Source organism: Sciurus vulgaris (assembly GCF_902686455.1).
Source record: "Sciurus vulgaris genome assembly, chromosome: 2".
Taxonomy (NCBI): Eukaryota; Metazoa; Chordata; class Mammalia; order Rodentia; family Sciuridae; genus Sciurus; species Sciurus vulgaris.
The window spans coordinates 99,469,501-99,541,589 of NC_136462.1; the positions used below are offsets into that span (position 1 = coordinate 99,469,501).

Sequence of the window (72,089 nt, forward strand, 5' to 3'; positions counted from 1 at the left end):
CTGTTAATTTCCAACTCATCATGAACTGAGATTTTAAAATAATAGTAAAAATAAATTACCAGAAAATGAAATCCAAGACAAACAAACAAACAAACCCAAACCACCAAACGCAGCTTCACTGAGATAAGTTCTGATTGTGTGCTCAAGTGAAGTGGTCACGTCACTTGTTGCTAAATGCCACCTCCATGTCTGTGTTTGTCTCATCAGGAACTCCAGTTTGCAGAGCAGCCTCAGACTGTGCACACACTTTGAGAAGCACTAGATGCTCTTGATTCTGGGTTCTCTGGAGATAAAATAAATCTTCGCAACTACAACAGATAGTGATTTGTAACATATGGACAGTTTCCACAAGGAGAGAAAAAGAAAAATCCATAACACTTTATTTTTCAACATCACACTTGCCAAAGGATACAATCACATTAAAGAAATGTACTCGCTCACCAATGACCACGATGTGCTAAGGAACAGTACTGAGTTTCTCAGCCCTCCTGCAGAGATTGTCCTCCTACTTTAAACTTGAACAGATTCAGGTGATCAAATAACAAAAAGTAAAGGAACGATAGCACATTATTACCTTTATATGCAACTTTACCAAAGTTGTTCTAAAACTCCACATCCAAGTTGCATTACTGACAAAATTGGCAACAAACAGGGGTTGACTCTTGGGGGACAGGGCAAGAATGGACCATGGGTAGCTCATCACCTTTCCTTGATGTTTCCTGTTTTTTTTTTTTTTCAGCTTCAAATATTAACTGCATTTCATGTTTTTGCTTTGCCTTCAGCTACAAAACAAGTGGCATTTTATTTCATTAAAAAATAGTAATTTCTTTTACCTAAAGTATTAGGTACATTAGCAATCTGGTTTCAAAATTGTCCTCAGATTAGGAAATACCCTGACGTAATAAAGGAGTATCCAGTACAAAGTGCCTGAACAAGGTGTAATCTTAAAGGAAGGTGCCTGTCTTTTTGGCTGACATTCTAGAACTTCCACATTGAGTTGAGGGGTCATAGTGTTATTCTGATCATGTTGCCACTGCTCAGAACATTTTTAGAATGACTTCTTTTGGAATTGCCTTCAGAGAACAGTTTTGAAGAGAAATGATAAGGAATGATGTTGACTGTGAATGACAAATACCACTGGCCTAAAAGACTCCAGCTTGTGTCCCTAATTTCCTGTTCGCTTCAAACATACTTTATGGTAATTTGATATAGTCACATCATTCAAACACATTTTAAACTACTAGGGCATTTGATGGCACATCTAAAACAAAGACCCCAAACCACACTGAAGATTTTTATACCACAAAGTCAGTGATAGTTACAATAAAATTAAGATGTAGTCACAATGCAATCACCACAAGGGATGAGGTTGTCTTGGAGGATTGGTAAAAGCACATACAGTTGGGGCTTTATTCACTTAGTCACCTGGGTCACAGTTTGAATAAAACCCTGCTGCCCTGACCAGTCTCACGTTTCTAAAAGCCATGGTTCCTGCGTGTCCCCCGTGTGTCCTCAGCACCACTGCCCTGTGTTCCTGCCTCTTCCTCTTAGGAGTTACAACTCCTAATGCCTCACTGCATCACACCTTTTACTTGCTCAATATTTTGTCTGGTAAAAATCACTGAGATCATGTATATAAAGATCCATTTCACATGCTGGTCACCCACAGTACAAATGTGACTGCCAAGCAGGAGGAACTTGTGGGGCAGTGGCTGCAGCACAGGAATGGAGCAGTCTGTTCCCGACAATCTGTGGACACGGCCTTAAATGCCCTCCTTAGCACACTGTTAGGGGCAGAGTTTTCTTCATTGCAAAGCACCAAAGCTGTAGATACTGGCCAAGTGTCAAAACAAAAACCACAGGAGAGATATCTAGGGACATGGCCAGCATCCTGGGAAAGAAGCAATCAACTCTTCTGAAGAAATAGCACTGGTAGCACTATAGTGAGAACCCTAGGAACTGATACATATTAACAAATTTTATTATTAAGGTGTTCAGTAACTTTAGATTTTTGGAAAGAATTAAAATAGAATCTTCTAGAAATGTACAGAAGAATAGAATCTTAGGATAATCCTATGTCAATTCAGGCATAGGTAAAACAACTGGTGGAAAATCATGTGGAGCAAATACTTGGGGAAAATAATAAATGCATTTGTTTCAAAATCTATCTGAGACCTCTGAGGATACCTGGATAATGCCATAAATGGATAATGGACAATGCCATTTTTGTGTCATTGATTATGCTAGAACAGCCCTAGAGTTTAGGGTCTAACTTCCACATGTCTGTCATGCAGAAGACTCTGTGTTCTAGAAGTCCTGGCCATCAATCCAAGTCTCAGGCATGCACTGCTCCAGAGTGTGCCAGGGTTAATGTACTTCAGCACATCCTTGTCCCTTCTCCAACCCATCATGTGACTCGCTCTTCCTCCACCTACTTCCCCTTACACAACATATTCTCTAGGTTCATCATCCCAATACTCCAGCTTTGTTGAGTTAATTTCCCTGTGATAGCCATTCCACAGCTGCTGCCCCATCTAAGTCATGGGAAGAAGCAAATCTGTATGAAAGATGAGAGACAACTGAGGCACCGATCACAGATCCTAGGACCTGGTGGAAGAGGGGTGACCCAGTGAGTAGAGGTACCAGAGACATGGAATCTGAGTTGATCACTTGGAACAAGGTCCTCCTCTCACTTTGTAAACTGCCAGTTGCTCTGCACTGTGCTTGCCAGGGCCTAGGTTTGTGGCAAGTTCAGGGCACCTTTCCTAACCCATCTGTCAATCACAGGAGAATATCCTCAACTGTTTGCTCTGCTTTGCCTATATAGATGATGCCTCCATATTATGAGCTGAAAAAGTATTATGAGTTATTTAAGTCCATACATAAAAGATTTTAGCTAGATGATGAAATACTTTGCCAATATATTTTATTTTCCATGAAAACCATATAGAATACATGTTCACTATTCATAAATTATTTCTTTCTTGAGGTAAATGCAAATAAATTTGATTTCTGGGGTGTTAATACAACCTTTCTAGAACCATGGCTAACCCTCAGTGTGTGCAAGATTGTGGGATAAAAGATGGAGCCCTGACAGGGGATGCAGGAGGTTGATTTTCAAGCCTAAGTTGAGTCTTCAGGATCAGTTGTTTGAATGAGAGAGATGGAAGACAGTTCATGTTGTCATGTCCGAAGAATTCAGAGAAGGAAGGTGTTAGCTGACTGTAAGGGGGACTTCATCGCCAGCTTCTCCTGGCACTGTCTGGCTGCTGGGCCTGGCTACCTGTTTATCCTGGGGAGTGGGATGCACAGGGATAAGGAAAAGGAAGAAGTAAGAAAGATAAAGATGGGAGGGAGGCTGGGGCAGGCAGGGAGGAAGCAACCCTTCAGAGAAGACACTTTCCTCTGCCTGCCTTCTGTTTTGCCTCATGGTCTGATATTTCTTTCTCTTTTCTTCTTCTCATTACTTTCTACAATATCTTTTCAACAGCCATGGAAAGATGCCACTTTTGAAGAATGTGTGTGGGAGTTAGTCCCCTCCTCACTTCCCACCCTTCTGGGTGTTGGGGTAACCCTGAGATCAGAGGGCAGGAAACCCTAAGTGGGAAAGTGGAAGCGGAGGAAGTAGGATGCTGGGAAGCCAGGGCACCCACCCATCCCAGCTTCCCCGAATGCTCTGAGATTTAAAGCCCATGCTGGTAGAGACAAATGTTTAAATCAGACAGGTAAACCCTGTGCTGTTGAGGAAAGGGCTGATGTCTTTGTTTCACTTGAACTCCATAGGCCAGATATAAACTTTGTGAGAATTCCCCATCTGACTCCTCTGCATAGAAGAACAAGCCTAGATACAGAATCAATCCAATTGGAGAATATGGATTAAAAGTTGGTTTTCAACCACCTCACACCCATCAGAACGACTACTATTGAAACAAACACACAGAAAACGACAATAGGGAGAGAGAATGGGGAGCAATGGGAACCCTGTGCTCTACTGGAGGGAATGTAAATTGGTACATTTTCAAAAACTAGAATTTGAATTATCCTAAGATCTAGCAGTCCCACTTCTGGGTATAAAACTAAAAGAATTGAAAGCAAGAACTTGAAAAGGTAGTTGTACACTGTGTTCGTGGGGGCCTTATTTACAATGACCAACAGGTAAGAGCAACCTAAATGCTCATCACTGGATTGGGGGCCACAGAGTTGGGTCTGAATCTCTGTTATTGAGTTCCCCTGGCTTCCACTCCAAGCCCCCAAGAGCCATTCTCCACACAGCAGCCAGAGATATTGAACAGAATGTAAACCAAGCCACGTCATCTTCCTGCTTAAACCCTCCAGTGAATGACTTTCAATTGCACTTAAACTGCACATACATCAGTGGCATGCTGGTAAATGTCTGACAACTGGCTATCTTGGAGGGCAATCTAGAAGAAGGGAAAAGAGTTTGAATTTGTAATAACTGCCAATTTTCATGGTATAAATACTTCTGCAAACTGCCAACTTGATATTGACCAGTTTACAAAACTCCTGAAATTTAACAAGTGGGCTCTTGAGAGCTAGAATGACCTAAACCCAGCATATCTCTTCTACTTAAAATTCAGCTTCTTTCTATGACCCTTGAGGCCCAGAGAAGTCTGCCCATCTTGCAATTTGACCTTGTTCTGTGTTCCCTTTGATCATATTATTGCAGTCACACTGTGTGTATGATCAAACACTCCATGCTTGATCCCATGTGAGGGTCTTCTCACTTGATGTCCCCTCGACATGGAACTTTGTTCTCCAGATTTCGACTGGTTGGTTATTCTTCGCTATTTTGGCCTTACTTCAGTATCTCAGAGAAGCCATGCTTGAGCATCCAATTCTGAAATAGAGCCCCTCCCACTTTACTATCTCATCATTCTGTTTATTTCCTTCATAGTCCTTACACTACCTAAAATAATCTTGTTTATTATTTGTTACCTTACTTATTTTGTTTTGACATATAAGGTGCAAAGGAACAGGCAGTTAGGACAGGGCCTGCTTTGCAGTATATGCTCAATAAATGTTTGTTGGAGAAATAAGTGATTCAGAGGACAAGAATAAATTATTTCTGTTCTGAGACAGATTGTTTAATTATGAGTAGTGCCACACTATTCTGGAGATTTTTAAAATTTGTTTTAGAGATTTTTTTTCAAGTTTACATCGATTTATCTTGATGAGGTGACACATGTATATAGACCTCTTAAGGGACAGTATTTTCTTCAAAATGAACAGTTTGAAAGACCTCTGAGTCAGGAGGAGGGAGGAGGAGAAAGAAAAAGAAAAGATGTTTGCTCATTTTCCAAAGGGCCACCAGAGCAGAAGAGGAACAAAGAAAGGACACTCAGCACCTTTGCTGTCCTGATATGCTGGATTCTTAATGATTTATAATAATTCTGTCCTTGTCACTTGCCTCAAGGATCATGTGCAAAGATGTACTGGTCATTCCTGCATTGTCATTGATAAGGATTTCTCCAAAGTGAGAGTTCCTTTCTGTTTGCCTGTTTATGCTGGTTTCTGGAGCTGCATGAGTGGTAAAAGCAGTGGCTGCATTTGGGGAAGGTGATAAACATGCCAGAAGGATTGCTGTTGCCCAAATAAAGTGTTAATCTTAGCAGTGAAAGGAGATACTATTGAGATCTTAGTGATTCAATTGGTTTGGATATGAAACCACTCAGAAAAAGAGATTATTTCCGAATACACTGATGTACCCAAAAGTTCAAATAGGGAATAAACTAATTATGTGTGAGTCAAATGTGTTCCACAAACATCCTCATTCCCCTGTGGCAATGTTAAGGTCACATGCAGACATATTAGCATTTGGGGTGTTGCAGTGTTCCAGTTGATTTACAATGGATGCTCAAATCATCCTCTCAGGAACCAAATTGCATCTTTGACCTGAAAGTGAGAGTGTCATATGCACTAAATTACTATCAGAGCTTAAACACAAAGGGGATAAATGGTGTTATAAAGCACATTAGTAACTTAATGGAAGTGTCGGACATTACTACAAAGCTCCCCTGGCATAATCCACATTTACAGATGGCTCTACTTAGGTTTGGACTGGTGAAGGGCACCCAAATAATCATCAGGATATGTACAGCTATGCAGAGAAGTCAAGCCCGCTGAAATCAAACAGCTCCCAGTCTTGCAACCTGGGACTTGGTACTTATTGCGTGTCTTTGGACAAAGCCCTCAGCCTCCTTGTGCATCAGTTTCTGCTTCAGTAAAATGGGAACTTCTCGGCCTTCCTCACTGGATTTGTAGGTGGGTGCAAATAAAACACTGGATATGAAGGGAGTTGATGTCAGAGACCGTAAGCCATGGGTCCAATGCCGATCAAGGATGAGTGTGGTTTGGCTGGCACTGTGTTTTAGGAACATTGAACTTGAAGGTCTTTACTTTCAGCATTCTCTTTCCCCCACAGGTTATTCTTAGAGCTGCCTGATCACCCAACACGTTACCTGCCTGCCTGCCATGGACATTCTGATTTAGGAACACTGGTGACTGAAACACCACCGTATAGGTAGGACCATCTTCACATGTGAGTGAAGTGGCTTTTAGGGGTATTTGGAGGGCAACCCTCCCCTCCCTCTTCCTTTCCTTCCACCAGCTCTGCCTGCTGATGCCTACAATTCTGTTGTGCAATTCTCTAGGTTTAAAAACACACCTCTGTTGAAAGGGAGGATAACATTTTGAGGCTTAGCTCTGCTTTATAACTTAGGTAGATAACCTTAGCAGGCTAAAACAACTTTGAGAATGGTTTTTGATAATAGAACCTGAAACATTGGCCACGTGTGTTGGGGTTGTGTGGGACAGAGAGGGAAACTCTACCAAGCAGGATACAGGGGAATAAAAATAGATGGATGAGGGGGGTTCCTTTTCTGTAAAATGGGGATAATACCTCCTTGATCATATTATTGGGAGAATTAAATAATTATATAACTGTTAAGTATCACAAATTCTGTTCAACTCATTACCAAGTGTAATTTAGCAAGCCTTTCTGCAAGTATGGGTCAGAGGGTCAGTCACAGAACCCAACTGACACTAGAGACAGAGGAAGGTCCAGGTAGCTTTCTTTCAGTAGGCCAATGCCGCACACTCATACAGAATATTAGCACCTTGAATAGAGAAAGGGGCTGCATTGCTGGTGGAGTTGCAAATTGGTGCAGCCATTCTGGAAAGGAGTGGAGATTCCTCAGAAAGCTTGGAATGGACCCACCATTTGACCCAGCTTTCCCACTCCTCAGTTGATACCTAAAGGACTTAAAATCACCATACTACAGTGATGTAGCCACATCAATGTTCATAGCAGCTCAATTCACAATAACTAGATTGTGGAACCAACCTAGCTGCCCTTCAATTGATGAATGGATATAGAAACTATGGTGGGGAGACACCGAGATGGTGGACTAGAGGGTGACTGCATCTCATGTCACTCCAGAACTCAGGATTCAAGAAGAGGAGGTATTGAGAGGCTCGGGACCAACTCAGAGCCACCGGGTGAGTCTCTCCCACTGGGCCAGGCTCCCTGGTCAGGGTAGTAGTCCCGGAATGCAGGGAACTTCGTGGAGAAGAGTTGCCCAGTGAGACTCCCCCACTGGAGCTGTGAACCCAGACAACCAGGAGCGGCAGAGGAGGGCTTCCCAGAGAGAGTCTTTCATGCAGAGCTAGGCTCCCCCGGCTCAGGCAGCAGGCCTGGACCACAGGTAGCTTCTCGGAGGAGGGCTGCCTAGAAAGACTTCCCCACTGGGTGAGTCTTCCCCACCAGGCGAGGCTTTCCCACCAGGGAGGTAGAACCAGAGACACAGGCCCAGACCAGCCATGCCCCAGCCCACAGTCTAGTCCCCCTTTGGCTGACCATCGGTCAACAAGTGGAGTTGCCTTTGCCCACTAACAAGGAATATACCCCACCTGAAGGCCACCACCCCTAGAGGGGCAGCTTCCTTGTGGATCACTGCATTATCAAGGTCCTCCAAGACTTTAGGCTACTGAAGGTTGGGAGATGAATTATTGGAAATCTACAGGGACACTATAAGTCAATAGGGGAAATCTGCAATATCTCAGAGTTTCACTACTAGAGAGGAAGACACCTGAGCAATATGAGAAAACAAGGGAAGAAGATATCCCAAACCTAGATGCTACATCAATAAAATCCAATGACAGCATGGCAGAAAAAATGTCAGAAAGGGAGTTCAGAATGTACATAATTAAAATGATGAAGAGACGCAAACGACGAGATGAGAGAGCAAATGCAGGCATTGAATGATCATATCAATCAACAGTTAAAAGAGCAAATGTGGGAAGCAAAAGATCATTTCAATAAAGAGTTAGAGATGCTGAAAAAAACCAAACAGAAATCCTTGAAATGAAGGAAACAATAAACCAAGTTAAAAACTCCATAGAAAGCATAACCAATAGGATAGAACACCTGGAAGACAGAACCTCAGACATTGAAGACAAAATATTTAATCTTGAAAACAAACTTGACCAAACAGAGAAGATGGTAAGAAATCATGAGCAGAACATTTAGTTAAAACAGATAACACTATTTTTGTAGCATGATTTTAGATTGTGTCCTTTTAATATTGCTTTCAACAATGTTGATCTTGAGGTTTGGGCCATTTTCCCTTTAAACTTTTTTTAAAAATATGTATTTTAAAAAAGAAAACAAAAACAAAACAACAACAAAAAACAAAAAAATTCACCTGCTACTCCCGTCTCCTCTCTGCTGAGTCTCCGCCACATCTTGTTTCTGCTTATTTAAATAGTCAGAGAGTAAGAGTATATTTCTGTGAAATAATTATGAGTCAGTATAATTGCATTTGGCATTGTTTAATCCTTTGCTCAGTTTGAAGAGACTGAGTGTCATCACCTCAAACATAAGAGGAAAGTACTTCCAAAAGAAAAGGTCGCCAGTGCTCTGACTTCCCATTCATTGGGTCTGAAATGGTGGAGAGTGCGTGTTTGGCTTTCTGCCCCATTTCCCTGGTGAACCTGAAGGTGTTCTAAGGCCTGGCGTCTTCCAGGGTAATCTCTGTGTCACCTGCTTCCTAGAAACACAGTAGCCTGTCTCTAGGCTTCACCTTCCACTTGGACCTCATGGATGCCTGGGTGGCTCATGGCCCTCTGGGGGTTTCAGGCTTGGATGCAGTAGATGCTTTGCTGGGAGGAGCTAGTGAAACCAAAGCATAAGCAGACTCTTTAGTGGCTCCTTCTGCCCTCCCACCCTAGTAGGACTGAGTTGCGTCTGGTCAAGGATAATCTTGAGTAAAGCAGTTGAGCCACTGCAGAATGAAGGTACATATTTACCAAAACATGAAATTGTAGCTTTATTTTCTGTCCTTCTGAAGATTCTATAATATGACAGAAGTCCAGTAAAAAGCTAAATAATAACTTTCCAATAGGATCATTCATTGGTAGTTTACCTAGTGGCACTTTTTGGGGGCAATGTTAATTGTCCCATTTTGCTTTGGGAAAGTCTTCTTGGCAGTTCGTAGACATGGCCATGAGGGGTTCTGAAGTGATGGCCACTGGACAAATGTTGGTTTGAGCTCTTTGGGAAAGAACTCTATCCTGGCCTCTGAAATTGTGGGGTGGGCCTCCTATGGCTCTGACTGGCTCTTGGGTTTGACCCTATACCTTTGATGTGGTTTGGGGGCCCCAAAGCATTTGTTCCTGTTGATTTGTCCCTGACAGCATACAAAGCCTAACATTGCCCTTGATCTTCCCCCTTTATTTCTTTTGAAGGACCAATTTTTCATGGTACTTGTCTTGATTGCTTTCATTATTCAAATCTGTATTTTTGTATGTAGAGGGAAATAATTTTCTCAACACTAATCACTAATAAATATTGTATTAAATTGTCATGAAGGAGTTCTCGTTTAATAAATGAACATATAAAAAAAGAAATCATGAACAGAATCTACAAGAATTATGGGATATCATGAAAAGGCCAAATTTAAGAATTATTGGGATTGAGGAAGGCACAGAGAAAAAAAGAAACTGTGGTATATATATATACAATGGAATATTACTCAACCATAAAGAAGAATAAAATTATGGCATTTGCTGGTAAATGGATGAAGCTGGAAAATATCATGCTAAGTGAAATAGGCCAAGCCCAAAAATCCAAAGGCCAAATGTTTTCTCTGATAAGTGCATGACAACATATAACAAGCAGGGATGATGGGAGGAAGAGAAGAATGAAGGAACTTTGGAAGGTGTAGAGGAAAATGGGATGGAAGGGGGTGGAGGACAGGAAGATAGTAGAATGAAACAGACAGTATTACCCTATGTATATGTATGTTTACATGAATGGTGGAACTCTACATTGTGTACAACCATAGAAATGAAAAGTTGTACCCCATTTGTGTACAATGAGTCAAAAATGCAGTCTGTAAAAATATAAAAGATTGGGCTGGGGAGGTAGCTCAGTTGGTAGAGTGCTTGCCTTGCAAGCACAAGGCCCTGGGTTCAATCCCCAGCACTGCAAAAAAAATAAATAAATAAAAAAGAAAAGAAAAGAAAAGAAAAATGATTGTAATAATAATAAAAAAGAGAAAGGAGCTACTTAGAAATAAAAAGTAACAATTTTCAACAGGCATTTCTCTATAATGAGAGGGCTTTCTAAATGTGATTACTTTCCACTCGGGTTAAAAGTGTAATGAAGATGTGGCACACCTGAGAGGATAGGAGGGTACAATTGTCCTTAAAATTTGACAGTAATAGAGCCCTTATATGTATGCATGTCACTGGCAATTTACGCATTCTAGTTCTTTGGAACTGATGAAAACAGAATGGACAAGGCATTCAAGAGTGACAATTAAGTATTTAACAATGAGGCAAAGTTCTGAAGAGATGGCATCAACCTACTGAAAAGCCAATAGCATTCCAAGTTCCTTAGGCCAAGCCTGTGCAAACAGAGGCGGTTTGTCTACATAGGCTAAGCAGAGGGAAAAGTTCAACTATTACCCAGATGTTTTGATTCTAGGAGAGTTTGCTTCTGTTGTTCAAACCATGTCCCTCAGTCCCCAACTTCCAGATTCTCCTCAACATATTATTGTGTCTACATTATCTACGTACAAGTATTTCCACCTTTAAATTCACTGTATCAACATAGGCCTTGACCTCATATATAAATATGAAATACACATGGTGTTAGGGAAGTATTGGATGAGTGAGGGTGTGGATCCAGCCTCTGCCTCTACCATGCATCTCTAACCAGGGACAGTATGAACAATGTGCCCATAATCACTGGGTGAATTAGTTTCGATACATTAAATCTCAAATTCTGGCTTTATTCTTAGGGGTCTAAATTATTTGGAGGATTGTCTAGACCTGACTATAGACATGCTCAGGTACACAGGCATATTCCAGGTATCTTTAGACCACAGAGAGAATCCAAATAATTCAAAACTCAATGATTTCCTTCTTCACTAATGCTCATCTTTGATTGTTAGAATATCTGCTTCTTCTTTGCTTGTTTTCTGGGGTAATGGAAAGTGTCTATGGGTAAGAGTGTCTATTCAAAACTTATCTTGACAGCAAATATGGAGAGACTAGGGTGATGAGGATGGGTCAGATGACAAAAGAAAGAAAGCAACTCCTGCTCTCAAGGAACTGACACTCAGTTTCTACTCAGTTGCCTTGTTGCTAAACAGTAGGATGTAAGGGATGCTCAGACGGGATGTGAGAGCTGTTGACGCAGTAGGCACATTTACATGTTTGTAAATGAGTTTAATTTCTCAGTTTTTCAGTGACATCCAGTAAATACACTATACACACAAGTAAAGTGGTGTTTGGGAAATTGATCCATTTATTCGATTCCTTCTTGTAGAGCTAATTCCAAAGTATACATTTCATCCATGGCTACATACATTGATTCAATAATCTAGATAATTGTTAAATTTCTAAGGTAACTATTAAATTTGAGGTAGGATTTTTAATAAATGGTTTGCAGGGGTTTTACACCAACCATGTTCTTTACTGATCTGTTGTCCTTGGATTTGGGGGCATGGAAGGAAAGGGAGGGAGACAATGTCAAGGGAGAAAAATAATGAGGTGACAGGACACTCCTTAAAACTCAGAACCCACTGGGTTGTAGTCCTAGTGTAGATTCAGAGGGCCGTCCCACTCCTAAATTACTGATGCTGTGGTAAGTGTTATGTCACTGTTTAAAGTCATTTCCTGTTAGCCGCACTAATGGAGCGGAGCAATAATGCAAACATGCAAAAGGGATTTTTATTAGAATTTGAAGGGTATCATGTGATTCTTCACCCCCTCACCCCACCCCTACCCCCTGATATCAGAAATAGAGTCCTAGTTATATTTTACCCAGGCTACTACTAAGTTAGCTTATATTACCTGAATCTATACCTACTATAACAGAGGTATTTGAGACATGAATGGAGAGACTGGGAAAGGATATTCTTTGATTCAACTTTTGCCACAGATAGAGCACATGTGGATACATAGTAGGTAACTGGGCATAACTCATGAGAAAAGTCAATGTTGAATTTGTCTGAGTATTTCTTCAAAGAGTATGAATGTTGCCATCTTACCTCCACAAAAAAGCAAATGAAAGCTGTTTTATTCACCCTAGCAGATGTGTTTGACCCCAGGTACTCAGACTTTTGGCCTGACTTTTCTAATCAACTTGAGTGCTTCTGCCCAGACATTAAAATGCCCTGGGGCAGGGCAATGGAGATCTGGTGGAAAACCAGATGTCGGTGTTGTGGATTTCCTATCTTTTCCAAAGCATATTTTGTGGAATTTGGTCCTTTTGGACTGCAATTTCTTCACTGACCGCTTCCCCGACGGCCTCTTTTCTCTTGCATCTTGGTTCTATAGTTTGGACGAGGGTAGATGTCCCTTTGCTCCCATCTTGCTGAAGGCCCTTAGGAGATATGCCTTGGGCCCAAATATTCACTGTGAGGATGATATTACCTGGCAAAGATGAATGGTTTCCATGCGAATTACTGATGAGAAATGCTCCAGAGTAGATACTGACCAGCCTTCTTTAGTGTTTGAGGCACTTGTCTGAATTTCTTGGGGTAAAAATCATTTCTAGCAGGTCACTTGTTTCATCTGGGTGCAAGGACAAGTCATTTCTCTTCTGTATGTTTTCAACACACTTTCCTTGCAATGTCTTCACATGGAATCGTCTCAGAAGTGTAACCAGGACAACTTTCATCATCACCATGGCAATGTACTTTCCTGCACAGCTGCGGGGCCCAAAGCCAAAGGGCTGAAAATACCTGTAAGGAACCTATGAAAATGATCAGACCATTAGCCAGAGTGTTCAAGACCAGAGCCATGCAATACAGTCTCTGATTCATCTGAAAACACTGGTGAGTCAGAACACTCTGTTGTGGGGTCTCAGCCATATAGCTTCTTCACTGACTTGAAGGACTGAATAAATAAGCCCTTTTCTCATCCATTGCGATTCACCTCTTGTGTAGACTCATCCTCAGACAGTCCCCACTTTTGTCGTTCATGTAAACGAACTGGAGTAATGCAAAGCAATCACCTTTTTACAGGCAATGCTGAGGTACTCAGCCAGCTCCATAGAATACCCACAGCTCTACTGTTGCTTTGCAAGTCTCCAAGGCAAAGACTGTTTGTGTGATGCCACGTAAGCCTGATGAAAAGGGGCAATGCAGACAAAACATGTCATACCAAGCATCTGTTTTTAGTTATGAACAAAACTAATGAGGGCCATGTCTGTCTGTCTTGTTTACATCTGAATCTACATAGTGCCCGGCACACAGATGTTCAATAAATTGTTGACCAATTGACTGATTACATGATATTATCTAGGTTGCCTGTGTAGAAACAGGATAAATTAGAGAACTGAACTAACTTCATGTTTCTACAATATATGCAAGTGGTAAAAGAGAGCACTGAATTATCTGGATAATTCAGATATAAAAATACTGTTACCTAAAACTTGACATAATGGAGGCAGAATCTCCAATATATGTCAATTATAGAAAAAGTTGAATCTCTTCCACTTATTGAGTCTTATTTAGAATGAGACCTGCTGCTCATGAGGCCATTTGATGACCTTAAAAGCTAAATCTTTTGGTCTCATTTAATTCCTATCTAAAGCGGAAATGGATTTCCTTTGGTTGCACAGTGCTAGCTGAATCTAGATGATGACAAAGTGATCAGCTTAAATGGAAAAGTAGATTTGCTGGGTTAAATAAAATTTACCTCACTTTAGGAAAATTAGGGGCCTGTATTTTTCACATTTTGAGCCATCATGTTGCCCCCACTTAGATCCTATTTTGCAGAGCTGGAGACCCAGTGTCCTTGGCTTAAGAAAGAACTTGGTAGCCGCATTCTAAGCCAGGGGACACGTGTGCTCCCAGTGAGCTGGCAGAGGGGAATGGGTAAGAAGAACGAAATGCATGTGGTGCAAACACAGAACCACAGCAGATTCAGCAGTAGACACTGCTGAGAGTGGCACACTCAGTTTTAAGAAGGGGCTCTTACATTCTTCTCAAAGTTTTCGAGAGTAAATTCGTTAGGCTTGGGGAAAAACTCAAGTCGATGCATTCTTCCAATGTTCAGAATAATGTTAGTCCCCTTTTTCACTGGGTAGCCGTCAATCACATCATCTCGTAAGGCTTTGCGCATGACCAAGTCCACGACAGGTTGGTACCGCAGGCTCTCGTAAATGAAGTTTTCAACCACTTTTAGTTTCTGCACGTCGTCAATCTTTATCTCTCTTTCACCTGTGGGAACAGATAAAAAGGACAAGGAAAATAATGTTAGTTTTCAATATGTGTTGGGCACTAATGCTCCTATATTTTCCACACAACAGTTTGCTTTTGACTGACTGAAAAAAAAAATTATGTCTATAAAAATTCAGGTACCAAGACCATTATCTTAAAACCTGGGAGATTTCATAGAAACATTGAGATTTCCTGAAAAATCAGAAACACCGGACCCACATTCCCACAGAGCAAAGCGAGCTGAAGATGAGAGGCCAATTACCCCTTCAGAGGGGACATGTGGACCACATGTAGTTCACTTCACACATCAGGCGAAACTGCCTGGCTGACTGAAGTCTGACTTTTGCCCACTACTCTAGATTCTAGGGATCCTTCATTTCCTCTCTACACTTGCGAGCAAACTCGCACCATGACCATCCCAGAAAAGGGTGCATGGGCTGCTGGACAGACAGAGTGAGACAGTGGATTTAATCCATTGCAACAAAATTTTCTCCTCTGGTTACCTGTACAATCACCTGCCCACACCTGTCACTGATATTTCCTCCTCATCTCATCAAGAACAACCTGGTTCAGTAGCATGGCAAGAACTCCCCTCGCCACACCACAACAAAATAGGTACTTCAGATCAGTCCTGGTTGGACTGGGGATTGATGGGCACACTCACTGCCTCAAATTGGCCTGATATTGCTCAAAGAGGTTTGGATTAGTCCCAGAAATGTTAGAGTTTCAGCATATCCTCAAATGGGTCACCACTTTTCAAGAATCAGAACTGGCCCAGGGTATCCTGTACAACTAAGTCATGCAGGAAGGGTCTAATTAGTCAGAGAACTCCAACCAGAGTAAGAAGCCCTGCTCCACATGTACTGCTCTTTGCACCCCAGGATGCAGTGGGGTATGTTTAATGGGGGTGGGGAGTAGAAGGGAGGATGGTGGGGAAGGTGACCAAAGGCATCCACTAGGAAGCAATGAGTACAGGAGCGAGCACAGACGTGCAAATGTCTCTGCTGTTTTTCTATCTTTGCAGAGGTCCACTGAAGGGCCAAGGGAACATCAATAAGCACAAGCACGTTTCACTCTTGAGGAAATTTTATCAAAGTTGTATTAAAGGCTTATGTATCATGGTCTCAAAAGCAATTTCACCCTGTGCCCTGAACTCCAGCCTTCTCTTCACTCCACTGGGCTCGATGAGTCCTCACTCTTGCACCAGCCCATGAGCTCCACCGGTGCAGGCATGGAACTGGCTTGTTCACTGCTGTCCCTGTGCACCTGGCACAGAAACTGATAAGCTGGTAGGAAAAATTTGCAAAAACATGCTGGAATTTGGAGTCCAGATGTTAATCTGGCTTCTTTCTCTCTCCCTTGCCAGGTAGTTTCCCACCTTTGCCAAGCATCGTCAGATCCCTTCCTCACTTATTTAACCCTTCTATGAAATGTCTTCTGATTGCTAATTATTTCAAGCAGCTCTTCAATGGATTTGAAAAAGATTGTGCTCTTTTGTGCCCTTCCACAACTAAATTACTGTTTCCCAGGACTGCATAAATTCAAGAGAGAAAAATCTACATCTTGTGATATCTTTTCACATCTTTTAGAAGTGTGTTCCTGCAAAGATTATCAATATGAAAGAGATTCCAAATAAGGACCTCTGTTTTCTCCCAAAGGCAGTCTGATTCTTATGACTGTGGTAATGCTTTTGTGGGAGAGTGAAGGCAGGAAGGTGCTGAAGCAGAGGCAGGGCTGTGGAAATGGAGCGGGGAAGATTGGAGGGAGACCTGGTGGCTCCTTGCAGAGGAGGAGGAGAGGCATTGGGGATAAGGGTTACTCTCACTGGGTGAAGTCCAGAAGGAAACTTGTCACTCCCTTGTGATTGCTGTTACCCTCTTCTCCTCCTTCTGTCACCAACTGGAAGTTCATCTGTGACTGAGTTGCTTAAAACCTAGAAACACTGCTGTGAATGGCAGCCATTTTCCTGGGTGGCCCCACAAAAGCCTTTGAGCCAATGAGGCAGGCATGGCATATACAATCCCAAGTGTTTGAAAGACAAATCCAACTGTATGAGTATGTTTGTGTGCACATAGAAAAAGATCTTAAAGAATACTCAGCAATAATTAACAGTGGTTATCCCTGGGAATGGCCATGAGGTCAGGAAGGACAGTGGAAAGGATTGAGGACTATCATTTTCTACTTTATACATCTCTCTGTTATCTGAATTTTTCCAATGAGCATGTATTATTTTTATAATAAAAAACACAGAGAGGGCTATCTTTTCAACCTGCCTGGCATAGTCCAAGTATGATAGAATTACTGGGTTTATTTGACATCGACTTCTTAGGACAAAAGAAACTGACAAGCAGAAGAATTGTCTTTTAAGTTCTATTATTTATTTGATAAATTCTTACCAACAACTGTCTGTATTTCCTTCATTATTGCCTCTTCAACCTTAGGGTGCTTTGCAATGAGAAACAGCATGAAATACACAGTGACAGACATAGTGTCAGGTGCTGCAATAAGCATTTCCAATATGCACTGGTTCACATTCTCTCTTGTCAAATCTCCACGTTTCTGAACAATTTAAAGAGGGGAACAATTGAAAAAGTGAATCATCAGTTTCAATAAATGAGGTGAAGTGACACTCAAGCTCAACAACCTCAATAAAATGAAATTCTAGAAATTACATGTCTCTGTAATTGACTATGAACATTTCACATGACAATCTATAGACAAATATGAACAATTTAGCTAACTATTTACGTGTAGTCTTCCCTGCATATCCTTGGGCTCCACATCTATGGATTCAACAACCAACTGGAAATTGAGACTATTTGAAAAAACAATTGTGTCTGTACTGAACATATAGAGACTCTTTTTCTTGTCATTATTTCCTAAACAATACAATATACCAACCATTTATATAGCATTTACACTGTATTGATATAAGCAATCTAGAGATGATTTAAAGTATGTGGGAGGGTCTATAAACACTTTGTCATTTTATAAGGGAGTTGAACATTCTTGCATTTGAGTATCTTAAGAGGGTTCTGGAATGAAACTCCTTCAAATATAGAGGAATGATTATATTTAAGGATGTTTATATTCCTTCTTCCTGATTTCATATGTTGTATTGTGATATAGAATAGTTTTTAATTTTAAAGGTCAGTTATACTAGAATGGGATATTTGGATTGGGTTTATAGTACTTCTAGGGAAAATACTTAACAGCAGAAATATACAACTATTATAAAAAGCAATCTTTACACACACATGTATATGAATAGTCATAACATATGGTGGGTGGAGAATTATAGTTAGTCTAGATCAGTACCTCAGCAAAAATCAATTCAGTGGCAAAATCCATACAGTCTTCTAGTTTTTCTGCTCTGGAAACCTTTTGCCTTTTTTCTTCTACCAAAATATTTATGGCATCTTTCAAATCCTTGCTGGAAAAAAAAAAGTCAGAATATAATCTACTTGTTCTCAATTTAAGCCTCTAGAAAAACATTGATTTGCTGTGTGTTTAAATAAAATGCTCTGCTTCCACTGAAACCATTGGTGCTCATGAATAAATAAACATATTTTATTTATTCACTAATATTCCTAAATCACACATTTTTATACTTTATGTTAAGGCACCAGATTTAACTAAGATTTCTAGATACAGGTAGTAAAATTAAAAATCTGTGACTTTTTAGTTAAGGGTTACACACTGATACCAAAGGCTGCACTCAACCACATTTTGCAACTTCTGATTTGGTAGGCAGTGATTAAAGTAAAGCCCATGAATGTCTTTGGTGGTGGCAAGTACTTTTCAGTTTGTCATAGGCACTTTCATTTCCTGCCTTCTCATAGGCACACAGCCCAGTTTTATTTGCCAGGCCCTAAAGACTATTGAGTTTGAGATTCCTATTCTAGATAGTAAACTTAGGTGGGTGTTATTCTTGATATTTATTCTCATACCTGTGGCTTCTGCCACACCATAAGCCCTAGGAACAAGTAGCAGCATAAATATGTGTATGCATTTTGACATTGTGGTAAAGGGAGAGCTACTTGGACAAAAGGGTGAGGTTCTAGCCCAGGTTGTTCACTTTCTATGTAACCTACTTTACATCTCTGAGCCTTATGTTTTCTTTAAAGTGAAAGGACCAGACTAGATGAACAATAAGGTCACCTTGAGGTCTACATTCCATTCCTGTCTTAGCACTTACATGTATGTGTTCATGTGTAAGCATATTGTTCCCTCAGCCTAGGGAACAATACGCTATATTACATTAAATGTACGTATCTTTATTTCAAATTCTTATTGATATGGTCACAAATAAATAGCCACTATTCTTAGGATAGTTCATCAAGTAAGAGTAGAATCTTCGATCAATATCCCTCATTTTAAAAAGTTTTTTTGACATCATAAGATATTTAAATACGTTAAGAGATACTCTTTAGGCCAGGATAGTAATTGTGTGACTCTAAATGAGGATGCACGAATTGTGTATCTCTGAATGTACACACACACACACACACACACACACACACACACACACACCCCTCTCTAGAAAACTACCAAAGATGTATTCACATTCATTCATCCACCCATCCATTCATTCAGCAAATATTGGATGAGCATCTTCTACATAAGGTAGACAGGCATTCATTTAATTGGTGAGCTATGTTGATTCCTTTCAAGTAGGCTTAGAATGTTGGTAGCATTTTTACTGGAGTACTAGTCCTAAAATTGTCTGGAAGGTGTTTGGATGATCCTAACTTCTGAATTCATAAATAGTTCTTTCGTGGAACTGCAGTCACTACTGAGCATATACTTTCTCCCTGAGCCAGAATTCCAAATTTTGCATCAATGGCCTGTGAATACAAATTGGGATTTTTCCTATTCAAGTTAAAAGTTGGCCCTAATAACTGCATAAATGTATGCATCTGCATTTGTGTGCCCTTCAGAACTATGAGAATTGAGTTCAATGACAGCTTTCAGGGACAAGGAAATCTCTGACTTATAAGCATATATTATAAGAATGTACCTGTGAATCAGTTGTTTGGAATTCTGAACACATTTTTGAGGACTAGGCTACCAGCCTGAACTATAAACACCTATTCCAGGTATTATGGGGCTGGAAAGTTTTACATCTGCCAAAACAAAATGTAGAAAACAATACTGTGGGGGGTGATACAACATGGCGGACTAGAGGGTGACTGCATCTCCAGTCACTCCAGAACCCAGGATACAAGAAGGGGAGGCATTGAGAGACTCGGACTAAAATAGAACCATGGGGTGAGTCTCCCCCACCTGGTGAAGCTCAGCTCGGGCGGCAGGCCCGGATTCAGGGAGCTTATTAGAGTAGGGCAGGGCAGCTAGAGTCTCCCCCAGGCAGCCCTGAGCACTCTGGCGGTGGGCTCCTCCCACAGGGCCAGATTCTCCAGCTTCTCGGAGCAGGCCCCCCAGTGAGAGCCTTTCTGCACACAACCAGCTCCAAGTCCCTGAGCGAGCTCTGGCCCACCTGCAGGTTGCTTCAGAGACCAGGACAGGGGCAGCCAGGGACTTCCCCAAGCAGCCCGGCTCCCTCTGGTGGGAAGTGCCTTTCAAGCTAGCTTCTCGGAACAGACTGCCCAGTGAGAGCCTTTCTACGCAGAGCCAGCCACAAGTCCCCAAGCCAGCGGAGACCTCCAACCCGCAAGCAGCCTCTGGGACCAGGGCAGGGCAGCCAGAGACCTCTCCAGGTCTTTCTCCCTGGAACCAGTAGCGGGCTAGGGGCAGCTTTCTTCAGAAGCACTGCATTATCAAGTTACTCCAAGACTTCAGGCTACTGAAGGCCGGGGGGTGATACACTGGAAATCTATAGGGACACTATAAGCCAATAGAGGAAATCTGCAATAGCACAGAGTCCCACTGACATATGACCAATATGAGAAAACAAGGGAAGAAAATGTCCAAAACAAACCTAGATACTATATCAATAAAACCCAATGACAGCACAGCAGAAGAAATGTCAGAAAGGGAGTTCAGAATGTACATAATCAAAACAATCAGGGAAGCAAACGAGGAGATGAAAGAGCAAATGCAGGCATTGAAGGAGGAGATGAAAGAGCAAATGCAGGCATTGAATGATCGCACCAATCAACAGTTAAAAGAGCAAATACGGGAAGCAAGAGATCATTTCAATAAAGAGTTAGAGATACTGAAAAAAATAAAAACAAACAGAAATCCTTGAAATGAAGGAAACAATAAACCAAGTTAAAAGCTCCATAGAAAGCATAACCAATAGGATAGAACACCTGGAAGACAGAACCTCAGACATTGAAGACAAAATATTTAATCTTGAAAACAAAGTTGACCAAACAGAAAAGATGGTAAGAAATCATGAACAGAATCTACAAGAATTATGGGATATCATGAAAAGGCCAAATATAAGAATTATTGGGATTGAGGAGGGCTTAGAGAAACAAACCAAAGGAATGAACAATCTATTCAATGAAATAATATCAGAAAATTTCCCAAATCTGAAGAATGAAATGGAAAACCAAGTACAAGAGGCTTATAGGACTCCAAATATACAAAATTACAACAGACCCACACCAAGGCACATTATTATGAAAATACCTAACATACAAAATAAAGACAGAATTTTAAAGGCCACGAGAGAAAAGAATAAAATTACTTTCAGGGGGAAACCAATAAGAATATCAGCAGATTTTTCAATCCAGACCCTAAAAGCTAGAAGGGCCTGGAACAACATTTACTAAGCCCTGAAAGAAAACGGATGCCAACCAAGAATCTTATACCCAGCAAAACTTACTTTCAGATTTGACGATGAAGTAAGATCCTTCCATGATAAAAAAAAAAAAAGCTAAAGGAATTTACAAAAAGAAAGCCAGCATTACAGAACATTTTTAGCAAAATATTCTATGAGGAAGAGATGAAAAACAATGACACAAATCAGCAACGGGAGGAACTAGCCTAAAGGAATAGCCAAATAAAGGAGAAACCAAATCATGTCAAAAAACAAAAGTGAGTCAAATGACTAGGAATACAAATCATATCACAATAATAACCCTGAATGTTAATGGCCTGAACTCATCAATCAAAAGACATAGACTGGCAGATTAGATTAAAAAGAAAAATCTAACAATATACTGCCTACAAGAGACTCATCTCATAGAAAGAGATACCCATAGACTAAAGGTGAAAGGATGGGAAAAAACATACCATGCACACGGACACAGCAAAAAAGCTGGAGTATCCATCCTCATTTCAGATAATGTGGACTTCAAGCCAAAACTAGTCAGAAGGGATAAAGAAGGACATTACATACTGCTTAAGGGAAGCATAAATCAGCAAGACATAACAATCATAAATATCTATGCCCCGAACATTGGCTCATCCATGTACTTCAAACAAATCCTTCTCAATTCCAGAAATCAAATAGACCACAACACAATAATACTAGGTGATTTTAACACACCTCTCTCACCGCTGGATAGATCGTCCAAACAAAAATTGAACAAAGAAACCATAGATCTCAATAACACAATCAACAATTTAGACTTAACTGACTTATATAGAATATACTATCCAACAAAGAACGAATACACTTTCTTCTCAGCAGCACATGGATCCTTCTCTAAAATAGACCATGTTTTATGCCACAAAGCTACTGTTAGCAAATACAAGAAGATAGAGATACTACCTTGTACTCTATCAGATCATAATGGATTGAAATTAGAAATAAATGACAGAATAAAAAACAGAAACTTCTCCAATACTTGGAGATTAAATAATACAATATTATATGATGAATGGATAACAGAAGACATCAGGAGGGAAATTAAAAAATTCTTAGAAGTAAATGAGAACAAAGACACATCATATCAAAACCTCTGGGACACTATGAAAGCAGTACTTAGAGGAAGATTTATTTCATGGGGCGCATTCAACAAAAGAAGTAGAAATCAACAAATAAACGACCTAACACTACAGCTCAAAGCCCGAGAAAAAGAAGAGCAGACCAACACCAAAAGTAGTAGAAGACAGGAAATAGTTAAAATCAGAGACGAAATCAATGAAATTGAAACAAAAGCAACAATCAGAAAAATTAACAAAATAAATAGTTGGCTCTTTGAAAAAATAAACAAAATTGATAAACCCTTAGCCACACTAACAAAAAGAAAGAGGGAGAAAACTCAAATTACTAAAATTCGGAATGAACAAGGATATATCACAACAGACACGAATGAAATACAAAACATAATTAGAAGCTATTTTGAAAATCTATACTCCAACAAAACAGAAAACCTTGAAGACGTCGACAAGTTTCTAGAGACATATGAATTACCTAAACTGAACAAGGAGGACATACACAACTTAAATAAACCAATTTCAAGCAATAAAATAGAAGAGGTCATCAAAAGCCTACCAACAAAGAAAAGTCCGGGACCAGATGGGTTCTCAGCCGAGTTCTAAAAAACCTTTAAAGAAGAGCTCATTCCAATACTTCTCAAAGTATTCCATAAAATAGAAGAGGAGGGAACCCTCCCAAACTCATTCTATGAAGCCAATATCACACTGATACCTAAACCAGACAAAGACACATTGAGGAAAGAAAATTTCAGACCAATATCCTTAATGAACATTGATACAAAAATTCTCAACAAAATTTTAGCAAATCGCATACAAAAATATATTAAAAAGATAGTGCATCACGATCAAGTGGGTTTTATCCCAGGGAAGCAAGTTTGGTTCAACATTTGGAAATCAATAAATGTCATTCACAATATCAACAGACTAAAAGTTAAGAATCACATGATTATTTCAATAGATGCAGAAAAAGCATTCAATAAAATACAGCACCACTTCATGCTCAAAACACTAGAAAAAATTGGGGTAGTGGGAACATTCCTTAACATTGTAAAGGCCATCTACGCTAAGCCCATGGCCAATATCATTCTAAATGGTGAAAACCTGAAAGCATTCCCCCTAAAAACTGGAACAAGGCAGGGATGCCCTCTTTCACCACTTCTATTCAACATTGTTCTTGAGACTCTAGCCAGAGCAATTAGACAAACCAAAGAAATTAAAGGAATATGAATTGGAAAAGAAGAACTCAAACTATCCCTGTTCGCTGATGACATGATTATATATTTAGAGGAACCTGGAAATTCCACCAGAAAACTCTTAGAACTCATAAGTGAATTCAGTAAAGTAGCAGGTTACAAGATCAATGCTCATAAATCCAACACATTTTTATACATAAGTGATGAATCTTCAGAAAGATCAATTAGGAAAACTACCCCATTCACAATAGCCTCGAAAAAAATAAAATACTTGGGAATCAATCTCATAAAAGAGGTGAAAGACCTCTACAATGAGAACTATACAACACTAAAGAAAGAAATTAAAGAACACCTTAGAAGATGGAAAGATCTTCCATGTTCTTGGATAGGAAGAATTAATATTGTCAAAATGGCCATACTACCAAAAGTGCTATACAGATTCAATGCAGTTCCAATTAAAATCCCAATGACGTACCTTACAGAAATAGAGCAAGCAATTATGAGATTCAACTGGAAGAATAAGAAACCCAGAATAGCTAAAGCAATCCTCAGTAGAAAGAGCGAAGCAGGGGGTATCGCAATACCAGACCTTCAACTCTATTACAAAGCAATAGTAACAAAAACGGCATGGTATTGGTACCAAAATAGAAAGGTAGATCAATGGTACAGAATAGAGGACATGGACACAAACCCAAATAAATACAATTTTCTCATACTAGACAAAGGTGCCAAAAATATGCAATGGAGAAAAGATAGTCTCTTCAACAAATGGTACTGGGAAAACTGGAAAACCATATGCAACAGAATGAAACTAAACCCCTATCTCTCACCCTGCACAAAACTCAACTCAAAATGAATCAAGGACCTCGGAATCAGACCAGAGACCCTGCATCTTATAGAAGAAAAAGTAGGTCCAAACCTTCAACTTGTTGGCTTAGGATCAGACTTCCTTAACAGGACTCCCATAGCACAAGAAATAAAAGCAAAAATCAACAACTGGGATAGATTCAAACTAAAAAGCTTTCTCTCAGCAAAGGAAACTATCAGTAATGTGAAGAGAGAGCCTACAGAGTGGGAGAATATCTTTGCCACTCATACTTCAGATAGAGCGCTAATTTCCAGAAAATATAAAGAACTCAAAAAACTCTACACCAAGAATACAAATAACCCAATCAACAAATGGGCTAAGGAAATGAACCGACACTTCACAGAAGAAGATGTACAAGCAATCAACAGATAAATGAAAAAATGTTCAACATCTCTAGTAATAAGAGAAATGCAAATGAAAACTACCCTAAGATTCCATCTCACCCCAATTAGAATGGTGATTATCAAGAACACAAGCAACAAAAGGTGTTGGCGAGGATGTGGGGAAAAAGGTACACTCATATATTGCTGGTGGGGTTGCAAATTAGTGCAGCCACTCTGGAAAGCAGTATGGAGATTCCTCAGAAAGCTTGGAATGGAACCACCATTTGACCCAGCTATCCCACTCCTTGGCCTATACCCAAAGGACTTAAAATCAGCATACTACAGAGATACAGCCACATCAATCTTCATTGCTGCTCAATTCACCATAGACAGATTGTGGAACCAACCTAGATGCCCTTCAGTTGCTGAATGGATAAAGAAACTGTGGCATATATATACAATGGCATATTACTCTGCCACGAAGAATGATAAAATTATGGCATTTGCAGGCAAGTGGATGAAATTGGAGAACATCATGCTAAGTGAGATAAGCCAATCTCAAAAAACTAAAGGACGAATGATCTCGCTGATAAGCGGATAAGGACATATAATGGGGGGTAGGAGGGGTTAGGGTTAGGGTTAGGGTTAGGTTTAGGGTTAGGGATAAGGAGGGTGGTAAGAATGGAGGAAGGAAGGACTATAGAGAGGGAAAAGAGGGGTGGGGGGTGGGGGGAAGGGAAAAAATAACAGAATGAATCAAACAACATTGTCCTATGTAAATTTATGATTTTTAATAAAAAAATACTCAAAATGCAAATATCTCTGGAATTGAAAAAAAAAGAGTTGTCATTCAAAGGCAAAGAATGAATAAAAATTGGGACAAAAAAAAAGAAAACAATACTGCTATGATATTTGGAATAAAAAGAAACAAAAATATAAAATTGAATAGAGGTTGGGGGTAGGTATCCATGTATCTTCCCATAAATGTATTTTCAAAAAGTACTGACATTATTTTAAGCGTTAGGTGGAAGAGATCAAAAGATTTCTCTAGGTCTGTATTACTGTAGGACATAGGAGTTATAAACTGGTGCACTAATCATTGGCAACTGTGATATACAGAGGAAATGCTGCTGAGCTCCTTTCTATATACTCAGGAGGGAAACTGATATACAGTTTCCTGCTATGTTCTATGGGCAGAAAGGCCAATACCAAGGCTAAACTAATGACCCAAAAGTATAAAAAGAGACTCTTCAGAATACCACCACCACCAAGTCTGATCACAGTGAAAAGATAAATCCTTTATCAGATTAATTAAAGCCACAGTAACCTCTGTGGAAACAAAAGGAAATGTATAAAAAACCACCTGTCCAAATCATTTACCTAATACTCATCAACCACGTGAGATCATGCAAAGCAACATCTAGTTATGTTCCTCCTTAGAAACTAATATTATTGAATTTCAAAATCCACAGAAAGGATAAAATTGGGTCTTCAAAAAGTCTGGGAAATTTTAGAATTGAAGAACTTAAGATGGTTAAGGATGCTTGAAGAAGATAGAAATACAGGGAAAGGGAAACTAACATATTTAATGCCCACTGTAGGCGATGCTTAAGGCTAATTGCTCTACATACATCATCTCATTAAACTATACTACCACTCTAGAGGTGTTTATTTTACTTTAAAAAACTTCCAATGTCATTTAGTTGTAAACGGTAGAGGAAGATGCAAACTGGGACTTTCTGCCTCTGGATCCCATGGACTTCCCACTGGTGGTCAAAGGAGGCAGTGTTTGGCGGCTGGAGGCCTGCACTCTAAAAACTCATGATTAGTCTGTAAGCTTTGGGGTATTTGTCCAGTTTTCTATTGGACTACTTTATGAGTAAAACAATGCAATTTAATGACAGTTTCAGGGCCTCCAAAACAAAACATACATAATTAAAAAACATCACATACTTTATTAAAGTTCATTATATCCATTATGAAATAATTCTTTGGGGACTATGATCAATTCTTTGTTATGAATTATGTTAAATTCATTCAGAAGCAATACAACTACAAATTGGTTCTGTTTCCATTTTTCCAGATATGAATAGAATTCTCACAGATATTAATGATAGGATTAACTGACCTTTCTGTTCAACTCAAAACATACTGCAGTGTCCTTTCCAGAGATGAGCTCTCAGACCACACACTCAGCACCCTGGCTGAGAAGCTACTTGGCCAATGGTTTCTTTTGCTCTCTGATCTAGCTAGAAGCATCCAAAGCACTATTAGTTTTTAATTGGCAACTTAATCAAAGATCCCCATGCACTCTGGAGAGTGTAAAACTTACCAAAGAGGCCAACATGAGCAAAGACACAATGGAAAAAAAAAAAAAAAAAAAAAAAGCCTTTTCTTATTGCGCTCATAAATCTTCCAAACTTGTGTTACTTACACAGACTTTTCATACTTTTTGTATAGCCAAGAAATCTTAAAGAAGATGTTTGGTTTGAGAAGGAGAGCCTGCCATGCATCAAAATAACCCTGGATTTTACCCACGATGGCACTTTCTGGAAAACAAAAACAAAAATAAAGCCATTGAGAAGAATGTGAGCCTAAGAAGAGCACTCTGAGCAGAGCATACTCCCTACAGATTCTTCTTCCAGTCTGGGGTTCTAAACTGAGCAAGGTTTCATCGTCGGTGAACAAATTAGTCACATGAGTACCACTAGACAAACTGAACACTTTTCAACTATCATCAATTTAATTCTTATTATATTACCAGGAGAGGTAGTTTTATCATTTTGCAGGTTGAAGCAACTGCAATTCGTAGAAAATGAGACTTGACCAACACCATACAACCAGTGTGGCAGGAAGAGCCTTAGCCTGGAGCCCAGTTCTATATGATCTCAGGGTGATGTTCTTCTTCTTTGTTGCACTGGGTCCCAAAGGCAGGTTGAGAGTTTAACGAGTACCCAGTATAAAGGGAAATAAACATCTCCCTATGCGTTATGCAGATTTTCTGGCATCACATTCTGTACTCATGGATTAACAGAGAGATTTACAGTTCTCTTTATATAATCCTTCCTAACAATCGAGGCTCGGGAGAACCAAGGAGCAGGGCTGTGATGTATGCAGAGCAGGATGGAAGGGGACCAAGCAAGAGGGTGTGACTAGAATTTTTCAGAGTGAATAAAGGCTCCCATCCAAATGGCAATCAGATGAAGTTTCTACAGCTCTAATAAGGACCAGTTAGAGCAGAAGAGATGAGATCATGGGAGCTGGGGAGGAGAAACAGCTTATAGCTTGTCTACCTGCTCAAATGTGACAAACCAGGCTGTGAGTGGTAGAGCTCAGCTGGTTTGGGCAAATGCTGAAATTCATGCATTGTTGCTCTGCCTGGAACATTCTTCCTCCTGATCTGCACATGGCTTGTGGCCTTACTTCATTCAGGCTGTGTTCAAATGTCCTCTCCTTCGAGGTCTTTCCTGATCACCAGCTCTACAACAGCCATGCCCACCCCCACTGCCCCTGCTTTGCTCTCTGTCCTCTTACCCTGCTTTGTTTTTACTTCAAGGCATTTATTATTGTCTAATAAATTATTCAATATTTACTTGTTTTATTGTCCATATCCTCCCTGGAATGTAAGCTCCTTGAAGGTGAAAAGTTAACCTCTATTTCTGTATCCCCAGGACCTAGAACAGTGCCTAGCATAAAATAAGTATTTACTGAATGAAAATGTGATTCAGTGAACACTGCTGTAAATTAGTTCAGGAAAAATCCCATTAATCTGGACATAATATCAATAGTGGAATGGAATTTACATATTCAATTCAATCATTTCATTGTTTGCTTTTTGGTTGTGATGTTTTAATATTCACTTATGTAACATAGTAAGGAAAGTGAGATATCTTTTCAAGGATGTTAGAAGTATTAAATAGCAAACATGCATGTAAAGCAACTTTCATACTGTTTGGCACATAGTAGATAGTAAATTAATGGCAGCCGTCATTGTCATTTCTATCATCATCAGCAGTAGCAGCAGCAGCAGCATAACCATTTTCATTAAACAGAATCAAGTTTTCCTATTTGGTAGCTTTGAGGGAGGGTGTGTGATCATGTATATATACACATATATGTGTTATATCACGCCAAAAAGAACAGTGAGAAATGGTTAAATATGCCTGTTTTATTGGTGGTAAGATGTATTAATGACCAAGTTAGCTGCTAAATTTTAACTGGGGTAGAATCTTATTTCTTAAACCAATGAGGATAGATACAAAAGAAAGAGAGGCTGGCCTCTCCTTTATGGAATGTTATATCTTATAAGTGAACAAGACAGAAACACTAGGTGGGAGGTTGCCTTAGGAAAACTTAGAAATGTGTAAACAAGAGAAATGTACAGGCACATGTTTAGTTGGCTAGCCTGCTGATCCTCTTGTTTCACAAAGGGCAGAATGTCAAATCACAAGAGTGAAAAGTTCAGTACCGTCCAAGGGAATCCCCAAGAAAAGCACATTAGAGGTGTCCAGCATGATGCACCGCATGAGGGTCAACACGTCAACGTAGCCCGACATATTGGTGACTTCCTCCAGCCTGTCCAGGTGCCTTATGATGGATTCAGTACAAACTGCCACCATGCGAACAAGGCCAGGGCCTGTCAAAGCTGAAGAACACACATCAGAGAATCAGCCATCACTCACTCCAGAGCTCACAAACCACCAGGCTATTTTGGCATTTTATGTTTGGAGCTCAACTGTCCTCAATTTTACATTCAGTGTAGGCTGGGAATTTTCATATTCTTTTTTATACTTTCCCCTATTTTCCTAATTTTCTACAAGCCTGTCCTTACCTTTATGGTTAAAAATGAATGAATGGGTGTTATTTTAAGCAAACTATTAAAACTTAAGCTCTCCTTCACACTCTGGAAAATCCTTTGTGAGATTGCAAATGAAACATTTAATATTTGTGGTCACAGTCACAGATCAGTGATTTTTTCACATTTGTTATATACATTTCCTTCTAAAGACAGTTTGGATTTGGCCATGTTGTAATTATTTTATGTTTCAACAGGTGGCAGGATACTACTACAGAACCAGTGAAAATGGCCCTTAACTATTTGACCCAAGGTGCTTCCTGTTTAATTGTATGTTATAGGTATAAAAATGCTAGCCTTACAAATCATCAGATGTGTCCTTATTTTAATTTCAATTTCTCTTCAAATTACTTGCAGATTTATTTTACTCAACCAATGACATGCTAAGTGATTCCTAGTTTGCTTTGCAATGTTTCCCATGGAATTGGAAATTCAGTGGCAACTGCTCATTAGTCAATAGTACACCCCCTGACACATCGTTTGCAACAGAGGCCTGAATGAAGGAAAACAGATAGAGTGAACCGGCCCCGCCCTCCCCCTCTGTTCCTGACCACCTGGGCAGTGGCTTTGGCTTTGGGCCCTGATGGTCTATAATGAAAGTTTCTTCTTTCCCTCTTTGTTCTGTTTTTTTTTTTTTTTTAAGCTTCCTTTAGGAGTAATCTCTCTTTTGTATGCCCTTTTATTATTCAGATTTGCTGTTAAGAGTCCTTCAGACGAGATGAAAAATCCTGAGGAACTTTGAAGGTAACTCCAGAAGATCACTCTCTCAAAAGAACCAAAACAAACGAAACATCACCACCACCACCACAACAACGACAAACTTTGAAGTTGCAACATCCCATACATCAAGGCAGACTTGGCACCTGAGAAGGAGACCTGAGGAAAGGTTTAGATCTTTAAGATTTCCATACATGTAAAAAAGAAGGTTGAGGTAGGAGCATTCTTCCTGACCACAGGAAGATCCCAGCAGACAGGAAGGACCCGGGCATTTTTCTCTGGGTGGCTATCATGTCTGCAAGTGGAAGGAATCATTCCTTAATGGTTCAATCCTTTGCATGGAAGGTTAGCTTCCAGTGTCACTGATGGTTTTCTTTCAAGGTGGTGCATGATTTGCTGCTGTTTCTAAGAGCTTGAAGCTGTATTTCACACTGATATGCAAAATGTAATATTGTGTCTTACAGGCAGTAGTGTGATATTGATATGATTTAATTTCTAAAAATGTGCTTAGAAGTATTGTTTATCTAGGCCAAAGGAAAATCGATCAAGTAATCAAATTCCATCACTCTGGACAAACTTTTTGTAGTTTCAAGAAACATAATACCTTTCCACACTCCTGCCCTTCCCACCAGCTCCCAGGATGAACCCTTCCCTGAGGTGCACTTAGCTTTTTCTCCAGAGACACCCAGTAAGTTAAAACTTTATTAATGTTACTGGTTTCAATACCAAAACCTGTGTCCAAATTTGTACTATATTGGGAAAACCAAAAAGGAGCCTAACTCCAAAAGGAGATTCCTCAAAAAACACTCAGAACTCTGATTGACTATAAAAGTGTGAGTCTCCACAGTGAACTTTCAGTAAGCTATCAGCCTCCTAGTTTTGGGCATTTAATTTGGGTTCAATTTGGCAGCATTTTTATTAGAAAATCTGATCTTTCATGAATAGGGCTAATCTAATAAGACATTTACAAAGATGTTTCAATTAATTTAATTTCCTAGTACTACAGGTTCTGCTCTCTCTTTTTTGTGGGTGAGGTACTAGGGATTGAACCCAGGGGTGCTTTACCACTGAGCTATATCCTCAGCCCTTTTTATTTCATTTTTAAATTTTGAGATCTTACTAGGTTGCTGAGGCTAGCTTTGAACTTGTGACACTCCTACCTTGGCCTCCCCAATAGCTTGGATTATAGGTATGCACCACCACACTGGCCTTAGGTTCTACTCTTTTAACATTTCTTATACCTATGGACTCCCCTCCATCCGTCCTGCATCACTTCAGTAGCTCCTGACTGTTCTCTCTGCTCATAATCATGTTTTTTTGCCAATTAATCATTCACTCTGCCAGCAGAGGGATTTTTCTAAAAACACACATAGATTCGTGTCATTTTACTAAAATCTTTAGTGATTTCCTCAAAGCTCTTGAGATAAGCTCAACTCCTTGGCTTATCTGAAGGGTCTGGTGATCTGGTCCCTCCCTCCACGTGACTTTATCCCCGCATGCGTCCATGCCAGGCACCAGGAATTACTGACAGATCCCTGGACATGTCACTCTGGAATATTTTATTTCTTACCCCTAGAATGTCTTTCTTTTTTTTTTTTTTATTTTATTGTAAACAAATGGGATACATGTTGTTTCTCTGTTTGTACATGGCGTAAAGGCATACCATTTGTGTAATCATAAATTTACATAGAGCAATGTTGTTTGATTCATTCTGTTATTTTCTCCATTCCCCCCACCCCTCCCACCCCTCTTTTTCCTCTATACATTTCTTCCTTCCTCCATACTTGCCCCCCTCCCTAACCCTAACTCTAACCCTAACACTAAACCTTCCCTCCCCCCCATTATGTGTCATCATCCAATTATTAGCGATATCATTCGTCCTTTGGCTTTTTGAGATTGGCTTATCTCACTTAGCATGATATTCTGCAATTTCATCCACTTGCCTGCAAATGCCATAATTTTATCATTCTTTATGGCTGAGTAATATTCCATTGTATATATATGGAATATATAATTCCATTGTATATATACCGTTTCTTTATCCACTCATCAATTGAAGGGCATCTAGGTTGGTTCCACAGTCTGGCTATTGTGAATTGAGCAGCTATGAACATTGATGTGGCTGTATCTCTGTAGTATGCTGATTTTAAGTCCTTTGGGTATAGGCCAAGGAGTGGGATAGCTGGGTCAAATGGAGGGTCCATTCCAAGTTTTCTAAGGAATCTCCACACTGCTTTCCACAGTGGCTGCACTAATTTGCAGCCCCACCAGCAATGTATGAGTGTACCTTTTTCCCCACATCCTCGCCAACACCTGTTGTTGCTCGTATTCTTGATAATTGCCATTCTAATTGGGGTGAAATGGAATCTTAGGGTGGTTTTGATTTGCATTTGTCTTATAACTAGAGATGTTGAACATTTTTCCATATGTTTGTTGATTGCTTGTAGATCTTCTTCTGTGAAGTGTCTATTCATTTCCTTAGCCCAATTGTCGACTGGATTATTTGAATTGTTGGAGTAGAGTTTTTTGAGTTCTTTATAGATTCTGGAAATTAGTGCTCTATCTGAAGTATGATTGGCAAAGATATTTTCCCACTCTGTAGGCTCTTTCTTCACATTACTGATAGTTTCCTTTGCTGAGAGAAAGCTTCTTAGTTTGAATCTATCCCAGTTATTGATTCTTGCTTTTATTTCTTGTGCTATGGGAGTCCTGTTAAGGAAGTCTGGTCCTAAGACGACATGTTGAAGATCTGGACCTACTTTTTCTTCTATAATCCGCAGGGTCTCTGGTCTGATTCCGAGGTCCTTAATCCATTTTGAGTTCAGTTTCGTGCATGGTGAGAGATATGGGTTTAGTTTCATTCTGTTGCATATGGATTTCCAATTCTCCCAGCACCATTTGTTGAAGAGGCTATCTTTTCTCCATTGCATATTTTTGGCACCTTTGTCTAGTATGAGAAAATTGTATTTATTTGGGTTTGTGTCCATGTCCTCTATTCTGTACCATTGATCTACCTTTCTATTTTGGTACCAATACCATGCCGTTTTTGTTACTATTGCTTTGTAGTAGAGTTGAAGATCTGGTATTGCAATACCCCTGTTTCACTCTTCCTGCTAAGGATTGCTTTAGCTATTCTGGGTTTCTTATTCTTCCAGATGAATTTCATAATTGCTTGCTCTATTTCTGTAAGGTACGTCATTGGGATTTTAATTGGAATTGCATTGAATCTGTATAGCACTTTAGGTAGTATGGCCATTTTGACAATATTAATTCTTCCTATCCAAGAACATGGAAGATCTTTCCATCTTCTAAGGTTTTCTTTAATTTCTTTCTTTAGTGTTGAATAGTTCTCATTGTAGAGGTCTTTCACCTCTTTTGTGAGACTGATTCCCAAGTATTTTATTTTTTTCGAGGCTATTGTGAATGGGGTAGTTTTCCTAACTTCTCTTTCTGAAGATTCATCACTTATGTATAAAAATGTGTTGGATTTATGAGCATTGATCTTGTAACCTGCTACTTTACTGAATTCACTTATGAGTTCCAAGAGTTTTCTGGTGGAATTTCCAGGTTCCTCTAAATATATAATCATGTCATCAACGAACAGGGATAGTTTGAGTTCTTCTTTTCCAATTCGTATCCCTTTAATTTCTTTGGTTTGTCTATTTGCTCTGGCTAGAGTCTCAAGAACGATGTTGAATAGAAGTGGTGAAAGAGGGCATCCCTGCCTTGTTCCAGTTTTTAGGGGGAATGCTTTCAGTTTTTCACCATTTAGAATGATATTAGCCATGGGCTTAGCATAAATGGCCTTTACAATGTTAAGGAATGTTCCCACTATCCCTATTTTTTCTAGTGTTTTGAGCATGAAGGGGTGCTGTATTTTATCAAATGCTTTTTCTGCATCTATTGAAATAATCATGTGATTCTTGACTTTAAGTCTATTGATATGGTGAATTACGTTTATTGATATCCTGATGTTGAACCAACCTTGCATTCCTAGGATGAAACCCACTTGATCATGGTGCACTATCTTTTTAATATGTTTTTGTATGCGATTTGCTAAAATTTTGTTGAGAATTTTTGCTTTGATGTTCATTAAGGATATTGGTCTGAAATTTTCTTTCCTCAATGAGTCTCTGTCTGGTTTAGGTATCAGTGTGATATTGGCTTCATAGAATGAGTTTGGGAGGGTTCCCTCCTCTTCTATTTTATGGAATACTTTGAGAAGTATTGGAATGAGCTCTTCTTTAAAGGTTTTGTAGAACTCGGGTGAGAACCCATCTGGTCCCGGACTTTTCTTTGTTGGTAGGCTTTTGATGACTTCTTCTATTTCAGTACTTGAAATTGGTCTATTTAAATTGTGTATGTCCTCCTCGTTCAGTTTAGGCAATTCATATGTCTCTAGAAACCTGTTGATGTCTTCGAAATTTTCTATTTTGTTGGAGTATAGATTTTCAAAATAGCTTCTAATTATGTTTTGTATTTCAATCCTGTCTGTTGTGATATTTCCTTGTTCATTCCGAATTTTAGTGATTTGGGTTTTCTCTCGTCTTCTCTTTGTTAGTGTGGCTAAAGGTTTATCAATTTTGTTTATTTTTTCGAAGAACCAACTATTTATTTTGTCAATTTTTTGTATTGTTTCTTTTGTTTCAATTTCATTGATTTCAGCTCTGAGTTTAACTACTTCCTGTCTTCTACTACTTTTGGTGCTGGTCTGTTCTTCTTTTTCTCAGGCTTTGAGCTGTAGTGTTAGGTCGTTTATTTGTTGAGTTTTACTTCTTTTATTAAATGCGCTCCATGAAATAAATTTCCCTCTAAGTACTGCTTTCATAGTGTCCCAGAGATTTTGATATGATGTTTCTTTGTTCTCATTTACCTCTAAGAATTTTTTAATTTCCTTCCTAATATCTTCTGTTATCCATTCATCATATAATAGCATATTGTTTAATCTCCAGATGTTGGAATAGTTTCTGTGTTTTACTCTTTCATTTATTTCTAACTTCAATCCATTATGATCTGATAGAATACATGGTAGTGTCTCTATCTTCTTGTATTTGCTAACATTAGCTTTGTGGCATAATATATGGTCTATTTTAGAGAAGGATCCATGTGCTGCTGAGAAGAAAGTGTATTTGCTCTTGGTTGGATGGTATATTCTATAAATGTCCGTTAAGTCTAAATTATTGATTGTGTTATTGAGATCTATGGTTTCTTTGTTCAATTTTTGTCTGGAAGATCTGTCCAGTGGTGAGAGAGGTGTGTTAAAATCACCTAGTATTATTTTGTTATGGTCTATTTGGCTTCTGAAATTGAGAAGGATTTGTTTGAAGTACATGGATGAGCCACTGTTTGGGGCATAGATGTTTATGATTGTTATATCTTGCTGATTTATGCTTCCTTTAAGCAGTATGAAATGACCTTCTTTATCCCTTCTGACTAACTTTGGCTTGAAGTCCACATTCTCTGAAATGAGGATGGATACTCCAGCTTTTTTGCTGAGTCCATGTGCATGGTATGTTTTTCCCCATCCTTTCACCTTTAGTCTATGGGTATCTTTTTCTATGAGGTGAGTCTCTTGTAGGCAACATATTGTTGGATCTTTCTTTTTAATCCAATCTGCCAGTCTATGTCTTTTGATTGATGAATTCAGGCCATTAACATTCAGGTTTATTATTGAGATATGATTTGGTTTCCCAGTCATTTGGTTCATTTTTTAAATTTTATTTATTTATATGTTTGACACAACTTGTTTCCTCCTTTATTTGACAATTCCATTAGGATAATTCCTCCCTTTGCTGATTTGCTTCTTTGTTTTTCATCTCTTCCTCATGGAATATTTTGCTGAGAATGTTCTGTAATGCCTGCTTTCTTTTTGTAAATTCTTTTAGCTTTTGTTTATCATGGAAGGATTGTATTTCATCGTCAAATTTGAAGGTAAGTTTTGCTGGGTATAAGATTGTTGGTTGGCATCCATTTTCTTTCAGGGCTTGAAAAATGTTGTTTCAGGCCCTTCTAGCTTTTAGGGTCTGGATTGAAAAATCTGCTGATGTTCTTATTGGTTTCCCTCTGAAAGTAATTTTATTCTTTTCTCTCGTGGCCTTTAAAATTCTGTCTTTATTTTGTATGTTAGGTATTTTCATTATAATGTGCCTTGGTGTGGGTCTGTTGTAATTTTGTGTATTTGGAGTCCTATAAGCCTCTTGAACTTGATTTTCCATTTCATTCTTCAGATTTGGGAAATTTTCTGATATTATTTCATTGAATAGATTGTTCATTCCTTTGGTTTGTTTCTCTAGGCCTTCTTCAATCCCAATAATTCTTAAATTTGGCCTTTTCATGATATCCCATAGTTCTTGTAGATTCTGTTCATGATTTCTTACCATCTTCTCTGTTTGTTCAACTTTGTTTTCAAGGTTAAATATTTTGTCTTCAATGTCTGAGGTTCTGATTTCCAGGTGTTCTGTCCTACTGGATATGCTTTCTATGGAGTTTTTAATTTGGTTTATTGTTTCCTTCATGTCAAGGATTTCTGATTGGTTTTTTTCCAATATCTCTAACTCTTTATTGAAATGATCTTTTGCTTCCTTTATTTGCTCTTTTAACTGTCGATTGGTGCGATCATTCAATGCTTGCATTTGCTCTTTCATCTCATCATTCAGTGCGTGCATTTGCTCTTTCATCTCATCGTTTCCTTCCCTGATCATTTTAATTATGTACATTCTGAACTCCTTTTCTGTCATTTCTTCTGCCATGCTGTCATTGGGTTTTATTGATGGAACATCTAGATTTGTTTGCAGCATTTTCTTTCCTTGTTTTCTCATATTGTTCAGGTATCAGTGGACCGCTGAGATATTGCAGTTTTCCTCTATTGACTTATAATGTCCCTGAAGATTTCTATATATATCCCCTCTTAGCCTTCAGTAGGCTGAAGTCTTGGAGGAAGTTGATAATGCGGTGCTCCACAAGGAAGCTGCTTCTCTAGGAGTGGTGGCCTTCAGGTGGGGTATATTCCCTGCTAGTGGGAAGAGGTGCCTCCACTTGTTGACCAGTGGTCATCCAAAGGGGAACTAGGCTGCGGGCTGAGGCAAGGCCTGTTTGGGCCTGTGTCTCTGGTTTTACCGTCCTTGTGGGGAAACCTCACCCGGCAGGGAAGACTCATCCGGTGGGGAGGTCTCACTGGTCAGTTCCCTCCTAGAGGTTCCCCTCAATTTACAGCTACTGCCTGGGCTGGGCTGCCTTCCTCTGCAAAGTTCCCAGGGGCCCAGCCCTACCTCCTGAGCCTGGGAGCCTCACCCTTCGCAGATGAATCTCCTTAGGCTGCCCCTCCTCAGAGAATCTGCCCACAGTCCTGGAACCTTCGCTCCACCCCTAAGCTTGTCTCTGTGCGGCTCTTCCACCCAGAAGCCTCCTAGATCCTGGGACCCTGCTCTGCACCTAATCGTCTGGCTATGCGGCCCCTCCTCTGAGCAGCCACCTAGGGCTCCGTACAATCACTCTGAGTCCCAGAGACCTGCTACACGCCTCTTCCTCCAGACAGCTGCCCAGTATTCCGGTGCGGTCACTAGGAGTCCAAGAAACTCACTGCGGGCCTCCTCCTCCCACCAACCACCCGTAGCCCTGGGCAATCAATCACTCCAAGTCGAAGTGACCCTCCCCGTTCCTCCTCCTCCTCCAGGTAACCCCCCGGGTGTTCAGGAGCGGTCGCTCTGAGTGGCTCTGAATCCACGTGACCCACTGCATGCGTCCTCTGGGCAACCGCCCAGAGCTCTGGTGCGGCCACTCAAGACCAAGCGTCCCACCATGCTTCTCCTCCAGGCAGCCCCCCTATGTTCAGGAGCGGTCGCTTTAAGTCCAAACAACTCACCAATCGCCTCCTCCTCTGAGCAGCCGCCTGGAGCTCTAATGCAGTCACTGCGAGTCCAAACGACCCGCCACGCTCCTCCTCCTCCTACTACTACTACTCCGGGCAGGCCCCAGTGTTCAGAAGTGGTCTGAGTCCAAACAGCTCGCCACGCAGCTCCTCCTCTGGCAGCCGCCTGTAGCTCTGGTGTAGTCACTCCGAATCCAAGCGGCCACGCTCCTCCTCCTCCTCCTCAGGGCAGGCCCCGGTGTTCTGAGTCCACACAGCTCTCCTCACCGCTCCTCCCCTGGGCAGCCACCGGAGCCCCAGTGGTTGCTCCGAGTCCCAGCGCTGTGCTGAGCGGCCTCCTCTACGACGCTCCCAGTTGTCCGAGTTCACTGCTCCAGCGGGGGGAGGGGCGTCTCACCGGCAGCTCTACTTCACAAAGTTCCCTGCGTTCCGGGACTACCGTCCCATCAGGGACGCCTCCCCAACGGGAGAGACTCCCCTGGCTGCTTTGAGTTGGTGCCAAGTCTCTCAATATCTCCTCTTTTGAATCCTGAGTCCTGGAGCAACATGAAATGCAGCCACCCTCTAGGCCGCCATCTTGAAACCTCGAATGTCTTTCTTTGTCACGCTTGCTTAATTGGTAGCTTTAACTTCTTTCAAAATTCATGGTAAGCATCCACTCCTCCAAAAACTCTGCCTTGATTCCTCAGTGGTTTGATAGCCCATTTGTCTGGGCTCTGCAGCACTGTGTACACCTCAAGCATTATTATTACCTAGGACAGTATTTGATCATGTGCTGGCCTGCCCCCTCTCAATCCCAAAGTCAACTACTCCTAAATACTAGTTCACATTTTCCAAATAAACCTGAGTCAAATGACAAAGTAAAATAAAATTTATATTTCTATGAGATCTTAAAGCATTATTTAATATGTTCTTCACAATAGCACTAGAGAACAATTTTATAATATTTATCGACTTCTGTGGATAAGAGAACTGAAGTACAAAGAAGCTAAATGACTTGCCCAAGGTCATATAGCTAGTTAGGGGACAGCACTGGGATTTGAATGCACAACCTATAACCCAAGTCTTATACTTGTACATTAATTTCTTCTGCAGTTTTGTAAGGCATGGGTATATTGATCTGGCCAGAATCTACTAATATGTTACAAAGGAAAAAGGTACTTGACAGAGATGATTCAGTGAAGGTCCTTGAGAGGAAGAGTTATTGTGGATTATCCAGGTGACCCAAACTTATCATACCAGAGGTTGACTGAGGGAAGTATAATATGGTACAGGGTCAGACCTAAAGTCCATCTGCATCACTGACAGGATTTTCAGGGCACGCTTATCTTTCTTGATGCTTAATGTTAATGTCAAAGGATGGGCATGTATGTTCCCAACAGTTTCCTTTCCGGATGACATAGTAAAAGGGGAAATTCACTAGATAAGGAAGCTCGAAATCAGATCTCCTCCAATACTTGCTGTGCTTCCTGGACGAAAATCACCACCCCTCTAAGACTTTATTTCCTTAACTATAAAACTCAAGAGACCAGATGAAGCAACATACACAGTCCTTCCCTGTCCTAAAATTCTCTAATTTTATTCACGAATTGTTTTCTCTTCAAACATCATGGCTGTCAATGATTCAACAAGCACTCTGTTCAATCATGTTTAATCAAACATATGGCTGACACTGAATTCTTAATTGAAATGATTCTAAGTATACCAATCTCCTTCACATTCGTGAATTTGCTTCATATGCTGACAGGAAGAACAGAATTTGTGGTGGCTATAAATGTAGGTTCTGGTGTTACATCTTGGAGACTACCATTTGCTAATGTTGGAACCTTGAAGAAGTTACTTAACCTCTTTATGCCTTAGTTTTCCCTTCTGTAAAATGCAGGTGATAAGAGTATTCACCACATAAAGTTGCTGTGAGATTTAAATATCAAGTGCTTAGAACAATGTCCAAGATATAGTAAAGGTGTAAAGAACATTAACCCTTCTCATCATTTTATTATTTCAAAACTGTGAAACAGCAAAGTTGAAAATATGATTTTAAAAAGACACGTTCATAGATCACATAGAAGTATGTAGCTGGGTTCTTGCTTACCTTTCATAAAGAAAGGTCGAACTGCTTTCCAGAGATCTGGATTATTGTTAAATATGATGCCATTCTCATGCATACCGATGCACTGCAACCCAAGTTTGCTGCCAAATCGGGAGATGTAGTGACTATGCTTCATTACATGGAACATACTTGAGGACCTGAAAAGAGAGCAAACCTTGAGGTTAATTCACCATGGGGAGAATTCATGGTGATGCATTTTGACTATGTGATGGCTCTCTTAGCAAATTCAAATGCAAAGCCTGGCTTCTAGTATTCAGGTTGAATAAATACATCTGTCGCCATGTGAACATCCTTCTCCAACTAATTCAGTTCTACCTACTAACTCCTTGTCTGGGCATCACAAAAAATAGAACACACACAACCTTGTTCTTTATTTCCTTTTCCTCTCTAACCCAAGTCACCAACCCTTTAACCACTACCAGGGTCAGAGCTGCAAAGTTGTTATGAAATGGATCCTCTGTTCCATGAGAGTCAGGATAGTCTTCAGCCTCCTGGATTCCATTTGGCTCCACTCCAGATAGTGCCACTGCCTATGAGAGTGAGTCACAGAATGGCAGGTTGCTAGAATTATTGAAGTCTTGTTTTGTGAGTTTGGAACCAGCAATTCTGTCTTCATCACCCAACCCCCAGAGGCTACCATCAGGCCTAGTCCCTCCAGTGGGGTATTATTGTGGGCTCAGAAGAGATTTCCCTGAGTACCTCTGGCTCTCGTCTTTGTCGGAGCCTGGGTGCGTGGACCTGGAAGGCTAACTGTGGTGGTAAGAGAAATTATCTCTGGGCACTGCATCTTGACTTGTCTCCATAATTATGTGTCAAGGTCTCCAGGGTGACAGGTTTCTCCTAAAATATAGGATGTTGCAAGTGTAGGAATAGTGCAGTTTGCATATAGTGCCCAATAGTGCAAATTCAAGATGCATAAAAGACCTATTATCTTTATTTCAGACGTGGCTATTTTTTAATTCTGGTGGACTGAATATTTATACAAGGTTTCATGTATTCAGTGCCACTTCGTCTCTCCCTCCCCACTTCTCTGAAATTTTGTTTCTCAACTGCAAATTCTCTTACTGTGGAGATTTCCAGAACACATAGCCCTTCAAGATTGGGAGTAGCTATATGCAACTGATTCTCAGTCTGGGCTGGAGAGGCAATCTTGTTACTTTCTCCTCCCTCTCAAAGTTGACACTTGGCTCCTAAAGGATGACTTAGTCTTAGTCTTACTTAGTGTTCAAGTAATGCTTGCCAAAATACCTTCCCATAGAAGATAATGGCTCAAAAGAGCTCTGATCTAACTGAATGGATTAGGTCGTAGACTCCGTATTAATCAAACACATGGTCCTACTAGAATTTTAAATTATTTTTCTTACCACTGAAATAATAGCAGTGGTAAGAAGTTTTTAAAATAACTATTGTTATGTAAGTGAGTTACTTTTTAGAAAAAAATTTAAATCAATAGTCTCTTGATTTTGTTCCAGAGAATATTTATCAAATGACTTCAAATTTTGAACAAGTTTTCCTCTTACTAGCAACAATAATGAAAACAAAAATCTAGAAGCTCCAATATGTATTCCAGCAAGTTAATTTAGAAAAATCATACTATAGGGAGGACTGAAATTCTTAATAATAAAAGTATTTGAAACTTTGACTTTTCTTACATTCTCCAATTCAAGCAGAGAGTAAGTACATTTTATATTTTTGTTCACAAATTTAGATCTAGAAATTTTAAATAATTAGAGGGCAAGAAGAATTCTATTTTCCTGCTCTGGCCCCTAGAGATTTGTGAAACTGCATTAATAATATAGGCATATATCTTTGAAGAATTTGCTCATCAATTTTAAAAAGAATGATTAAGAAACTTCAGACATAAGCCCAACTGTTAGCTACTTTTTAAATCCCTGTGTCCTGTAGGGGGTGCCAACATCTCAGTTATTTTCAGTCAAGCTCCGACTTGGCAAGTGACAAAGCCAATCAGGCAGAAGTGATACGGAGAGCGCAGTATCTGTGACTGGCCACAAGAGAGCAATTTAAAACAAGGTCATTTATCAAAGTGAGGCTGGGTTTATCTAAGCAGCGTAAATTGGGAGAGTGAAGAAAAGAAGGTTAGGGAAGAGATAGGAGCACCCTTCCAGACTCCTCCTGGTCCGTGTGGGCTGGCTGGTGACACTGGCTGAGGAAAGTGTCATACCGTTGGGAAAGTGAGGATTTCTCAGCACTGAGGAGACACCAGCTGAGTCCTCAGGCTTAGAAGGGACAGTGGACAGTGTAAAGATATCTGGTTATTGGAGTCATTCTTCTTTTTTAAACATGACAAGTCAAAGACATTTCCAAAGAGGGTAAATCTATTGTCTATTCATGTCGTAAGCGCTTAGGTGGTAGGGAGGAAATGTCTCAGTTCTGAATTTATGCAACTTATACTCGTGTGACCAGGTTCGACAACGATGAGTGCTAGGAAGAGGAGAAGGCAATTAAGGAAATAATTGGAAACAAACATTTAAGAACACTTGCCTATGTATAGACTTGCTCTGCACCCGAGACGTGTTCTATCAATCCTGTCACCTCTTCACTGTCCTTTGCCCCCTCTAACACTAACCCAGTTTAAAGTCTAGGATTGTCTAGCAAGAGAATAACAATCCTTATAACAGAGATCTGACTATAAGCACTCTAACCAAGTGATCAAATCAAGAGCTAAATCCAGCTCTTAGCTTACTCTGTGTTTGCACAGATCACGCAGTGTGTGTGTGTGTGCACCACATGCATGTGCACACACACTCACACACCCACCCTGCTGACAGGTCTCAGTTGAATTCAGATGGGCCCTTAGTGCAGCAAGCGATTCAATTCCATCTCCTTAGTCCATTCTCACTTCTACATGACTATTCTACTCCATCCCCACTGTACCCCACCCCTACTGGGTCTCAGTTGGAGACTCTATTTCCTATTTTCCTGAGGAAATAAGAGCAACTAGAGTAAAATCCCCAGAAGTTGCAGCCTCCAGGATCTGGCTCCACATATTCAGTCTTCTCTCTGCTACTGTGGGGGAAATTCTATTTCCCTATTGAAGGCCAGTTCCTCCACTTGCTTTCGGGATTCCTGCACATCTCGCCTGGCATACTCTCTCTTTCTCCTACATCAGCAAGTTCACTCTGTGGTTGATCATTCCCACCATGCCCCACAGGCTGTGATTTCCCTTATTGTGAAAATGAAAACCTCTTTGACTATGCATCCCTCTCACCAGCTAGCGACAACTCTACCTCCTTTGTGGCAAATTCCTAGGAAGAGTTATCTACACTTGCCACCTCTGACTCATCACCCCTTCTCTCCTCTGGTCAGGTTTTTTTCCCTACCATTCCACTGATATTGTTCTCTTCCAGGTCACCCATGGCCGCTCCGGAAGCCACACTCAAGTCTCCACCCTTCCACTTGGCCTGTTGGCAGTATTTGATGTGGTTGTCAGTCCTTCCTCCTAAAATGCATTCTTCACCTTGGTTTCAGGCACCCCCCACCCCACCCCACTCCCTTGGTTTCCTTTCTCTGTTTGGTTATTTCTTCTCAGTCTCCTTTGCTAGATTCTGATTGCTTTATACCGGATATGTACTAGTCTCCCCTATTAACATCCCACTCGGATGTCCATTAGGCATGTCAAGGCCAACATGTTTGGATCTCTCCACTCCACACTTGTTCCCATTAGCTCAGGTAATGACGTTTCCAATCATCCAGGCATTCAAGACAAAAAATTGAGCATCACTTAATTCTTTTTTCCTTTCACTCCCAACATCCAATCTAGCAACCAATTCCTATTGTCTTTTCCTTCAAAATGCAACCAGAATCTCACCCTATCATCTTACCACCTCTCCTGCTGCATTCTGAACCAGCTACTCTCATCTCTTGCTGAACAAGTCATTCTGCTCCCGTCCCTTGTCCCCTCACTGCCAGTTCTAAACAGAGCAGCCAGAATTATTCTGCTGAGACATGAACGAGCCAGATATGTCAACCCTCTGCTCAAACTCATGCAGGGTTAAATCCAGAATTGTTAAAATATCCTGCAAGGGCAGGCAAGCTCCGATGCCTTGTTATGACTTTAATCTCCCTTCCTCTGTGCTTCCACTCAGCCACTCTAGTGTCTTTATAGCCTGGTCCTTGAACATTGCAGCAGGCTCTTGCCTCAGGACTTTACCACTTGTCATTCCTTCTGTCTAGAATACTTTTTCTCTGGATTTCCACGTGGTTCAAATCCTCACTTCCTTTAGGTCTTCCTTCAAATGCTAGCTTCCCCGGGAGGCCTGCCTCAGATTGCCTATTCACAATTCGACCTCCACTCCTTTCCCTGCTTTTTTCTCTTTAGTATATATCCATCTGACATTCACGTGACCAAGCATCCTGTTTTGCCCAGGACTGTCCCTGTTTTATCATTGAAAGTCTCACATCTTAGAAAATCCCCTAGTCGCAGGCAAATTGAGACTGTTGGCCACACTTCTGATTGATATGCAACTTTATAACATTGATTGATTCAGTTAATACTGGATCACATAATATGATGGTGGTCCCATCAGATTATATCATCTAGTGACATCATAGCCATCTTAGTGTAAGTACACTGTGTGATGGTCACACAAAGACAAAATTGCCTGATGATGCATTTCTCAGAATATTCCCCCATTGGTAAGTGATGCATGATTGTAGTAAATATTTACTTGTTTAATATTGGTCTATTAATAATGTATTGCTTCACAAAGGCAAGAATATTGGGCTGATTGTATTCCTAAAGTATAATACTGCCAAATCCCCAGAGTCTAGAACAATACCTGATACGCAGAGCAAGTTCTCAATAAATGTTTAATGAATGAATGGACAGCCAATTATGATTACTAAAACTTGAGATCATATAGTACTTAGTATATAATAGATTCTCTTAAAAAATTCTTTTGTTGTCATAGATGGACAGAATGCCTTTATTTTATTTATTTTTATATGGTGCTAAGGATGGAGCCCAATGCCTCACACATGCTAGGCAAGGGCTCTGTTACTGAACTACCGTCCCAGCCCTAGATTGTTGATGGATGTTGAAAGAATAACTGTGTGAATTCTTGTAAATTTACACATATTTAAGACAAGGGTACAAATATAATCCCAATGAGTATATTAATTGCCAGCAGATATGCATGTGAAACTTGAACTAGCATGTTAATTGTTAATTACCCTTTATGGATATAACTCAAAATTTTTTGGTATTTATGATAGAACTAATATATACACATACAGTGAACATATGATATCAGGTACAGCATCTGTAAACCCTTACTTAAGTGTAGCTGCCTGGGAGCTACTCTGGGGAACTGTGCATACTTCATCTACAGATGACCAGTGAGGGACCTTACCTCAAAGCCCCAAGTTGTTCAGGCAGCATGACAGTAGCACTCATGCCTTACTTCTTCCCCTGAAGTTCTGCAGCCCCTAACACTTGGCTAAGCTGGTTGGAAAAGTTATTTTGAATGCTACACAGTTGAAATGACTACAGATTTCAAACTTTTAAAAAGAAAAAAGTAATATGGCAAACTATTCACATAAAAATAAAAAGCTTTCTGAGGTCCGATGGGGTCTTGTCAAGAGGTACGGGTAGTTCTGGAAGGAACTCGAAGAGCAGGCAAGGAAAGGAGATGGGCACAAACATGTCCTATTCCTGAGGGGACCTCAGCCTTTAACAACAAAATTGAGCGGCTCTGAGGCAATTAAAGAGAACACAAAGACTCCAACAAGTGAAAAGCCTGAGAGAACAGGACAAGAAAAGACTGGGAGAGCTGGGGGAAGGGCAGGTAGGCTATGTCCACGCCTCTGTGTGAATCAGTGCCTGAGTGACTAAGGTCACTTTCCTAATGAAGACAACCAGTGGCCAAAAGCAACAAGCATCTGACTTTAGGAATTGTCTTTGGGCTCCCAGGGAATTTATCTGGTGACCTAAGTATATCATCTATCTACTGAGAGGGATTTCTGCCCGATTCTCTGTTCTCAAATCCATGGTTCTTCACTCCCAATCTAGTCCTATGGCACCACCACCAGCTGGACTCAAGAGTAATGCAGTAAGACCACGCCACTTCAGCTGTGGTTAGCTCATTCCCCTAATCCACCACAAAAGCCCTCTTGTCCTCCTCCCTTCTCTTTAGATAGAAAGTTCCCAAGCTCTGCAGGCTGCTGAGGAGCTTCAAATACCACTAACCTCTGGGTCCTACTTCCAGAGATTCTGATCTGGAAGGCCTGGGCATTGGGGCTTTAAAATCTCCCTGGGAGACTCTAATATGCATCTGGGATGAGAGGCCACTGCTCTAGATTCTGACCATGGGTAGATCTCTTTTTGGATAAATATCCTGAGGGTCACTTCACCTGTTTGCCAAGGGAAACAGGTAACAGGGAAGGCAGACAGATGCAGAACTGGGGAGGGCTGGAAGGTAGCATGCTGAGCGGGGGGCTGAAAAAACAGGAGCAAATGTTTCAATGCCCAAACCAAAGGATGCCAGTCCCAGGATTTTTTGGAAACAGTAACCAGTTTTAAAACTGACTATAAGTACTGATTTTTAAAATGAGAATATATCGAGATATCAAATTCAAGCCTGGTGTGGTGGTGCACACCTGTATCGCAGGAGCTCAGGAGATTTGAGGCAGGAGGATCGTGAGTTCAAAGCCAGTCTCAGCAACTTAGCAAGGCCCTAAGTAACTCAGTGAAACCCTGTCTCTAAATAAAATATAAAAAAAGAGCTGGGGATGTGGCTCAATGATTAAGTGCATCTGGGTTTAAACCCCAGTACAAAAAATAAAATAAAATCACATTCACTCAAATTTGACTGACCAGAGCTCAATAGACCAGGACAAGTAAAATCAAAGAGTAATTATGGTCTATTCAGTACAGCAATCGTTCTCAAATTCAAGTGTGCCTCATAATTACCTGGAAAGCTTGTCAAAACATAGGCTTTCTTATTTAGTAGATGAGAGTGGGGCCCAAAAATGTGCTTCTTTTTTTTTTTTTTTTTTTTGTACTGGAGATTGAATCCAAAAGCACTTTTTCAGAGCCACATCCCCAGTCCTTTTTATTTTTTCTTTTAAGACAGGATTTTGCTAAGTTGCTTAGGACCTTGCTAAGTTGCAGAAGCTGGCTCTGAACTTGTGATTCTCCTGCCTTGATCTCTTGAGCCGCTGGGATTACAGACGTGTGCCATCACACCTGGAAAGAATTTGCATTTTTAGCAAGTTCTCAGGTTGTTTGAGGCTGCTAGTCCAGGGACCACATTCTGAGAATCACTACAGCAGTGTTTTACAATGAACCCAGGGCAATGACATGTCCACCTGCAGCCATTTATGTTTAGTTGAATAAATGTGGTCTGCTTTAGCTGTTCTGGAAAGGGCTTCAACACCAAACTGAATAAAACAGAAACCCCAAGCAAAAGTTGAGGTATTGGACAGATCCAAAATAACATTACTAGACAGTCTGAAATATTTGGAAGTTCAACACATTTTTTTCCCATTGCTTCCTTTTTTCAGCATCTGCTTCAAAAATTGGGCTTTGAGGATACCACAGTATTTAATGAAATGAAATAAATAACCTTGACCTGAAAAATTCATGGAGTTTCCAGAAATGCTTTACTTATTTTTGTATCAATAGTCTATGTGTCAGGATCAACAATTCCAACAAATTAGTAAAACATCTTGGTCAGTTTTAGTTTGTGGGTAAAGCTCCATCAGGAATTGTAAATAAAAAAATTTAAAAAAAAAAAAAACTTATCAGTGAGACACTTAGCTTTGCTAAAGGTCTTGTCAAGATATCTGAAATCTAGTGAAATATGCCTTCTTTGAAATGCTTCATTTTCTAAGATCAATAAACAAGAAAACTAGTGCATGGTCGAAGCATATTTGGTTAACTCTAGAATGAGGTCAACATACTAAGGTAACTCAGAAAACATAATGATGCAGGGAGGGAGGACATGTTTTCTTAATGGGTGATGCTGATCCTGACCTATTTGAAATTGCCAGGCCAGGATATGGACACAGTCTCAGGAGGAAGGCAGCGCCTGAATGGCTGAATGCCACGATTTGCTGTCTGCTTTCTCAGAGGACTCAGAGAGTAGTGTTAGAAAACTTTAGTAAACTGCTGGTCATATCCTGGGTCTCAGGTTTTGTTCTCATTGTTTATTTTAAGGGTTTTTTGGTTTTGTTTTGTATGTGTGTTTGTTTAATGATTACTTGTAGAGGTAAGACCAGAATCTCAGAAAAGCAGGAAAGATAATGCCTCTCCCTGAAGTATGTTTTATCAACATATCGTTTGGATTCTGAGTTTCCACATTCATTGCTCAGAAGTTTTGAATAATTTCCCAACTTTCCAGACTTCCTTATCTGTTGTACCTCTGACTTCAATCCAGTTATTTTGTTTGCATGCAGTGTTACCTGGGAATTACTCACCTTCATTACAGCAGTAAAATCATAGACTTACCAAGATATCAAGGTATCAAAATAATTTTTTTAAATAGAAAAAACTTCAGTCTTGATTTTAAAGTATGAATGATGATGATGATGATGATGATGATGATGATGATGATGATGATCTTGTGCGCTGGCGATTGAACCCGGGCCCTTGCACTTTACCACTGAGTCATGCCCCACCCCTATGTCTCTGGTTTTATTAACAGACTCACTTGCTGATAATGAGTGTTTCCTCCCCACCTATCCAGACTCTCATGAATTCTCCGTACATCTTGTTGTAGTAGTTGCAGGCACTGCCGATCCCCATCCACAGGAATCTGCCATGGGATATGAGAGGCCCAATTCCCATACAGTAGCCAGGACCTAGGACAGTCATCAGAACATTGAATTTTAGCAAACCAGAAGTAGTTGTTTTTTTAGAGCTAAACCTTCTTTTTTGGGGGAGGGATACTCAATGTGTTTTATTGTCCTTTAGAAACATTATCACGTATGAAAGGAAAGCTGCTGAGCTAATTCTAGCTCAATAGCATCTTAGGGCCACAGTCCTATGGATAATGAGAGTGGGGATGAACAAAGTAGCTGCCACTTTTTGCATGCCTTTTATAGGGCTAGTTTAGGTGTTACACATAATCCATTGAATAGTCCTTTAAACATTGAAACCCCTTTTTACAACGTTCTTTATATCTTCTGATATCTATCGGTAACTCACTAATAAAGCAATTTAAAATGAAAAACCAAAACAAGCTTATCCTGAGGCTCTGTGAGTGAAAAGTATTTCAGGATTCACATCACATCAACTCCATTTGGTCTCGGTCATTTCAGCCTCAATGAACTGGAGGATGTGTGCTAATTTCTTCCCAAGTAAAACAGTGCCAGTGTGTTTTGCCTACAAGCCAGCTGATCTCACTGTTAATGAATGTGGAAACCATGACAAGTGACAAGCGAGAGAACTATTTGGCAGTTTGGTTTTGTCTGAAAACTTCTGGTTTTGAATGCCCCAGTTGACAGAATAGATGGGTTAGAACTGGGCAGTTTGGGAATAATCCTTTTAACTGAGAGAAGCAAGACCTGCAAAGAAAATGTCCAAGCTAAGAACATTCACATCTTTTCCTCTCAAAAAAAGAGACTCAGTTTAAGAAAAGAATCTTAAACTAAATCTCATGAGGCAAAATAAAGCTAAGAATTGAGGAATTAGGCAACGAGCCTTCTCAGTGTCTAGACTGGTTTGAGTCCCATGATCTGGTTTTAGCCAAGATCTGTGGCCACGTGCATCCTTCCTTATATAGACACGGGCAGGATTGCAAAGAACACAAATCCAGGCAATGACGGGGAAACTTGATGTTGCTTACAGGAGAGAACAAACCTGGTAGTAGGACTTCACTGGTGGGGGTGAAAAAAACTAAATAAAAATTTTCAGGATGGTCTTAGGAGTTGTAAAGTCGTCATTTTTGTAAATCTTTCCTCTTTAATTCCATTTTGTTAGTTAAATAGTTGTGAAGCCGAAACATGCTTAACTGTATAAGAGAGCACCCTCACCCCCAGGCTAGAGCTGTACATATTGGATTATCTAGAGCTCTAGATAATCCAAGCTTTCACTGAAATCATCCAAACAATTTTTAATATTGTACTTTGCAATGGCTGAGTTAATATGAACAATATTGTCAGCTCTTTTCCCCTTTGAAGAAGATCTTCATTAATACCTATAAAACCAAAATATCATCAAAGGGTCATTAATCTTGTGATTATTTTAATAACACTTCATATTATATACTAGATGATTGCCTTTATATTAAAATAATTCCATTGAGTTCTTTAAAAAGATTTAAACAAATAGATTTGATTGAGTATATATTTCCATAAAATGTCATCAGATATAGCAACCTTTAATCAGTTAAAATAAGTAATAACAAACTACATCACTAGATATTTATAGCTCAGTCACACTACATGCTCAGTAGTTCCTTAATGAATTTTCAAAATTCATTAATTATTTGCAGTTAACATAGAGAATGAAATTTGAATGCTATTCTTATTCAGGGTATTTTACATTTTGATAAAAAATGAAAAAATATATAACATACATTTAGTTCAAGGAGGTCAAATATCTACTTAACTTTGAGTATAGACTCATTTGGCAAACATTCACTTACTTAATATGCAAGTCCCATGAGAAACAAAGACATAGTAACAAAATACTGCACTTTCCATCTTTTATCTAAAAGTTTGGTGCCATGTAGAAAACCTTAATATTTGGGAGCCACAATTCCAATTGAATGTATGACAGTTAGCCTGGTATGGTGACAGATCCCTAGAGTCCCAGTTTCTCAGGAGGCTGAGGCAGGAGGATCACTTGAGTCCAGGAGTTTAAGGTCAGCCAGGGCAACATAATGAGACCCCTGTCACTTAAAACAAAAAAGATTTGCAAAACATAAAATTTCAAAATGAAGACATTTTGAAACATAGGATATGACAGTGGAGAGCTGTATCTTCTGAAAAAAGGGAGATTGCAATAACCCTGTGGGTGGGCTGACAACCTAGTGTTCTAACCCTGCTGGAGAGAAAAATGCTCCGGAAGGACATAAACTTGGGTAAAATATTAAGGGAATAGTCTGGTTGCATCCACATTACTCTGCTCTCTGCTTCTCAGATTCGGGATTGCTTATCTAGGCATGTGGTGATTGCAGGAACCTCTTTCACACCCTAAGAGGAGTAGTAAATCCTTCACTGCATTTTTGTGCAGAGACAGCCTCCTTGAAGCCAACAGCTGGGATTGCTCACCCGCTGTCCTAATCAAGAGCTGTTGAATTCCACACCTCAGAATACACCCTAACAAACCTGTGCACACATATGTTTACAGCCACGCTGTCCACCATAGTCCCAGACTGGAGACACCCCAAGTGTCCTTAACAGAATTCATATCAAACCACGAGATGTTCATAAAACTCGGTACCATATGACCATGACATGATCTACAACTGCCTGCCACAACATGGATGAATCTTACAAACATAACATCCAGCAAAGAAGCAAGACAGAAGGATAAATACATGTACACTTTGATTGTTCGAACATTTAAAACCAGGCAAAATTAAACCATATTGTCTGGGCATGTGAAATGAGGAGACAAAACTATTTCAAAACATGTAAGGGAGGGACTATCACAAACTCCAGGAAAGTGTTTACTTCCAGGAATGAGAGAGTGACTGAAAGGGCACACGGGGAACTTCTGGAATGCCATTAACATCCTATTTCTTGTGCGGGGCCATGATGGCAAATCTTCCATCACACTGTGCACTTTTCTGTGAAATAGTTTCTAGTGGGAAAAAGAACATGTTGCCATGTCCTCTGCCAAGTGCCCTGCTCTGGGGATGTGGTGCCCGGGGCAGAGGGTGGCCTCTGGAGGGAGAGGACCCATATTCAAGGTTAGGATGGCTGTGTGTCCTTGGAGAAGGGAGAGCAGCCAGTTGTCAGGTATTGAGAGTCCTGGACAGAGATCAGTGGACTTAGGGTATCTCTCAGAACTGAAGCCTACAACCCCATGCCCCTATGCCCCACAGGAGCCTTTCTTCCCCCAGATTCTCACTGCCCCCTCTTTGGCACTATGCCATCTGCCTGTCCTCCACTTCCCAGGTCAGAAACCACACTTTTTGTCTTTGCACACCCACCACCCCTAAGCACCGGATCTGGCAGGTCTTCTCAGAAAACATGAATGACGAAGCCTAGGTGTGAGTCCCGGGTCCATCACTTACTAGCTCTACAACCTCTACCCTCTTCGAGCCTCAGTCTTTCATCCACAAAAATAGGCATTATAACATCAACCTCACCAGAGAAAACAGCTGTGAATCTGTCTTGTAACTTATAACTTAAGGTCTATTAAGCATTATGCCTTCTAAACTCCCTTCAGATTTTGATGACCCTGAGCTTTCCCTGAACCTGCAAAACCAAGAACCCAGAGATCCACGATGCAAGAGAGCTGGCAGGAGGTCAGGAGAATGGAGCAGCAAGAACCACCACCCTTACAAGAACCATTTTCTCATCTTCCCACCCGCAACCAGTAACCACAGGCTCTTAGTCTGTGCCACTATAGGATTCTAACCAGACCTCACGTTAGTGTGAAGCCAGAAACTCCTGGTAGCAAAGCGCTCAGCAACATGGGACTGAGGACCTCCCAATTGTCCCCTGTGCTCTCACCTTCCTTCCACTGGATAGTTGACAAGCCGTTTCCCTTCTCTGGGCTTTCACCCCTCACTTGTAAAACTCCCTAGTTTCTCACATTTGTCATAACCTGTAACCTAAGGCAGATCACCTGTTCTGACCTGTTTCCCCTTCTATCAGATGAAGAAGGTGGGTGCATCTCTGTCACTTGAGGAAACATGAAGGCACTTGAGGAAAGTTTCTAAAACATCAGCCGGGGTGCCCCACCTCTGACAGAGCCAGAGACCCACTGTACTATCTGTGATCTAACTGCCAGTGTCCCAGACCCAGAAGGGGAGGACAAAGTGAGATGCCACCTAGCCTCCTGACTCTGGCTTTAGGGCTTCCAGTTTTTACACTTGTTCTGCATAGGATGAACTTCTCACTCAAGGGTCCAAGGGAATATCACCAGTGCTTCCGGCACAAGAATCGGGGGAGTTGGGTGCATTTTCCTAGGTGTGGAACATCTGCCTTCAAAAGTCTCAGTCTGATCCTGGATGATTCTTCTAATATACTAAAAGTTAGAGAACCTGTGACTTGACTGGAGAGGTGGACAATTCTGACCTCTCTCTCTCTTTGCAAGTTGCTCTGATAATATAAGTGGATTAGACTTTAACACCTCAACTGTTAAAGAAGAAAAGGGAAGAGAAGGAAAGAGAATCATTCCACCCCTCCCTGTGACACCCGCCCACTTCACTCCTACCATTCATTGACCCTGACTGAGGAGTCCACGGTGGAGGAGAAATCCAGTGAGGAAGAGGAGCATCAGGATGGGAGTTCAAGTCAAAGACCAGGAAGGAGTCTTCCTTCAGCTCTAAGACTCCTCCTCTGGAGATGACCCAGAGGTTGGAGAGCAGGGAACAAAATTAACTAAATGTCCCATTAAATTTGGCATTCAAGTAACTTAAAGCACCAGGCGGAATCAGACAGAGAAACAGGCAATTAGCTGGAACATTTTTGAAAGAATCTGGACACAGAATATTTTGTACCAGCCCCATATACCCATTTTCAGTCACCCTATGTTGAGGCTTGACTCAGAATTACGTAATCACTCTGCTCTTGAAACAGTGTTATTGGATAGCTTATGAAATTGGGAACAGATGCCTGCCAGGAGGCATTTACATTGAAAACTAAAGGAACAGTTCCGATAATTATGAATTAATCTGCTATCTGATAATTAAAGCAGTAGTGGTGGAATGGTAGGATTTTCCCATTGGAATTATCTGGATAATTATAATATTCTTTACTTTTAATTGACTCATGGGACTTGTTGAAGATTCCATCAGGTTGTGATGTTCCAAGGGGATGGTGGTGGCCCCCATTCTTCTCCCACTGCCCAGGTCCCATGCAACCTTTGCTGGGATGCAACTATCAATGTACTGCCAAGAAGAGAAAACAAAGAGAAGGAGCAACACAAGAAAACGAGAGGATGCAGATGAGGCAAAGCAGGAGGGAGAAGGAAAGGAGGAAGAAGGCATTCCAGAGACATTTCAGCCGTAGGGCAAAATTGTAATGAATTTAAATCTCTTTTTAAAAAATTAACAAAAAATCTGGAATTCTATCTTGCTCCACCCCATCTTAAGCTTACTTTAAAGAGTATTCGTGCCAGGTCTATTTTTCCAAAGCAGTGTGCAGACAGGATGGGTTTATTTAAGATATATTTTTAAATGATTTCATTTAAAATGTGCAGATAATTGTTATAAACCTTTTAATCTTGGTTCTCCTTTGCTATTATGGCCATGGTCTTCAGAGATCTTACCAAAGGTTTGCTCTTTGTCCTTTTGCAAAATTTTCTTTATCATCATGAATCAAAAGCCTGAAGATACTATCTCCTTAGGCTCAGAAATAAGTAAATGACTTACCTGGTATTGAGGATGTGTTCTCATAATTCCAAATCAAGAGAAGAAGACCGGTGAGCAGCAGAATTGGCATGGCACTGACTGGCATGACTTCTGGCACCATGCTGGTGACATTATAGTGCATCGGATTCAGCATTTCCAAAACCATCTTGCTCTCCTCCACCTCAGACACAACAATTTAGAGTTCTAAGGAAACCAAAGGAGCAGAAAAGTTAGAGAATCCCCCAACAGGTTCATCTATGACTCCCGATGTTTCAGAGGATGCTGTGCTGGAGAGATCAGTACTTTGTTTTATAATGTGATTGGACATTTAGACAAGACAAATTAGTGGTTACAAGTCAAAACAAGCAAGCCTAAAAGAGATCTTTTGGCTTGAAGCGCAGCATTTCTGACCTTGGTAGAGTCTCAGGTTCTCTTATATGCGTGGTCTGATAGAACCTTATCAACTTGCCCTTGAGTGGGTAGTGATGCACATTCCCAATTGAGAGCCAAATCTCTTACCAAAATACAGGAAAATGAAGTTCATTCCAGTGGTGGAATCATTCTGCGACTTCATCAGCAGATTTTGTTTAGGCAATCTTCTTTCCTTGGAGCCAAATCAATTAAAAAAACAATCTGGCAATCCCTTTCCTTGATCAACAGTACTTTCCCAAATAGTTTCTACAGCGAGAACCCACTTCTTGGACATCATCGAAATGTTCTCAGAGCCTCCTATTGGGTTGTCTATGAAATTCAAAGTAACTCACACAGAAAGTCTTTCTCTTGTGACTTTAATGAGGATCTAAAATCTTGGTAATTGGGCACGGTAACCCAATTAAACAGTGTCCATGGGGTCAACATCAGAGGTAAAGGGGAAAAAAAGGAATGGAAGGGGAAGAAAGGAAGAGGACAGACTGAGTAGGATGCCACCTGCAAGAGACTCGGACCACTTCGCAGCCTCCAGCCTAGTCCCAACAGGACTAATCCCGTTTAACACAATCCCTTTACAACTTGATTGCTAATTCTGTTGAGTTTTTCTTTTCAATCAGGTTTTGTAACACCTTTACTTTAAAAGAGAGTTTCAGGGATGGTAGTTAGTAGTTGAAGAGGCTTAGGTTGAATAAACTTATGTGATGAAAAGTCATCATTAAATGCATTTTCCAGTGGCAGATGCTGCAAGGTTTGTCTTTTCTTAGAAAGTGCCCAAATTTGGGGGCTGGGATTGTAGCTCAGTGGTAGGGCACTTGCCTAGCACATGTGAGGCACTGGTATTGATCCTCAGCACCACATAAAATAAATAAAACAAAGTAATTGTGTTCATCTACAACTAAGAACAAAATATTTTTAAAAATAATTTGTAAGAAAGTACCCAAATTTGGTGAGACTTACCATGCTCTGAAACAGACTTTGACTCAGTTTTACCTAGCAATAAAAGTCTACATTCATAGGTAGGAGTGGTAATTGAATGAATGTCAGGGGCTCTGTGAATTCCTTGAAATATTGTGTAAAATGTCATATCTGCTCATGTGCACTTTTGAAGGGAGAGAGGCTACAACTTTCATTAGATGCTTAAGGAGAATCTGATTTTATTTCTCCTCTGATCTACATGAGATATTAAATATTCAAAGACCAATTTCTGATAACTACGAAATTTTCACAGGATGGTTAAATTTACTCAGTTGCGTCAACATTTGATCGATTCATTTATTATTCCAACATTTAATAATCATTAACACTTAAGTGCAAGAAACTGAAAACTTCCATGTATATTTTGGGTAATTTTGTTCTTGCTGTTTTTAACATACATGAATTGAACCTGAACAGTTAGAACTGAATCTGTTATCATCTGATTCCTTTACTAATGAATGGCTACTTTGAATAGCTTGAAGTTTGTTTGTTCTCTTTTTTTAGGTTTTTAACTCCCAAAGTGAAAATTTTACATCATTCTGAGTAAGCGCGGTGTGACGTTTCTATGTAGGAAAAGTGAAACCAATGTTAAAAGTGTAAATGAGGAAAGTGGTTATGACCAAAAGGATGAAGATGTCCAAAGGAAGTGATGCCAGCAAAAATCTTCACATTAAGGGAACTCTCAGAGATATTTCACAACATTGAGAGTGCAAAGTGTAAGATGTTGAAAGCTCATGAGACTCTATAAAGGAGTATGACAATGCACCGAGACAGAAAACAAGAGGCTCCCCCGATATATAGAGAAGAAAGCAAAAACTGTTCAAATACTCTTAATAACTTTTTTACAAAGAAATTAAAGTAAATTAAATTTTAATTTTAAATTAACTTAAATTTGATTACATTTTATTTTTAAATTTAATTAAAATTAAATATAAAATTTGCCTTTTCTAGTGTTTTCATTTATTGTGTGCTTGTTTTACTACTTTTTGCTTCCCTATAGACTTGAAACATATGATGAGAGGATTCAATGTTTGACAGAAAATTTTAAAGGTCAAGGAACAATTGGGATTGTCCTTGTAATTGTAATTTTTCTCTTGATTTTTAAGAATTGCATGCAAGTTTCAGTTTACATGGTCATTTTTAGTCTTGCAAAAGTGAAATTTGTGTATGTCTAAACATTTAATGGGGTTAAGAAGACTGTTTCCTCACCTTTCTCAAAGTGTATCATGAAGATTTCCCCAATAAAAGCATCACTTAAACACGCAATAGGATAAGACTTTTTTCATACTTACAAGACATTTATATGTGTCAGACATTGTTCAAGCACTTTTCAAATATCAAGCCATCCATCATCAAAACAACCATGAGCTAAGCATGATTATACCCATTTTTACATGTGAAGAAACTGAGGCATGAGGAGGTTAAGCAGCTTGCCTTAAGGCACCCAATTTTTATGTGGCCAAGCTGGGACCCTCTTCACCTGGTCTGTCTCTAGAACCCACACTCTTGTGCTTCTTTGTTGCCTATTGCAAGGTTCATTTGTCACTATATTGAGGGATTTTTTATCATTTATGTTCATTTCTGGGCTATTTAGAATGATTCCCTGTAAAGGATTAAACTTTACAGACCTCTGAATGCTGGAACTGGGAAAGTCCTTTGAGATTCTCTCTCACTGCTCATTGTTTTTCAGATTGTTGGAACATTCTGATAGGTCTATAGGCAGGTGAAACAACCTTTGAATAGTGACATAGGAATGCAGGAAGGTCCTAGAACTCCAGAGAGGTTGCTTATTTTATAGCACTTCTGCCAGTAATACCCCACCTTTAAGCCCAAACTCATACAAACATACACATGGCTCTCAAGTGCTATATGTCTTCAAGGGTCACCTCAAATGACTGGTCTTCACCACCCTCTGAGGGCCATCTTGTAAGGTCTTGCTGTTGTTCTGCAGAGTAGTCTCTGTTGCTTAGGCATCCACTGCTAGACTGGCACAGGGGCTTGGGCTATCTGATTTCTCCAAGCCCGCTACTATGCTACATGTAGCCACAGATGTCCTAATACCTTCACTTAATACTCTGCCAACCTCTAGGGAAGGTAATGCCATTCCCATACACAGAGTCCTCATTCTTGGATGTGGCAAAGGCCTGAGCAGACAGAGCACAGCCTGGATCCTGGTGACTTTGAAGTCAAGAAATTTTGGGGCCCCATAGTGCTAGGAGGAACTGCTAGATATACTGGTACAGCCTATGAAGGGAGGGGAGGCAGGTCCTGACCTTGCAGAAATGCAACCCAGCATGATCAGATTCTACTGCATCCTACCTGTCAGCATGGAATCTGTCCAACCATCCTGAGTCTGAGGGCTAGAAGCCAAGTCTGCCCTCCTCATTCACTCTAGCATACCTGGGCCGTCCCTCTTTTATGCCCCCACTCTGGGGAGAACAGAACCCAGCCATGTTGGTTCCTCCTGATGCTCCCTTTTCTCTGGAACCCCATAGGAGGACTGACTCTTAGGGCTGCCACTAGAGGCAAGAGAGATGTGACCTTGGCCTACTGGGGCTGACAGTGTCTTAAAGAGGAGATTTTTAATGATTGATTTTTTAACAAATGATCTTCCAAGTGAGCAAAAACTTCCTGTTGGGAGCAGGAAGTAGTATGGCTGGAGAATGTTCTGTTTCTAACAGCGAGGGAACTTCTGAGTGATATTGGGCAGGACAGGGCAAGGGGTGGATGAGCATGATGCCAATAAGCAGAAAGAAACACCAATAAGGAACAGGGAGAAGGTTGGAGACCCAGAGCTCAGAAAGCAGGAGACTGTATGGGGTGCACTAGGACTGAAGTCAGGAGGAAGGGACACTGTAGAGCCTTATAGGCCATGATAAAGATGCTTGAATTTGTCCTAAGAGAAATGAAAAACCACTTAAGGCTTTAAGCAGGGTGTCAACAAAATCATATTTGTGTTCTGAAAACCTAAATCATTATGGCTGCAGAGGAAAGAATACAATGGGGGTAGCGGGTCTTAGAGTGGGCAAAAAGAGACCCGTGGAGAGTCTTCTGTCATGTTTCAGGTAGGAGAGGAGGGTACTCTGGTCTTAGGAGGTGAATGGTGGTAGAAACAGAGATAAGTGGGCTGACTAAGAGACATTTGGAATTTGAAGTGATGTGATTGGGTCATGATTTAACTGTAGTGTTATAGTAGAGAGGAGAATGTTAAAAACAGCTCTAAAATTTCTATACTGTCCTCTTGTAGGGATGATAATGCTCTTCTCTGAGCTAGAGCCAGTTTTGTGGTGTGGGAAGGAAGCTCACTTAAGTTTAGAAACTTTGAATTTATGAAACTGTTGAAGCATCCAAATTCACAGGACACACAACCTGTGACTCGGGGAAGTTCTGAGCTAAAGACATGTGCTTAGAAATTCAACTGTGGGCTTTGGAAGACACCAAACAAGGAGGATGTACAGCCTGAGGAGTGTGTCTTGACTCTAAAATTTAACGACAGGAGGATAAACCCAGGAAGAAAGATGAGTTTACAGAGAATCAGGGAAGGAGTGGCCCAAGTAGTAGCTGAATACCAGCAGAAGCACCCTGTGGCTAAGTATCCTTGACGAACCAGGAGACTTGGCTGAGATGTTACAGTAAGGACTACGAGAGGGGTAAAATGGAAGTCAATATGTACCCAAATGGCATGAAAAAAAATTTTTTTTTAATGACAACAGTTGTTATTGCTAATTTTCAAGAAGGACAAACAATGTGGATAGAGTGTCACAGTCCCTTGAAAAGAGTGGACAAAACCCACTGACTGTAGCACTGGTTTTAGTCTCTCCAGAAATGTTCCACAAAGTGCAGTACATGCATAATGGCTCAGCCTTCACGATGTCTTCATGGAATAAGCCCAAGCTATACCTCCATCTTCCAGATGAGAAATGAGGCTCCTGTCAAAGCAAGCAGTGAAGGTGGGAGGGAGCTGAACAACAATCTATGTGACCTGAAAGTTCATTCTCTTAACCCAAGCTATACTTTCTACCCCCCTCTCACTACTGTTTATTTCCATTCCTGGCTTCTGCAATACCAGTCTCTCCTTATTCTTCCACATCCCTGGCCTCTTCCCCTCTTCTCAGCAGGCTAGCTTCTTTTCCTCACACACCAGGCAGCACATGTCTACAGCTTCCGTTTCTTTTTGACCCATTTCCTCTGTCTCCTGGCTTCTGCCTCACAACACCTGTCTCTCAGAGGTGACACATGACCTTTCTACTGCCCCATCTGTACCTCTTCACCTCTTTCTCTCTTCTTGATCTCACTGTGTGGATTTGGAGTCATTTGACCATTCCTCCTACTTGTGTTTGTCCTCCTAAGGCTTTCGAGGTAAGCTTTTCCTTTTCTTCTATTGTTCCTGCTTATTCCTCTACACCTATTCTTATTCGTCCTTCAGCTCTCCCCAGCCTAAGTGCTTTCCTGGTGCACACCACCACTTAGATGGTGGCACCTCTCCACAGTTATGTCTAAAACTAAATCTGTCAACTTCTTCCAAAGCTCCTTCCCCAAACCTAACATTTTTATACATCATTATCCATTATATTCCAACTTCAGAATTTCAGTATTTTTCTACTTTCTCCCTACTTCCTATCCTACCTATACCTCTTTCCTATCCCATCCTTTCCATGTCCAGTCACAAAGTTCTAGTGATATTCCTTAAATATGTCTTGTCCCTTTCTGAAGGTGCTTCCCTGAATTCCCTTTACCTTCTGCCCCATGTCTTAAATTGTATAATAGACCCAAACTCTACCCTCTACTCATTCGTGGTCAAAGTATATTCTCAGTGCCAGTTGAAGGCAAATTCCTATCTTCCTACTAGACTCTTGCCAAAAATTACCCTACCTTGAATTCTCTAATATCCAATTGTTTTCAAAGGCCTCTTGTGAAAAATCTACTGGTGGGCCCTCAGCCCCCTCTCAGCAGCCCCAAACTCTAATGTCTTCAGGGGCTACACAGATGATGTGAATGTGGAGGGTAGTGGACAGACAGCCACGTTACATAGAGAGCACAGCCCTCCTCTCAAACCACCAGACCTGTAAAACATCTCCCCATGAGACCAATCAGCCTCCAGGTGTTTGCAACCTTGCCTCAGTGAATCAACTGCCATCACCTGCAAGGAACCACCCACTGGAACCTACTCATTCATGCCCTTTCTGCAACTGCCTTTGTTTAGCAAGGTTTTGCTGCAGTCTATCAGCTGACTCAGTGGCATTACAAGGTCAGGCATATAAAACTCATTGTTTTATCTAACAAAGGGTGTTGTTAAGCAAAGTAGATAAAAAAAATCATTTATATTTATCAGAGTTGGATGTATTTTTAATTTTCTCAAATCCTTTTAGAAAAAAAATGGGTCATTAATTCATTAAAATACACACCCCTCCTTTTGTTCCCTTTCCTTCTAGAAGGTAAGTTGCCCAAAGACACGTGTCTGTGTGTCTCTCCTTTGTGGCTGTATTCCATTTCTAGAGTAGTGTCCAGTTGACCTGCTCACTACAAACCTATTGCCCGAGTTTGCACTGTATGCAACTTTGTCCAGCTTGTGTTCCCTGTGATAACCTAAGGCCCTTCCCCTGGGACCTTCCCTTTTACTGTCCCTCACACCACTGCTAGGTTATTTTTAAACTCAAGTTTTATCCTATCCATCCCCTGCTAAAAACCCTTCTTTGCTTCTGCTTTACTGTAAGGCTTCCAAACTCATCTTCCTTGTCCTCATTTCTCAGTTCTCTCCACTCAAAGTCTGACCCCCCAGTCCCACAAACATCCTACCTGCTGGGTTCCTCCTCCTCCTTGGCTCCTGCTCTTCCTGGTCTTACCTACTCCCTGGCTTTCCTGGAGAGGTTTGCTTCCTCTTCTCCTTCCCTGAGCCATCTCTTACCTGCTATAAAACCCCCTCCTCCTTTTCTCTTTGACATGGGTCTTGGAGTATTCCTGATTTCAACTGCCAAGGCACTATATAAATCAAAATTGTAGAGGGCTTCATTAAACAAACATTAAGGAACTTGTCTAAGCATTGTGCTGCATTTGGTTTTGTTTCTAGAGATCAAAGGTAGGAGGATGAGCAAACTGAAGGTGCTGTAAGCCAGGACATCCTAGGAGAACCACGGCTCTCTAGAACAGGCAGAGCTGCTACAAACTTCTACATGGTAGAAATGTACCAGACTGGAAAGAAATGCCAAGATCTTCTAATAGTACAGTTCTCTCCCTTTAAAAATGAACCTACCACATGGGAATTGGGGAAGAAAGTCTCATTGTCCATGATCACTTTAAAGCAGGGAAGGTTTATCTGTGGTCACTTCCTGTGATCTGCTCTCCATCCCCTGGCATTGAGGTCCTGACACTAGAACCTCTGGTCCTTCTTCCCAGAAAGCTTCTGATTCCTGGGAAATTCTTGTGCAAGGGCAGGGGAGAAATGAAGGGAACCAATGAGGGAAACCCAGATGAATAGATGTATGGGTGGCTTGAATCACCTTCAGGGCAAGTGTCTTTGCCCACAACTGTACTTCCAGCTCCTGGTGCAGTTCCTCACTAACCCAATGAGTGGGATGAATGAAAAATCTAGGAGGTGCTGCTGGAAGACCTCAACCCTAGGCTTTCAACGGCCCAGGGAAGACCACTGGAGGTAAGTGAAAGACACCTGCTGCTTAAAACCACGTTCCACCTGAATGTGCAGATCCAATTCTCTCAGGTGCCTCCCAGGCCGGACTGGGGCTTTCTTACTCATCTTTGAAGTCCCCTGACTTCCAGCACCATACCTGGCCCCGCAGAACTGGTCACACATTTGTGGAAATGCTCACTCCTGTCTTCACAATAGCTTGCTGCCAACTAGTAACAAGCCCGGGGTTTGGATGAGTTCCCATGGTGTCTTTTAACCTCAGCTTCGATCTTTGTCACTCCCGTGGTGCCTCTTGTCCCTCAGTGGAATGATCCATGATTGTCCCAGTGGACTGTAGGAGATGCAGTCTCCCAGAAGAGCTTGTTCTGAAACCCTGTTGGCTGTGACTGCCTTGCAGGCCTTCTAGAGCTAGATTGTTTAAGGCATCTCAGGCCACAAGACAAAGTTTGGTAGTATTCTGGAACCAGAGGCCCTCCAAAGGCCCTCATATCAGGTTGCACTGGGGCTTCCCAACACCCAAATCATAGTTTTTCCCAATAGGAATCAGACCCTGTCTCATGGAGGAGGTAGAAAGTACCATTTAAAAAAAGCATTTCTCTAAGATGTTTACTACCACTTCACTTTTTAATTCAGTTTCATAAGACTTACCATGTTGCCTGGCCCAGTATATTTTTATTTTTTCAAAAATTTGGCTTTTAACTTGAAGAGGGGAAAGGCAGAAGTGACATCATAAGAACAGGATTTGGGGTCGGAAGACCTGAGTTAAAGCCTCGGTTCTGTAGCTAACTGATCCTGGAATCTCACTCATTTCCCAAGCTTCCTGAACCCAGGCTGGGTCAGTGAGTTCTGTCTTGGGACACTGAGGCCAGGTTAAGGTGAAGCCTTGTGAGCCACACACCAGTAGTGGTAGTTGTGTGAGCCACACACCAGTAGTGGTAGTTGTCATTCCTCAGATTTAAGCATCTATGGCACATGGAATTGTGTGATTTTGTGACTTTGGTAGCAACAATGGAAGGTCCCTGAGTGGATAAACAATCTTTAGGGCAGCCCAGATGCCAGAGAGGTTATGGAACCTCTGGCAAGATCCAGAGCCACACCTAAGCCTTGGTGTCCAAAATTTATCACCCTGAGGTCCATGTAGCCTCACTTCTCATTTACCTGGATGTGGTAAGGTGTTTTATGGGCAGAAACACCTCCTCATTCAGAACAGCTGGCTGCCTCTGCAGTGGGATATTTTTCCCCACTACCACAGCTTATATTCCTCTGGGGCCATAATGCACATCTTGCTTCTGTCTGTTGCCCCCATAGAGGTGACCACGAGTGCCCAGGAAATGTGAGGGGATGAATGAATGGTTAGCATCTTAAGCTTTCTAGGCCTGCATTCATCAAAAAAATGATACATGCACATATGCCCAGAGAAATGTTTTCCATATCCTATCTGTGATTCCAAATGCCAAGCTCCAGCAACACAGGGGCCCATAGCTATCACCCAAACAGTCAGATAGCAGCAGCATTATTGGCCTTTCCTTGTGAGCTTATCTATTGTTTAATGAACAAACTGTGAGGCCACAGAGATGTCCTAGAGCAGGGCCACTCTCTGGCAAGGAAGCTACTGGCTGGCCCCAAAGTGTTGGGGTTACTTAGCCTCCCTGGACCTCTGTTTCCTTATCTATAAAGTAAGGGCATGAGGTCACATGACTCCTTGTAGCTCTCATTCTGATGCCCAACATTCTTAACCTTTGTCAACTCCCCAACCCCTGCCCCCAGTCCTTTGCCCCCTTCAGCTTCCTGAGTTCTCTTCTGCACTCCTGCCTTATGGCAGCCGGTGATACCTGTAGGCCCAGATGCCCATAGCTAAGCCAGGAGCTCAGGGAAATTGGGGTGCAGATGACTGACTTTGGTCTCCATCTCTAACTCTTCTCATTCTCTTTGGAGGCCCAGACCCATTCTGAGACTCTTATAAAATTTGTGTAAACTATCTCTGGAGAAAATTCAGGAATGCACATGCAAAACACTGAACCTAATAATGCTGGGTTCCTGGAACCCTTGAGGCCTATTGACAGGGTTCCACTTGAAAACTCCTTAGTCCAGTTCCTTTCTCCATTTGCTGCCTCAGATGCCCAAGTTCCCAGAGACTCTTTCCAGATCAAAAGCATCTTCACTAAGTAGTATTTTTTCCAGGTTGTAAGTGAATTAAATATCTCTAAAGGATTTTCTGTTTAAACTGGACCCCAAATCTACAGGTGAAGGTTCAATGATTAAGTGGTGAATTCTTTGGCCCATTGAACCAATGAAGAGGACCATGACCTTCTCAACCTGACACCATCCAGGGTTGTGCTTGAGCCCTGAAGTAGACATCAAGAATGTCTGGGCTTCTGCTACAGAAGCTCTCACCTCATGTGCCCAAGCACGTTCAGGCTACTGTCTTCAGTCTCCAAACTGAATTAATCTACAACATCCTAGCCACTCTTCTAGGCTTTAGGAATATAGAAAAATTAGGTCCTTACCCTTCAGGATTTAATTTGGGTAAGACAGCACCACCCATACTACTATAGTAAAAATCAGATGGCAAAAATGTTCAACCAGAGGTATAAGCCACCACGGGAAGGGAGGAGAAAGTGACTCTCTGGGAAGGTCAGGCATGGCTTCACGAGCAGATCTTAGATTGCAAGATATCATGTTGAGAGAAGCACACTGCAGGTGGACAGAATGAGAAAAGGTTGACAGGGGAATCTCAAAGCTAGATGCTCCTGTGTCCCTTCCCATGCCATTTGCTTTCCTGGGTCCAGGCGGACTCTATCACTGCATTCACTGCTACAGCTCTGCCTCAGTTTCTTCATCAGCAAAAGGGAGGACATGTAGTATTTCTTGATATGGTTACTATGAAGAGAAAAGGAGATTAAGAGCATGTTAGGGTCTTACCAGAATGCATGGCACATAGGAAGAGTTCAATAAAAGTTATTATTAGTCTTCAGTCTCCAAGGAAGGAAAAGTTATTAATGGATGGTCCTGAGCAATAGCTACAAGGAATAGTCTCTGGACTGGAGTTGTGCCCTCAAAGTCACTAAAGAGCTGTGTGCTATGGGACCAGGGGAGCCGGATAGGCTCTAAGCTCCCTACAGTTCTGTGATTCTATGGCCCTCTTGTCACTGATGTATTGAGTGATTCTGAGATGACTAGAAAAGAATAGTGAAATATTTGACATTTACCTCTGATGCCCATCCTCACCCACCATGTTTATTCTGTGTCATTTCCCCACATTTTCTATCCACCCACTTTCCTCTCCCCAGTCAGAGGAAATTGTCTCACCAAAAAGTGTCCAGGAGATGCCCTTCAACTTGTTCTCTCTCCTGGGAATGTTTTCATAACAGGTATCCATAGCCAGGTCCTTGGAGGGCATGAAAGAAATGTATGGTGCTTTCTCCACTCTAGGGCAGCCTGCAGTCTGGTAGGAGACAAAAACTAACATACTTGATACCATTGACAAGTCCAAGGAGATATTAGCTTAGAGATGTGGTCAAAGCAGGTTTTGTGTGAAAGGTGGGATTTGTTCTGGCTTTGAAATGGTGGTTCAGATTTTCCTTGTAAGTAGAGAAGAGGGCTTTACAAACACCAGGCAGTAGGAAACAGTAAAGCCATTGGGGATAATGAGACTGAAGAAGCTGGACATGTGTTGGAAGGCATCCGTGTCTATGGTGGAACTCTGAGAGGCAGCACAGATGATACGGATGACGTGAGAGATGCAGGGCAGGTGCTGCTTTCTCACTTCACCTCTGGCTTCTGATTTGTTCATGCACTTCCATGCTGTGCTGCAAGAAACCTAAAGGAAGTTTTGAGAAAACACAGCAAACTCTACTAGTTGAACTGCTTATGGTTGCTAATAGCAGAAGCAGGCATCTTCAGAACAAAATTATGTGCCTTGAAAATTTTTTTAAAAATTTCTACCTAGTTTAACTCATTGTCAACAAAGACTGAGCTTGATCATCCATTTTTTTTCTCCCACATACTTGGGTTTCAAATGACCATTTACTCCTTTCCAAGTCAAGTCTTTCTTCAGTGGGTGAAGAACTGACCCCACTGAGATATCTGTATGTGTCCTTTATTACTACTGAGAAGTCAGGCAGTCCTCTTCAGTTTGGGGAAACTCTTGGTTAATATTTCTTTGGAAGTAGCCTCCACTCCATTGTCAAGTATTAATTTTTTTTTTTTAAATTGGTCTTATGGACCCATCCTTCGTGTTTTTTACCTGCTTTCTTCAAATTTTCCATCTCTTTTCTCTTTGTACTGTATTCTGGGACAATTTTTTAATTGGATTTCCTACCTTGTCAGCTGCTTTTTATTTGGGCTTTCAACCCATTCACTCAGACTTTTAGTTCAAAAATCAAAATACTAATGTCCTTTTATCTGATAATTTTTATGAATACAATATCTTCTGGTGTCACCAATGTGAGTCAACATATTCTGGAGTCCAATTTTGAGTGGTTCATAAGTCCGTTTCCTTAGGTGTAAACTCTTCTGTAATGTTGGCAGTCACAAAATGTTTGGTTATTCTTAATTATGAGCTCCTTCTTCTGGTTCAGATTCCCAATTAGTCAGTTGGTTGCTTCTGTCTGTTCACTTTCTGGGGTAAGAGGAGGACAGGATGAATGTTTTTATGCAGTTTGTAGTCCAGTCTGTTTTCCAGAAGACTAAAGAGGAGTGGAACACACCAGTGGTGTAAGTATTTTAGCAGTTAGAATTTTAGGTTTGGATGTATCTTGTGTTTCTAGCTCCAACTCCCTACACCCACAGCTTCCTTGGGCAGAACCCTCATTTCAGTTACTACTCGGTAAGGGGAAGGAAGATGGACAAGAACTCCTGGAACCAGCTCCTCAGGCTGTTCTTCCTGCTCTCATAATCCACATAATCTACTATTTACATGTGTGGAGCCCTCTAGGATATTGTCCCACTTTTGTAGAAATACTCTTCTCTTGTGTATATTCTGATCTGTTTCCTTTACCAGATTTATTCCATCAGTTTTTATGCTTCCAGAATTTCTGCAGCAAGGAGGGCTTTCCATCTTGTTTTCATTCTGTTGTAGATTAAAAAATATATTGTCTATCTATTGATTCCAGAGACTCAGGGTGAGAAAAAGGCTGGAGCATGTGCTTAGTCCACCATTTGAACTAGAAGTTCACTGGGGATATTAAAAACATGGTGTCTTAGATTTTGGACAGCAATTCTAAAGGGTGATGTCTTGGTATTACCATTGAAATAAGCAATCAGGTTGCATAGGAGATTAATCTGTTCAACCACATAATAACTGATGTACTAGTTACTCTCAGTCACATGGCTCTGAGACCAGAGCCTATGACAATAAAAGCACCATAACTCATGTCTGAAGGTGCTGTAGCCCTCACCTGAGGAGGGACACAGAGTTGGATAGGGTGAATAGAGGAGGAGGCAGGAGAGGAGTATTGACAAGAGACACAGCTGAAGGTCCAGATGAGCAAACATAGGCCAGGCCACGAAGGTCAGTGACCCGGCTAGAACAAAGAGAAGCAATAAGAAATGCAAACATATAACAACATCTACCAAGAAAAGGGTATAACAGAGATTATGGCCAGGCATGAGAATTCTAATGAAGTAATCAAAATTCCTACAAAGCAGAATAAACTTAAAAAGAGGCAATGGGCAAATATTTAATAAGTGATAGAAACAGTTTGAGAAAAACTCAGAATGATCTGGACCATTTAGCCTGGAAATAAGACTTAATCAGGGGGCTGGGGAGATAGCTCAGTTGGCAGAGTGCTTGCCTTGCAAGCACAAGGCCCTGGGTTCGATCCCCAGCACCGCAAAAAAAAAAAAAAAAAAAAAAAAAAACTTAATCAGTATTGTTATAGTTATGTGATGTTATCTTGTTAATGTAGTTGTATCATATTGGGGAGTAATTCACTCTATGGCCCTGCCTATACTGTGCAACTTGGTACAAGTGACTGTATCACTCTGAGCTGTCAGTTCCCTTGCCAGTAAAATGGAAATGATAATTACCTTCCTTTCCTGGATATGACTTAGATGACATATCCATAAGTTGTAAAGTGATATCATATAAGCAACTGGCAAAATTTTGCCTGAGGCTCACTTTAACTCTCCTGGGGTTTAGGAGGAAGAATTAACAATTCAGTGTTCTTTAAAAGAGAGATAGCAAGCCATCTCTAGTCCCCAGCAAGCATCCCAGGGGTTCCTGCAAGGCTTCACTGCCACAGCCTATGGACATACACATTCCCCCAAGCAATCCATCCCGTCCCCAAGGACCTCCTGTGCTAAATACCATGCTAGATGGCAGGGGGGAGGTGGGCATGAGGAATAATGCAGCTACAAGGCTGTGTCTCTAGAGCTCATGATCTAGGAGTAAAAAGACAGGCCTTCAACTGGCAATTATAAAAGTGAAGTGAGTTTTATCAAAAGGAGTTGTGGGGTCCTGTGTGAGTATGAAACAGAAACCCTCTTCTAGAGCCCCTAAATGAAGTTAGGTGACTGTCAGGTAGGGTCTTAAAGATGAGGAAGTACCAGAGGAAGGAATGACAAGGGGGTGACTTGTTCCAGGGAGAGGGATCCGTGTGTACAAAGACCCTAATGGTAAGGAAGGCAATGCTCTAACCACATGTAGGAAAGTTCCCCTGTCCTTAATTACGCAGGCAGCGTTCCAGTCATAGGGAGCAGGCACTGTGTGTCTTGAGGTCTCTGCAACAGCTAGGCAGTCAATTCCTGCAGGGTTTCTTGACCGTGGGGGATGAAGAGAGGGTAGCCCTGTATGCAGATGGGCTTGCTTGAATTGACATTTTCACCATTTTTCATTATCAACATCAATGATATGGGAAACAAAGCGGGGCCTGTCTCTATAAAAACTCAGTGAAAGTGACTCAGAGGAATCTTCACTCAACAGAGTACTTGAACAGACTTCATTTTCAGTTCATTGGGTTTGTGAGGGGGTGGGGACAGGAGGCTTTTTGGTATTCTTTTCTTCAGAATTGGGCTCAAGTTAGGAGGCCCTTAATTCCCAGGATGACAATTATCTCTGTCTCCCAAGGTTAGTTAAGACAAAATTTGTGACTTGCCAGTTATTGATCTCAATTTCTGCATGGAAGCTGTTATCAGTGGTCCTAAGAAATCAGTCAGGGAGTGCAGAGGAAAGCTTCCACATGTTCAGACACGATCTAATGAATGAGATTACTTCTGCACAAGCCCCTAGAGGTGGCAAGCTCTTCAAGGATGGGTGAGTGATAACACTGCTAAAGAGCTCCCTGTTCACACCCACACCAGTACTACAGGAAGTTAGGAAGCTGTCATTTTCTGGCACTATGGAAACTATTGTACTGAAAATTATGCCCCCACCCAACTGATAAAGTTGTCCAAACATTTCACCTGAATTCAGAGCATTCTTGCCCAATTTTATGGGAGCCCTAGTTTCGTTCACATGGAACCAGTCATTTGAGTCAGTGTTTTCCACCAACAAACACTTTAGTGGACAAAGTGGTGTATCTGTATTACCAAGGCAGGATCAGAAGTGGGCATTCCTGAAGAAGTGTTTACACACTTATCAATAATTTATCAAGTAAGCTAATCATTGGTTCTAGAGGTACTGCTCTCCACCCCCAATTTGGGAATATCTGAAACAGATAAAATCAACTAAGAGCTCAGCGATAACATTTTTAGATCTTATGAAAACTACACAAGGTTTCGTTTTCAAGGACACCTGAAACTGTACTTTTAAAGACATCACAGGGTGTCCAATGGTTATTCAGCTGAACTGAGCATTTTGGAATTGGTGAATATGTAGGAAGATAAGACACCCTTTTCACGTGCCCCATGAGCACAGCAGGGGAAGGGCAGGAGAGAGAACAACACACAAGTCATTCTGGGATCACCTCTAAACAATCTGATCCAGTAAAAGTCAGTAGAGTGTTTGGCGTTCAAAATGGCATGGGGTAAATCCCAAAATATACCACTTCATAGATCTGTAACCTTGGTTGGGCAAGTTACTTAACCTCCTTGAGCCTCAGATCCCATAGCTGTGTGTGTGATGGAGGAAACATCTGCTCCCAAGATCATGGTGAGGATCTTAGAGCTCATTTGCATCAAACTCTTCAGTGCAATGACGGGCACATGCTGACTCCCCAAGTATGCTGACTAGCAGGCATCTCCCAGTAAGACAGAGCTAACATTCCTGGTAACGCACTACCCTTCAAAAACCAAAGGTGTCAAGACAGAGAAAAATATTCCACTAAGAACTATGTTCTGAAAAAAGGAGGTCAGATGAGCAGGTGAACATTGGGTCGGGAATCATGGCGGATCTGCCCAAGACAGATTCTGGCACCATTATTAATAGAACCCCCTAACTCTCAAAAGCGCCAAATCTGAGCAATAAATTTAGGGTCAGTTAACTCTTGAGTCACAAGTGTGGTGGTAGCAGCAGACACCCACTTCTTTCTGCCTGTAGTATCATTAATACAGTGGCTTCTGCCATGAGTAATTATAACGGCCACCTTCCACTGAGTGCCAAGCTTTTTGCCTTACTTACATCTAAACCTCACAATCAGTCCCAGAAGGTAGATTTTACTTTAAAGTCCATTTTGTAGATGTGACTTAGCAAGATGATATAATTTGCCCAAGAGTTTGTATTTCTCCCAGCATAGAACATGGGCTGCTAGTCGTAATATACTACTGTACTTCAGGACTGGAAGTAACAGCAGGCCTCTGCTGGTCCTCCAATCTGGGATAATGCAAAGCATGGTGAGGGAGAGTGATTCTGTAAGGGTGAGAAGAGCCATCAGGAATTTCCCTTAGTAAAGAAACGGGACTTCCATGACCCTCAGTGCCTCAACCATAAACACCTCCAAGAAGTGTGTAGCTCATAAAATTGGGGACTCTTGGGTTGGTAACCAACAGGAGATTGACCTCCCTGCCACAGTGTGAGGAATCTAAACAGGCCTTGGTTTCTTGGACATTGTGCTCCAAGTGCCTG

At 40.9% G+C, this 72,089-nt stretch overlaps 1 protein-coding gene across 1 annotated transcript; it reads right to left on the bottom strand.

Moving 5' to 3' along the window:
- Positions 1-13,006: 13,006 nt before the first annotated feature.
- On the bottom strand, positions 13,007-55,204 carry CYP19A1 (cytochrome P450 family 19 subfamily A member 1; the record flags this gene model as incomplete). Its single annotated transcript, XM_079126499.1, has 9 exons — positions 13,007-13,285; positions 14,515-14,756; positions 17,153-17,315; positions 18,075-18,189; positions 27,429-27,543; positions 29,463-29,639; positions 40,526-40,680; positions 49,216-49,366; positions 55,060-55,204. The coding sequence occupies 9 exons, from the start codon at positions 55,202-55,204 to the stop codon at positions 13,037-13,039; spliced, it is 1,512 nt and encodes a 503-aa protein (XP_078982625.1). The 3' UTR covers positions 13,007-13,036.
- Positions 55,205-72,089: the final 16,885 nt, after the last annotated feature.